At 38.7% G+C, this 72,089-nt stretch overlaps 2 protein-coding genes across 2 annotated transcripts; both read right to left on the reverse strand.

Moving 5' to 3' along the window:
* Positions 1–4,072: 4,072 nt before the first annotated feature.
* ASAH1 (N-acylsphingosine amidohydrolase 1) lies at positions 4,073–20,238 on the reverse strand. Its single transcript, XM_086888858.1, has 14 exons — positions 20,078–20,238; positions 14,823–14,869; positions 14,538–14,628; positions 13,231–13,317; positions 12,245–12,323; positions 11,271–11,345; positions 10,412–10,457; positions 8,989–9,133; positions 7,752–7,806; positions 7,469–7,550; positions 6,749–6,880; positions 6,389–6,512; positions 5,621–5,677; positions 4,073–4,921 (listed from the first exon to the last, which is right to left on the reverse strand). Exons 1-14 carry the CDS (start codon positions 20,195–20,197, stop codon positions 4,832–4,834), a joined length of 1,230 nt encoding a protein of 409 aa, XP_086744984.1. The 5' UTR covers positions 20,198–20,238; the 3' UTR covers positions 4,073–4,831.
* Positions 20,239–23,988: 3,750 nt separating this feature from the next.
* Positions 23,989–30,499, reverse strand: FRG1 (FSHD region gene 1). Its single transcript, XM_086888859.1, has 9 exons — positions 30,289–30,499; positions 29,901–29,968; positions 28,918–29,040; positions 27,902–27,959; positions 27,619–27,733; positions 27,141–27,245; positions 26,303–26,394; positions 25,161–25,271; positions 23,989–24,261 (listed from the first exon to the last, which is right to left on the reverse strand). The coding sequence occupies exons 1-9, from the start codon at positions 30,348–30,350 to the stop codon at positions 24,225–24,227; spliced, it is 771 nt and encodes a 256-aa protein (XP_086744985.1). The 5' UTR covers positions 30,351–30,499; the 3' UTR covers positions 23,989–24,224.
* Positions 30,500–72,089: the final 41,590 nt, after the last annotated feature.

Genomic DNA, 72,089 nt, shown 5'->3' on the forward strand with positions numbered 1-72,089 from the left:
GCAAATAGTATGTAACCACTCAAAGGTTTAAATACTGGTGCAATGCAGATGGTGGGTGTAGCCTGAGAAAAGACTGTGTCTAATCCAAACACCTCCAAGTACCTGAATTAAAGTTCCACTTTAAAAACAAGATGGCAATGCAGCACTTTGCTACAACTCAGTGCTTGTGATCTAACCTTTTTTACTGCAGACAAAAAAAAAATCTTACTGAGATGATCTGTTTTCACTGAAATATAAAAAGAACTATGGATGGAGTTTTTTTCTAAACTGTGTATCTGCCAAATAGAGAAAACTTAGCAAGTTTAAATGAAAGACAAGACTAATAATATGAAGCATTAAGCAAAGACTGGAGTTACCTTAAATGCAGAATCTCCAGCAGAGGCAGTCTCACTACTGGGATCCTTCTATTGCTCATGTGTAAGCCTTGAGCTAGGAGAACAAACTTTGCAAAACAAATTAGACTGAGATTGTCCCATATACAATTAATGTAATTCAGAGCTGATTCACTGTAGATCAGAAAATGTCCTGGGTATAGTGCTTTTTGGTATGTAAACAGGCTAGCTCCTTTTTAATTATTGTCCTTTCCTGTAACTGTGTGGGAGCAGACATAGCTACAAAGGACCATTAAAATCTTTGATTCTACCAAGTTACAATGGTCTGAAAAACTAGTAGGCAGAGCCTGAGGTAACAACCACACGGTCCGCTTGGTTCTAGATCACAGCCTTTGGCCAACTGGTATAGTCACTTTCCAGACTCTCTTAACTGTCAAAGGCAGCTTCTTACAAAATGCATAAATATCTGCAATTTTCTTCCCAAGGCAAACTGTGGCTTGTGCCACTTCTTTGATTGAGCATTACTCCTGGCTCATCTTGTTCTTCTGGTCCAAAGGATGAAAGGTTTTACTGCTCAGACAGCTTGGGTGTGCCCTTCTCACCAACAGTTCTGGTTCTCCAAAAGCAGAAGAGTTAATCTGATGATCCATGCCATAAGCAGGATCTTGCCATTAACTGCTGCTGCCAGTCACTGAGGTGAAATCCAAGCTTCTTCTTTGCACTTTTTTCTCCTTGCACCAGTAGCCTGAAGAGCTGGCTATGTGAAAGCAGGGCACATGTTTGTGCTGGGAGGAGGGAGTACTTTGTTGTTAGCTGTGGAGCACACAGGAAGCTCTCACCTGCTTCTTGTCCATCCACTCTCCATCATGCCTGCTCACTCCAGTGAAAATCTTTCATTTACTCTTGCTCCTTTCCTTGCAGGTATTTGCCAGGACATCTATGGGCCCTGTTCTGGAGTTTTGCTTCTAAGCAAAGCCTTGACTTGTAATTGACTAAAGCAAACTCACTTGCACACATGCCCCAGAACTACTGCTTGATTTTGAGATGATTCAAACTCCTGCCTTTTTCTGTCCTCATTAACAGACAATATTTTGCTTTTTAACATGGGAGATGACATTCTTTCTTCATCTGAAATGCTATGGGGCTTCACTGCACTGGTGTCTTGGCAAATTGACTTTTTTTTTTTAATTTTATTTTAATCCCAAACATTTTGGTCTCTTCTGTAACCCCCTTATTTAATCTAGTTTACAGTAAACTGGATTAACTCTTTGTATTTACATAAACAGTAAATCTGCTAGAAGCTAAGACTGAAGCCGGTTTTTCTAGAACTAGGCTATGCAGTAATAACCAAAAAGTAAGTATGTTTTTCCTGTTGCTCACATACTGATTTTTTTTTGCAACAATTTGATCGTTTTTCACAACAGAATTAGGAATGCTGCATAAATCTCTCATGTAGACTTGAAGAGAAAAATATATATGGCTGGTTACTTGACCTGGGGGGAAAAAAAAACCTAAGAAAAAGTAATCAGACCACCCCCTGGGTGTTTGTGAGGTATCCCAACTATGTGTGCAAATTAATACCACAAAACCCACCTGCTGTCATTGTGTCTTTCTATGTAAAATGAAAGGCAGCTAAATCCCAACATTGCAAGTAGCTGCAAACATTCCTTCAGTGAAATGGTGTTAGCTTCCATCACTGTGCCTGGAGCAGCAGCAGCAGCAGGGGCAAAGCAGTAAACTGACATTTAAAATAGATATGTTTATCTGTAACAAAAGCAAATTAAACTTTTTGTCTGGCTTGAGAAAACTTGGTTAAATCAATAAGCAATTATTCATGTTCATCCCTTTTTCTATATTAAGGCAGACACAGTAAGACAGTTTTTGGGGGTTTTGTTTTTAAATAGTTTTGTTCTAGTCAATAGCAGCATAGGCTCTGGACAGACATCCATGGAATTTAGCTGTCCTTTTGCAATTGTAGAGCAATTTCAAGTGTGGAAATGTGGATTGTCTTGCACAAGGGACATTACTTAATAACTGTAAATAGTCTACACTGCCTTGTTCTACATATGCTAAAGTGGGACAAGACTAATTAAGCAAGTAAACTGATTTTTAAATTACAAAGTAATTTGATTATGGCTGTTACACAACTTCATTCCACACAAATCCGAACAATCCCCTACCAGGCTGAGGTGTGCACTCAGAAATATGTTATGGACTCTTCACAGTACAGACTGCACTATCTGACTTGGTTTAATTGTCTTTTATGAATCAAATGGCCCAGGAGCTGCATTTCACACATGCATTTTTCACTAATTTAAATTGTGTTGTTATATTTGGTTTACATAGATTCAATATTATTAGTTGAGATTAAAAATGGACCCTGGTAGTACAATCATGCTAAGACATGCTTCAGTTAAAAAAGAAATTAAATGTACAACTAGACTGGCCCTTGTTTAATCAGTGGGAAGTTGATTTCTGTGTGCTCTCGATTTGTCAGTGTTACCTCCCCCTGAATTGCTTCTTGTGCTGCTACAGGCATTGTTCTAAGGCCTATAATATCAGTGCTTCGTTTTCTTCAACCAGAAGCTGTGTTTCTTTATCAGCTGCTAAAAATATTTAGTAAATAGTTTTTGCACAGGAGAAATGCAGTAATAGTTATTAGAGGCTCCTGTTGTCCCTGCCTCTTCCACTGCTGTTGGAAGGAGAGCCTATAATAAAAACTGAGTTTGCAGTAAAATGGTAACCTGGCTATTGAAAAAAGGGTATGATTAAAGGTTATCTTTCAACCATAAAACATGGAGCTTAAAATATCTTAAAAGGATCAGCTGGTCCAATCTTTTTGGCAAAAGCCTGATCTAGACAAGAAGGCCCAGCACACTGTTCAGCTGACTCTTAAGTGTCCAGTGTTAGGGAATCCACCACTTCTTCCCTGAAGAGATTACTTCCAGCAATCACTTGATTCCTCTTCTGTAGACTTCTTAGTGTTAAATTTCTAATTATGGGGAAAAAAAATTTAATACCCTTCAGTGTTTGGAACAGGAAGCTGTAGTATACTGTGTTCTCAACTTCTGCATTACATTAATACTCTTATGCATGTCCTGGCTATCAAGAGTCCCATTATGACTGGATGTCATGAACTTGCAGGTTTTAATTGGAATGCCTTATGCAATACTCTCTCTGTAGACACCAAAGAGAGAGGAAACACTTCCCTTACACTCCTGGCAACTCTGAATTCCTGGTGCAATGGGAATATGAATAGCACCTTGTTCCTAGGGGGTTAAGGAAAGATTACAAGGGAACCACTATACATTCCAGCCCCTAAGATAACTCTGCAGTGTCCTCTCTCCGTGTGTTAGAAAACACAAGAGTTGGAACTGTAAACTAGTCCCAGCAATGCAGCCAGTGACACAGAAAAAACTACTGCCTTCTACATTATCTGCTTCCTAGGATATTAGGGTGCTACTACTCTCTAAAAGACCTTTCTTTCTTTCTTAACTTGAATTCCAGACAATGGTGTACCTGATGGCTTCCTTTCCCCACTTTCAAAAAAAGCAACCGACCAAAATCTTCCTAAAACAACCCAATTATCTTACTATGATAATAGCTTTAACTACTGGTTTACAAAATCAGAAGAAATCAGTTTTTCAGACAGTCTATTTGAAAATGAAAGCAGTTTATGCTGTGTGGTATCTAACATGCACGATGTCTTAGACTGAAGTACAAAATCAGTACATGTGTTCTTTGGTCACAGAAAGTATCTTCTCTTTATTGTATTAGTACTCATTATTTTTTTGAGACAACAGAAAAACCTGTATTAAAAAAACCACATTTGTTAACAGGCCAAGAAAGAGCTTCAGCAAAAGAGTTATAAATCAGAAGCAAGATATTCTTGGCTCAGATCTAGCTTCAGATATTTCCCAAAGACCTTGTTTCTGTGACTGAATATGACACTTGGTAGGTTATTTTATAAAAGGGCATATCAGACATATCCTCATATTATACCAGAACAATAGCAATTAATTTTAAGTGCTTATGAAAGAATAACAGAACTGTACTGTCCCAGATGGTCTTCTTATACCCATTTTTTTTTGATGTTTGGTAGGTGCCATTATAACTTGTGTTCTTTAGAAGGATTTTAATCTAAATAAACCAAACAAAAAAACCCAAAAATTAACAAACCCCTAACCAACAACACACCAAGAATACTGCCAAGACTGAAGAGATCTAGGACTGACTGCTGAATTCATTTGTCAGAAATGGCTGAAATCACACCAGACACTCATGAGGATACATTTCTTGTCAGCAGAACTGCTGGTTACAAAGCAAGAAAGTCTGCTGTGAGATGGGGTCCTTCATTGTTAGAAGCGCTTTGCCATTTCTGTAGAGCCATTAGATTTCTGAAGAAAGGAGTTAGACTGAGTAATCTCTTTCCAGAAGTGTTTTCTTGTGGAGGACCGCCAGTTTGGACAAGCAGCTTCCAAGACAGGAGAGGTACAGGGCTACCAAGGACTACAGGGATCTGGGCATTCCCGCAGGTAAGTCTCTGTATGGCCATTATACACCTCCATCAGCGTTGTGCACACAGTCAGCTAATGGGCAGGGGGGAGGAAGAAGACAAAAGGAAATAAACCACATTACAGGAATTGGTGAAAAACTCTCTGATACAGCTGAACAGTTCTACTAAAATAAGCATTAACCTTCTTTAGTCAACAATGTGCAAGTATGAATTGTCTGTGTTCTCAGTTAAGAATGCTGCCTCCACTCAGCACAGGAATTAAACTTCATCATTCAAAAACTCTTAAAAACTATTTCCTTCAGGTTTTTTTCCCTAAACACCAAAATTTCAAGTTCAGACTAAAACCTCTTGTGTTGCAAGAATAATGTGCCTGTAGTATGCCTAAATCATGAGGTATATTAACTTGTTTTATGTGAATTATATGGACACAGATCATGCATTAATTCTGGATAGAAGAATAGACATCTGCAGATGTCTGCAGAGCAGCTGCTGCCTCAAACCAGGGCCAGCTAAGAGGAAAGGGCTCAGGCTACTGAGAATTTTAAAGCTGTAAGGCCTTTTGAAAATAGCTACTCCAATAATTAAATTAATTACATTAAAATTAATTACATTAAATTAAATACAAGGTAATGTGAAATTTGTTTTTACATTCCTGTTTTCACCTAAAAAAACCCTGAATGTACCACTGAAGCCTCCTCCTTAGATGTACAGTAGTTAGTGGTCTGCTGCCCACTCTAAACTTTCTGCAGAAATAGAAGCATTATTACATTACCTTATTGAGGACAGGCTTTGTGGAGAGAACATCATAAATTGCAGGTAGAGAGAGATTCTGAAAGAAAATAATACACTGTTATTAAGGGTATTAATCTGTTAATGTAACTGCTGAGAACTAACTTTTTTACACCTCACTTAAATAACAAGATACAGCTTTAAGAGTACAAGATACCCATAACACTTTGGTATCAGAAGAATGTGGGCTGTAAAAATTTGACCTGACCAGATCTTAGTAGGGCATGGCACACTTAAGTGTGTTAGCTGCCCAAGAGCACGTGTTTGAATTTCACTGGTAAAACTACTGAAGACACCACAAGTCTTTCTCAAAGTATCTCTGGGTATACCCTCCTGCATATGCAGCTGCTGAAAATACTTTCAGGAAACCCACCTAGATGAAAAGAAAATGCAAAACAAACAAACAAACAAACAAACAGAAACCCCCAAAAAACCAAACTAATTCAAAAATAATCCTGAAAACCTAATTGCCCCTAAAACCACTACCAAAACCCAAGCAAAAAAACCCAAAATACCCCAAAAAACCCCAAACAATTCAACTAATGAATAAACAAAAAACCTACAAACCTCTCCCACATAAAGAGCCAGCTTCTTATAACCCAGAAGCATAGATAAGTTATCAGAATATCATCAGCCACTTGTGTCATTATAGCTGTGTTTGAAAATAACCTGAACGCTCCTGGCTGTGTCAGGTCAGTACTGCAACTTGGGAGTTTCAGACCAGGATATGAGGTATTTGGAGCATGTTTACCTCTTGTGTTGTCTGGTTCAGGCATTTCATTGCAGGTCCTCTACGATTATCCAGCACCAGTGGAGGCTTCCAGCGATCGTAGTTGGTTTCTAACACATACCAAGTGCCCTTCTTGATATCAAGGCTGGAAAAGAGGTCTAAGTTTGTGTTTTGCTTCTCTAAGTACACAATAAGTACACATATACAGTATATACTATATACAGATGCATTATATTTTTAGGCTTGCTGTGGTACTTTTCAATGATGGTAAAGAAGCGAGTTCTTGTACAATAGAAGACACAAGAAACAGAGCAAACAATTATTGGTGGAACCTGTCCTCTTCTGGAAGACTGAGTCAGGTGTCAGGTCAAGCATACTCACTCCCAGATATCCAGAGCAGCTGTCCTGGACCGAGTTATCACACACCCTTCTCCAGAATTTTTTCCACCCAGAATAAAGTAAGCTGGAGCCAGCAGTCTTGTTTTTGCCAGTCTGTCTTTTGCATCCTGGTAACTGTGGGTAAGATAGTGTTGGACTATTAAATGCCATAAATGGTTCAAGTACTGAATAGCAAGTTTCACAGACACAGGAAGTTTTGGTAGTTAAGCTTTTCTTCCCCTTTCATGGACATGAGGAGACAGGGTCATGATAAAGAAGTACATTTAAGCAAAGCCTCTTGTCTGATTTTGAACTTGAAGTATGATTGTTTAGAGGTGCTCTTTGCACTTTTTCTACACTTATAACGTGAGTAAAACAATGACATACTGTCTCATATTCCACTGAATTTATTTACTGCCTAACAGCTTTGCTTCTGCTTACTTCCTACAATGTACCAGTACCTGTTGGATGTGCTTTGATGCAGAATGTTGTTATGCATTTAGATTACCAACGGGCTCATCAGGAAAAAAAAATCTTTGAAGAAATATTTGACGGATCATGTGTGATGCTTTGCCTCCTGCTCCAGAGTACTAGCAAATCCAGAACTATTTAAAGTTAAGGCCACTAGGAAGGTATCTATATCACTGGATATTAAGCATACATCTACAGTATTCATGCTAGTTGAATGTAAAGGAGCATAATATTTAGGGGGAGAGGGAATACCTTGTAGCATTCTCTAATACTGTTCTTGTAAGAAAGCCCATCCACATACCATCTCTTCTACCAAGAAACCATTCGAAGATTCCTGCAAAATAGGACAATAATTTGTTTTCACACGGCTCACTCATGCTATTCTAACTTTCACAGCTGGTTTTAAAATGAGCTGTGTTTTATCTCACTCATGTGCAATCTTCACCATTTGTATACCTGTTTATTAAAGTAACTGGTTTGCCCAAGGTCTGGAAAACTTGTGCAGAAATAATGAAAAGAAATGAGCATTACTCACCCACATAACCACCATCAAGACTGAAACGCTCATTCATTGTCAGAGTGAACAAGTTCTGAAAAGCATTAAACAAGCCAACCTTCAGCCATTGCCAGCCCACAAGTACCAGTAATAAAAAGAGGCAGCATTGCAACTTAGATGTCAACTGAGCTTCTTGTTTGTTACGCTCTTCCCCTTTCAGTAGCAGACTGCAAGCTCAAGGTCATGTAAAGAAGAACCTAATTCATCACGGTTTGAGTAAGTAGAAATGAGTTTTTTGACATGGCACATAATCAGCAAGGCATGCTTTTATGCTAAGCAACTCAAGCCTGTGGCCATTTTTCCCTCTTGGTCTGTGTTGTATTGCTGAATTAGCAGTTTTCCTTTCCCTGATGTATGTCACCTTCTTCTCAGACCTCTGAGTACTATTCTAGTTTGAAGGCAGATTTTTAAGACCCAGTGCTAAGCACACCCTGATATGTTACTGTTATTTGCATGGACATGGCAGCTGCACACACTGGAGTCCATGCTACTTGGAACACACAATTCAAACTCAAATCTCAGTCTTCTCCAAGTAATGTTTCAGACAAAAACTGAATTCAGCTACACTGAATCATTTTCAGAATAGAGTCTTCTCAATTTACTTGAGCAGAAGACAAAAATAAATGGATACAACGCAGGCATTTATCCCAGAAATGTTCTACAAGAAGAAAGACTACCTATAATAGAAGATAGAGCATGTAGAAAAGGAGAAACTGTGGTAAGTTGGACATCCTGATATAGTTCTGTTCTGCTGGTTTTTAAGATGTATATAAACCCCAGATTTCAAGTGCCTATTAAACAAAAACCCAACAAAAAAAAAATCTTAAAATGCAGGACTGCCTTTTCCAAGAAGGACTGGATAAAGAATTAAATATCACAAATGTGCTGTTTCACCTCTGGGATCACAGCATTAGCTATTAGCCATCAAGAAACTCTAACCACTTCAGTAGTTTGTATTCACTCCTGTTCATATTCGAAATTCAACGCTGTTTTTAAGAACTGTCCAAATGAAAACACGTAGTTTAGGAAATCTCCTTTCACAAGGAAGGGTGCAGCATTGTTTTCTTTTAACTGTCTTCGAGTAGCTGTGCTGCACACCAGAGATCATTTATTGGAAAACATCCCAAGGCAGAACACAAAACCGGAAAAATTTAAATATTAAAGGGAAGTCTGAAGCATTTGCAACCAATTGACAAGGCCCCATCCCCATACTTACTGGTTTGACTCCAGACACCATGCCTATGTATCCTGCAAAATTTGTGGACTTGAACACTGTTTTGTTGTTTCTCTGAAAGTCCAGGAGTACCACTAAAGGCTTCAGTTCCCGAGTTAACGTCCAGGAATTATTTTTAACATCCCACCTGCAGGAGACAGTACAGCATTTGAAACTTCCCTCTCTCGGTAGTTTTCAAGGCTTTCCTTCACAGCATGTAGACATCCTGTGTGTGATGCCTGTTCTCTGATCTTACTCATGTCAGCCAGCATCACTGCTCTGTAGTTATCTGAGCAGCACCAGCAAGGATCAACTAAGCAGTCTAAATGCACAGGCAGGCAGTAAAAAGAACTTATGTTTTACTTGAACCAAGAGCATATATATTGATCAGGATTAAATAGCACCACCATCACAGCTAGTTTGTTTTGAACACATAACTTTGTTCTCCACCTGCTGGCAAAGGCAGCCACAGGTACTGCCTGTGACACCAAACCTCGAATTCCTATTTTTCAAAGGCAGAGAAGAAACCATGCACTACTGGATTTGCTCTACACAAAGGGAAGTACCAATCCTAGTTTGTAAAATAAACCCAAGCAGTTTGTAGGCAAAAGGCTGATAAACTGCACTTAGCAGACTGTCAAATTCTCTGGAAATAACCCAGACTCTGGGAGCAGCTTTGAAAGTTTCCTTAATTTTCAGGAAGCACGTTCACAGTATTTCTAACAAGTGAGAAAAGTCCAACACAAGCCAAACCAAGGGATAGGTGGAGTCACAGTAGACAACATGTGAGTTTTTAATATGTAATGTATTAATATGTATGAATATTATAAGAATTTTAATAAATATGAGCATTTAAATTCCAACTGTGGAATTGTGAGCATCATCTGGAAGAGTGATGTTACAAAATACATTTTATTTGGGTTATAAAAGGAAATGCCATGGGGTATGAAAGGAGAACTAATGAGCGCTGGGCAACAAAGTTTGTATGGAAATGAGCAATGATAGGAAATGTCAGTGGAGCAGGGTACAATAACTGTGGGGGTGAGGGGGAGGAAATCATTAAAACGCCAAGCCTCAATCCAGTCCCCATTTCACTGCATATATTAAAATTGATGCTTCATCCCATCATGTAAAGAACAAGATACACTGTCCCTCAGAGATCAGGTTACATTTTTGAGACAGTTTGAACTGGACCTGAGAAAAAAAGTAAGTAGCAAAACACAGCTGCTCTTGTTGCACCTGGAGCAGTTTGACATAAGATCAGCAGAACATCCTGATCTTTTAATTTTAGCCTTTTTCACAACACACAATGGAGAATTACTTCTCACAGTCTTATGGACATCCAAAGAATGTGGGTAGCTGTTTCAAGTTCAGCTTTCTTTTTCTTTGGGTTTAAAAAATGAAAGTCCTAAGTTTAAGTACTTACCCTAGGAAGAGTCCAAAATCCAAGTTTCTGGCATGGTACAGTTTCCCTATGCAACAATAAATAATTAATACAATTTTCCAAAGAAATAGAAGAATTTTAGCTTAGAAACTCAAGAAATGAGTAAGCAGTAGAATACCTGGAAAGTGAGCAAGGAAAATAGCATTCATTCTCTACTTTCCCTTTTCATAACCACAATATAACGATGGGTATTTTATTCATCAGAGGTGTTTTGCCATAACTGAAATCAAGTAATTCTGCAAACTGCTGTCCATCTCAGCCTCTAATCTTTCCACATTATCTTACTGCAATGGCAACACCTTGAGCTTCCTCTAAAAGCGAGATGTTTGTAAGCCCTCTGAGAATCCTTTAGAAACTTCCTAAGTTGGAACAGGTGCAGACAAGGGCTGCAGAACTACGTAGGAGGATGAAAGAGTCTCTTTTCTTAGAAGAGACTGTTTCTCTACCAGCATACACATGCAATATCTAGAAACTAGATGCAAAATCCTGCATGGCACTGAGAAAAGTTTCAGGTGTGTAGATGGTGTTTCTTTCCCCTAGAAAAACAAATACCACCTATTAAAATACCCCAACCAATCACAAAAAACTCACCATCCAACAAAACCAAACCTAAATTATCTTTGAAAGTATTTTTGTCCTTTGTTTTAAACCTAAGACACTTAGGAACTCTTATTCCCTTTCCCAAGGAATACCTTTTATTATCAGTCCTTAGGCATTATTATCTTTTAGTCTCTTTAGTAGACCTTACTGCCTGCAGTTGGGGAGGACTGTATTTGCATAACTGAGGTGGACCCTCTTCTACATAAAAGAAAACTGTTAACATTCTTTTGGATTGCATTACCTGTTTTATCTTCTGCCACTATTGATGTACATACAGTAAAAATTTCATAAAAAATGTTAAAAATAACGATTTCTCCTAGAAGAAAAAAAAGAAATAAAGTTTAGTATTTTGAAACTTGCCATGAACAGAAAAAAAAATGGTTAGAAAAAAGCATAGTGCAAAACTCAGTATCCTGTAATGTTTCTGTTAAAAAATTCAATTTAAATCACTTTTGATCTTTAAAATGACTGGCTCAGCAAAATCAAGAGCTTCCAAAAAGGCAAATAGAGGGATCAGAATCAGAATTTTGTGCCTAACCATGCACAAAGCTGACAGTCATTGTTACTTCCCCCTCTGCAAACTTCAAAACGAGCTATAAAATTCACTTTAAAGAAAGCTGCTATATGTACCAACTGCCACATAAGAGCTGCTGCTCACAGCAGGTGGATTGGCCCTGTATGAGGGACGCAGTGCAAACAGGCAGTGGTCCTTCTCTGTCTCAGTTCTGGAAGAACTTGGTGCCTAGTCCTCACCTGGAAGGGCATTCTTTTGCAGGAGGTACAGAGGGAAGGCAGAAGGACATGGCAAGGACCACAAGGGAAAGAAAGCACAGCAGGAAACTGAGCCTTGACTTCTTTCTTTGTCAACAGCAGAAACATAGCAGAGTGCAAAACCAAGAAGAATAAATGATTCCCTCAAATTTTGGTGCACAAGATCTGAGACTTGCTCCACTTCCCAAAACCTTGGAGTGAGAACTCACAGCTCTAACAGACAAGTCCCAGCCTGATAAAAGGCTAATATGATTTATTCCATTCTCCTCTGAAACGCTGTTTTTGTTTAGTGTGAGATGTAATTTATTGCTTTGACTACTTAATTAATGATTTGTTAAAGTAACAGATTACTACAACTAACTGCATATTGATAAACACACTAATTTTAAATGAGTCTGCATTCCTAGCTTTCCAGGATATTAATAAAGTCTTGGAAACTGTTACCCAAAGGAATCCCAGATGAATTTGCAATCCCTTGGAGCTCTTCATTGAAAGGATAAGGAAGTGTGGCAGTCAGATGAGCCTGAAAGAATAAGTTTTGTATGACATATGTTTAAATTAACAGTATTTTGTTACTTATAACAAATGTCTCCTCAACAAGCACACTTTTCTCACAACTATTGAGTGTTTAATTTTTCTGCAGCCCGTAGAACTTGAAAATATTTGCAGAGTCCTTTGAAGCCAAGTACATATTTAAGGGAAGTAAAGCTCTTATCAAAACCCTGACGTAAGCAATGGACACGAGCACTGTCTGTCTTAGCACCAACAGGCAGAAAAGTGAAGTAGGACTTGTATATATTAAAAGCTCAACTGCAATGGAGCTCAATGTCAGTGTTTATGGGCACCTGTAATAGCTGCCTTTATGTCCATCCCACTCAGGCACACAGGGATATGCTGTAACTAAAGATGGGGTAGAGATCTGGCCTTTTGCTGTCTCTAATCCTAGACTGCTTTCCCCTGCTCCATGTCAAAGCTTACTTTACTCAGAATTAAATTAATTTTGAAGGTGGGGCTTGGTCAAAGTTGTCCCTGTAATCAGATTTTTATTACAATTTTCAAAACCTGATTTTATTGTACTGTTTAAAAGAAGTAGAACATAATAAAAAATTTCAGTCAAGTGTTTTCCTTCAGTAACTAAGTCTGTTACATATTTGTCTAGTGTTACTAATCCAAACTTGAAAAGATCTTAGGAAAAATTAGAGGAGAAAGAGATGCGCATTTTTTGCTTGACTGTTTCAGTCATTCAAAGTAGCCAACAAGGCAAAATTTTAGAGTGACTGTTTGAAATAGCATTTTTGTTCTGTTCTGAAAGTGGAATTAAGAACTTGTAAATTAGTAACTCTGAAAGTTCTTAATTGCCAGATTTAGAAGCATTCTAATTCTGTAGTCAGAGCATAAGGTAATAAAATAATTAAGCTGAGAATACTTACTATTTTGTTATCCACGATGTCAACAACTTTGCCACTGGGGAAGAAGGTATTTGCTATATCTTTAATATTCTGGACCACAGTCTTCAACTAAAAAGAGCAACGGCTTTTGTTGAATGGAAGATCTTAAACATAAAAACTGCTAAAATACTAACAGAACTCCTTGACAGACTTCCGAAAAAAACCACTTTGTTGAGAAAAATACGTATTTAAATAAAGTGCTAAATGTCACATTCTTGGTGAGACAAATACCCCCAGCTCCCCACTAGAACCACCCTTCAAGCCTCGTTCAAGTAACTTTCTTGACTAACTCCAATGTGTCCTTCTACCAGAAACAACAAATTACAGGAAAGCCATCCTTGTCTTCTGCTCCTTTGAACACATTTTAATACTCTGCACTTTCAGAATGTTAATTTCAAGCTCTTTGCTTAAGTGCTGATGTTAATGAAGACAAAAACACTCAATACATTTCTTACTAAATCACATGCTTTTGATTTGCAACATGTAAATGTCGCAATTAAGAGTTCCACTCCATGTGATCTAACTCCAAAGTACACAAGAGGCAAAACTCTTCACAATTTAAGGTGAAACCTGAAGCTTTCAACACCCACTGGTTTAAATGAGACTTTTAAAATAAATATTATCATGTAATTAGAATTTGTCTGCCTTTCCGAGTGGAAAGGGCAAAGTCAAGGGACATAGCAAAAAGCCCTGGCCTTGCTTGAGAAATTACAAATTACTGAACTGAATTTTCAGCCATCTTCGGAACAGCTGTTTTAATTAGTTTGAAATAGACTCAAATATTAAAAAAATTATTTGTGCTATGTAAACACCAGTGCTACAACCAGCATTCCTGAAAGGAGGAAGTTCTTAATTTCTCCCTTGCCATTTCATCACCTCATAGAGCATTTTGAGAGAAGCAGAGAAAAGTTGCTGCCTCAGTTTCACTTCAGTTTACCAAGGCTGTTCCTTTAGTGTATTGCTCCCTCTTCATTCTGCACAACTTCACAACTACAGAGCTTTGATAAATGGAATGGCACACGCTTGTTTATTGCACACTGGTTTTTACACCTCCACATCCCAAACACCAGTGTCTGTACTTGATGCTGCTAGCTTAAAGTATTAAACAGAAAATAAAATTTACCAAAGCAATTATTTTGGACTGGAATCATATTAGAAAAGTCAACTGGACATATTATCCCTTTCAGATACTTTTAGCACATGTATTCCTTTTCAAACTTTTCTCAAAATAAAAGGCTATGTGCTAATTTGTATCTGCTGAGCTTCAGAGCAAGCCCTGCATTTCTTACCTCTGTCTTTTTGTCGCGCATCAAGTCATCCCACCTTTTGCTGGGAGGTAAATCGAGATTTATGACATATGTGGGTATATTCCCTTTGAACCTGAGAGATAAACACCAGAGATCAAATTTAAAGAAGGCTCCAAAAAACATTTGACAAAATAGGTGCTTCCCACCTCTAACTAGCACTTTGTAGATCTGCAACAGGAACAAGTTTCAAGAAAAAAAAACCCTGTTCAGACTTGCAAATCACAACTTCTCTGTAATTTGCTAGACAAGTTGAATCAGATTACTTACGTTGGTCCTGAAGGAGGGTACATTTTACTCCTGCACTCTTCTCCATACTGCAAAGACAATGCAATATTACTACATATTAGCTTCTTTGTTAAAACATTATTCTAGTAGACTTACTTTTGAATTAAGCCTTTAGGACTAGTCAATTAATTCAAGGTCTTGGGTCTTTGGAAAGAGGAAAATAGAAGAGGAGGGACCAGCAGCAACTTCCCCATGCTGACATATCTTTACACAACTTGTCTAATGTAGTCCAGGGCAAGCAAAAGGGTATGATAAATATACAAACTGCATATATTTTTACTCTGTGTGATTTAACGAAGAATACTTCAAAAGCATATTCTTTATACAAGTTCAGGAACCTTAGATCTCAGTATGGACTAGTCTGTTCTGTTCATCCAATTCATAACCCCATTTTTTAGTGTCATTCCTAATTATGTTTTGTGTTAAGCTGCACTGTGCAGCTGGGGCAGGGAAAGCATAATGAACTTTGGGCAATCCCTCAGCTGGTGGAATGAGCTATATGGCATGATTTTGGATTCAGTGTGGAGAAATGCTGCTGCAGTGGTGCTAAACATTATGTGGGGTGCAATTCAGGAACGTAACTAAAAAATACACCTTCATTCCTGGGAGCATGGCTAGTTACAAATGAAAGTTTGAGAACTGTTTTAGGTGTACTCAAGGCGAGGTTGTTTTTCTATCAATTACATAAAGCATGCATATAAATATATAAACATATGCATATACATGCCACAATTTTAATTCTATGTTTTACCCAGTGACATACAAGGAAATGCCTACTGGCCACCCACATTTGTGCTTCAAGCCAGTTGAGAGAAGGCCAGATTTGGTCCCAAATCTATGTGAGAAGTTCAGTGAACTCCGAGTATATTATATCTCACTAAGAAAAAGGAAAGGTACATATGCTGTTCTGGGAGCCTGTAGAAAAGCTCCTGAAGCACAACTGTTTGGGAGACAGAACACAAACAAATTATGAAGTGATCCTTCCACCACTTCCCTTCCTCCCCACCCTTGATTTCCAATATTTATTAGGCTGTATTAATTAGATCACTAGAGTGTCCTTATAATACATTCTGGTTCCAGTGAAGATTGCGACAACATCTCCAGCACCTATGTAACTGGGACAAAGAAGTTAACTTATGTCAATGTTCTCTCTGGGCTAATCTCATTATCTGTTTTTAATGCATTAATATAGAAAGCACAATGTCTTACACAATGCCACAGACTTTAAACACTGGCCTAATGTGTTACAACTGGAAACAGCAATTCTAAATTGGGATTGATTTCTGCGTGCTGTAATGTTATTTCTTTCTAGTATTTCCAGTTGGTGAGAGAAAGCATGAGATGGATTTCGGTTTTCCAATACATGCGGTGAAGGTATAGGACCAGCAGCTTTTTGTTTCCTAGATCTCACTGCAGTGCAGTTATAGCCTTTGCACAGCTGGAACACACTGTCAAACACAAAAGGCCATTTAATTTCCTAAGTGAGAAAGTCAAAACAAGGAGGGTAGGAGAGATATCAGATGACTAATTAGGCAACAAAAGTCAGAGGTTTTGTGCAAAGCCAGACAAACGCTTAACAGTATTGATGCAACTGTCTTGTGCAATTTTCCATCCTGCAACACTAAAATCTATCACATTAAATATATATCCTACTGCAGTGGATGTACAGATTTGGACCTTCAGGAAATACCTTCATCAAAATATGTTTCCTGACAGATAAAGCTTCTAAGAAAGAAGTTATCCAAAGTGAATGAAAATTCCACTGCTCTACTGACAGTAGAGCCCATGCTCACAGAGGAAACAGCGGCACCTGTGCAAAACTGATTTCAGAGGATTTTAAGCTAAAGGTGCTAAACGTTATGTCACTCCTGGCACCTACCCCTGAGATTTTAATCCTGTATCTGTAGCTATTTTTATCTTCCCAGTGCTTTGCAGCCTAAGCCACAAAAAAGGTGAAGAAAGCAACAGTTAAAGGGAGAGAGAACAGAGAAAATGTTTCCTCCTTACATGTGGTATTTTTAGATTTCTAACCTAAGTATAAAGCAAGGTAAAGAAGCCAGTACATCTTTCAAAACTGAGGTATCTGAAGAAATTAAAGACTATTAACTATTTCTTTAGGTTAACTATTACATCAAACATTCACAGAATATCCTGAGTTAGAGAAGGTACAAAGATCATCAAGTCCAACTCCTGGCCCTGCACCAGACAAGTCCGAGACACACCTATGCCTGAGAACATGTCCAAATGCATCTTGATCTCTGACAGGCAGTGCCCCACCACCCTCGGTGAAAAACCTTTCCCTAATATCCAGTTTAAACCTCCCTTGACACAGCCTCAGGCCCTCCCCGCAGGTCCTATTATTCATCAGCAACAAGAAGAGATCAGTGCCTGCCTTGTGTTTCCCCTTGTGAGGAGCTGTAGACTGCAATGAGGTCTCCCTGCAGTCTCTTCTCCACTGAGAACAAAACAAGTGACTGCAACAGCTCCATGTACAGCTTCCCCTGGCACATAGGCAGCAACTTAAAAAGATGTAAAGACAATCATAAAACCAGAAGTCGGGTGTTTTGCTGTTTTGGTTTTTTTACACAAAGTTCTAACAAGGAACAAAAAAATTGTTATCTTTTGCAACCAGCTAAAGATTAACTGCAGAACATTATGAGAAGGTTAAAAAAAGACACCTAAAGAATTTTCTGGCAGCAGCAGAAAAACCATCAAGCACTTTTTATAAACAGAGTAAAATAAGCAGCTATGAAGTTACTCCTGTGGTCAGTGGAGTTCTCCTCTCTGCAGAGGCTTGACAGTGGAAGAAGAACAGTAAATGCTGTCTAAGAAAAGCAGGAATGTCCTTCCAGCATGGCAGAATCACCTGCAGTTTCTAATGTGACAAGCCAGAGGTCGTCCCCTAGAATAAGCTATTGGAAGCTGGACCCAAACAGCAGGTTACCACTATAAATGTGCTTTTCATACATTCATTAAACCCCCTAAGAGCAATACAGCTATTCTTGAATGGTGCTTTAATGCTCCCTTTGTTTTGCCTTTTAAAATCTACTGTTACCAGTAGGTTGTATATCTTAATTGTCTTATATACTGCCAACTTTCAAACTGAGATGTATGTCACGACACAAAAGCAGACTTGTGGCAGCACAGGATTGAAACACTAATAGGAAGATAACACTGTGGAGGACAAGTAGAACATGGTATGGGGAAAGATGGAAATAAAAAGTGGAAGTAGCACAGAATATTTATATTTTGACTGATTGTATATAAAAAAATAGTGGAACAGAAACCAAATAACTAGCAAGCTGTTGAGATGAATTGGGTGAACTGTAAAAAAAAAATAATCAAGTAGTAACAGTTATTATTAACTGCAGCACAGAATATTAATGTGTGGTTTAATGACTGCTGAGTAAATATTTTGAGATCTAGCCTGATTTCATTAATATGAAATAGACTGAATGTAGCTTGTCCAGTCTAAGGAATACCAGCACTTTCTTTATTTTTGAGGTAGACCATCTATAGTATCCCTCCTTAATATTTATGTATTTTATATTTTTCACCTCCCTATGTAAAAACAAATAGAAAATTACCTCTTTGAGCTATTAAATGTAATTCCATATTTTCAGTCAATCTGTTATATTCAACATCTTTTGGTCTATGAACTCTGTGATCTAACAAACACATTTTTCTCTCTGCTCCTCTTCCCTGATGGAATGATGCCAATGCAACACTAATGTGCTGCAGGAGTCCCAGTGCTGTTCACCTTTCTGGACACAAAGGTTAAGAGTACTCTGTTAAGAGTGTTTTTACAATACTGAAGAAACAGTGACAAGACAAATCGCAGTTTGGACAAAAAAGCATTATGGTTGAGGGGGCCTCAATGAAATCTAAAGGGACTGACAGTCTGCACCTCTAAGATTTAATTCAAGGTATTTATCTTCTGTAATCTTTCTTAATGAGATGAATCCAGTGGCACACAGGAAGAATTCTTCAGCAAATGATGCATCCCTGCATCTCAAACAAAAATAAAATATTCAAGCCTAATAGCTGGCTGCACAGTAGCACAACCTGCAACCTGGATATACAGAGGATATTGTGCAAGATGTACCAAGTGAAATCAAATGCAAATCAAGCTCTAATGCTACTACTTTGCTGACAGCTAGCACTTTCTCCTACTATTCCACACTTAGGACACTTTTGGCTAAAATTCTAAAGGAGTTTTAAGCTGGAGATAGCTTATATTGCTAGGAAGCTGCTCTTGGCCGGTAGGATAGGCCTGAGAGAAGAGAGGGGAGAAAGAAAAGCCCAGTTCTGTGTAGAAAAGACGCTAAGGGAACACTGGCTATCTGGATGTCCACAGTCATTTCCTGCATCTCTTCCCTTTCACAAAACCCATACTAATTTTCCCAAAATCAATGTAATTTGCCAAAAAAGAAAAAAAAAAAGGAAAAAAAGAAATAAAATACTTGGAGCAAACAAAAGAATAAAAAATAAAAGAGGTAGTATGTTCCTAAAATGTTTTAAAATAGAGTGCAAAAAAAATATTTTGAAGTCCAGAGATATTTAGAATCTGTCCTCTTGATAAAGGACGCATTAATTTAAGGAACTTCAAGACATGAAAGAATACTTCGGTGCTTCAGGATTACACCAGGAAGCAAAAGCACCTGTTTACATGCCCAGGAGATGGAAGCCAGCCTGCTCCCAACGACTTACCCGCGCCTTCCCTGCTTCCCAATTCCACCAAAAGTTAAATATTTCACTTATTCAGTTACAGAAAACCAAACGGCCGAAAGAGCTAGAAACGACCCACCAAGTCCACCTGCTCTACGCTCCTGCCCACAGGTGAGCTACAGCAAACACACTCAGCAGATTCAGAACCACGCGCTTCTTTAGCAAGCCCCTCTCAACTCTGCTTCTGGAAATCGCTGCTGCGGTGTGTCAGGGCAACACCGACATTGCAGAGGCGCACGAAACCGGGCGCAGCAGCGAGCAAGGACTTGTACAGCACCGCCGCGGCACAGCCCCTCCCGCCGCCGCGCCGCTCGCCACAGGAGCCCTGCCCGAGCTGGGGAGCCCGTGGGGGCAGCGAGGCGCGGCCGCGCATCCACACGCGTGGCTTCACAGCCTCGCCCGGCCTCCCGCCTCGGCAAGGGCGGCGGCGGCCGCATCCCCCCGCCAGCCCCAGGGCGATCCGCTCCCGCCGGCCCCGCTCGCCCCTGCCCGCTCCCCGCCAGGCTCACCGGGTCCGGCGCCCAGGCGGGCAGCGCCAGGACGAGCAGCGGCAGGACGAGCAGCGCCCGGCCCGCCATGGTCCTGGCCGGCTGCGCTCGGAGCGGCGCTTCCCGGAGCGGCGGCCACATGACAGCGCCCCGCCCGCCGGGGGCGGGAGCGCCGGCACGGCTCGGCGCGGCACCGCCCGTGCGGCCACGGAAAAGCCCAGCAGCTCTTTCTGTTCTACAAAACTTCGGCGGAATTTTGGCTTCCACAAAAGGCAACTTCCGCACAGGAAAGTCCGAAATAAAATCGCCTCTCTCTGGTAACCCTGAGAGAAAACCCGTGGCACCAGTTTTCACTTTGGCAGTACTGAGATTTTTAATTACTCTGTGTCCGACGGAGACTTCAGGCAGGCTGTGTGGTGATGCCAATGTAACTTAGGTCAAAGTTACAAGGTGTTTATATAGCTTGAAGTATATGATACCAATATACCCGGTATAGCTATATAACCTGATATAAATATAACCTGAATCATAGCTTTTTATACCTATGTAACCTGATATATTTTTCTATACAATATAATGGCAAGTATATGGTTAACTAGTTGCTTAATGCTGAATAGAAAAAAAAAAAAGAAAAAAACCACCAGGAGGATGGCTTTAGAGATAGAGAAGTATAGTCTAATGAGAAATTGGCAAATATAAAGCAAATTAACCACAAAATAAAGAATTTAGACTGCTTGGGACCAGACAGACCATAACTGCTCTGAAGACAAAGTAGAAAAGTTCAGATATGAAGAAGACCTTGGAAGCCTTCATCAAAAACCCCCGATGATCCTGAACTGGGGGGGCATAAGTGCAGTGCAAAAGAACTATCTAACAACCATGGGATCATACTATGTAAATTAATTATGATGATGTTGTAGTGACACAGTAAAACCAAGCAATACTTACTGTGTAAATATACCACAGCACCTGACAAAGGTGGGTGAGTCAGGTGGAGACATCCCCCTCACCACCAGTGCTGCAATGAACAAATACCTGCTCTATAGACATCAAGCTATGGGGATTTATTTCCAGCCTATCTTTTGAGCATCAGTGGTAAGGAAAGACGCCAGGCAGGCATGTTCTTGAGGAAAGATTTTTCTCCTTGTAGCTTAGGAGCGCAGGAAGCTGGTGACTGGGGAAACAGACTAATGAGAAATACACAGTATGAGATGCATCAGTGTATAAGCATCCTGCCTTCTAATTATTATTTAAATGGTATTCTATTTCATAGAATTGGAGAATGGTTTGAGTTCTAATGGTTTGAGTTGGAAGGGACCTTAAAGATCATCTAGTTCCAAGCCTCTGCTATGGCCACCTTCCACTAGACCAGGCTGTTGTAAGATCAAGTACAAACCAGCAGCCAAATTAGGCGCACACTGTCATTTTAGCATGAGCATTATCATTTTAGTGTGAGCAAATGAATGCTTGATGAGTGTGAACATCGGCAACAGTTGGTGAAAGAACCATGAGAAAAGTACTCAAAGTACTCAAAATCTCCCAGGATGCCTGTGTTTTTGTCTCATGTGCTCTGTGCAGTGCCTAAGACATGTCATGTGCTTTTAGGCACACAGGAAATAAGTGATGCAGCCTTTACATCATGACTTAATTGCCTGTGCAATTAACTGTCTTACAAAACCAAGCGGGGGTGGCAAGAAAAAGAAGGGAAGTCCTTGGCAGACAGTTGATTGGAAAGCTGCATGGAACTGCAAAAATTAAGAAACAGGAAAGGACAGAGAATGTATTGTAGTGTGGGAAAGCCTTGGGAGGACAGTATGCAACAGTGTAGGAAGGAGCCAGCTCACAACAGAGCTGGCAATTGCACAGAGCTTTAGAGAAAGGCAGAAAAATATTAAGCACTGCTGAAAGAAGATACAGAACCAATTTGTGGATTTAGAAACTTAGGAAAATTACAGTGTAACAGGATAAACCCTGAGACTTTTATGGGAGTGTTCTTTAAAAATAGGAGATCAGGCACTTTCCACAGGGTCTGGAAAATATTTTCAGTTGAAAACAAATACATGTAAAACAATAATCCTGTCTTTAGTTCCAGATATCTGAATATATGTATTATGGGTTACGGGAAAAAAGAGTCTAATTAAGCTGGTCCTGTTATTTTCTGAACATCTGCAACCCCTTTTGCTCATCTTTTATATCTGGGGCAGACAGCTGTTAGAGGCTATTATCTTTGTCTAGATGCTTTACCATCTTTAGTACATTTTTAACAGGAGAAAATAAACAATGACTTTGAAAAATTAAAAACTCTTTCCAAACGCTCTGAAGACAAAATGATGCCATTGTCACATTACACAGTGTACTTTTTTAAGGCCTATTTGTGATTCTGGTTTAGAATCACCAGCACCAGTCACCTTCTCTGACTATGGCTATTCTGCTGTGTTCCTATCACTATGCCTTGCCTTCAGGGTCCACACCAGCACCTTAGGCCCTCCATTTAGTCTAAGTTTCTTCTGTCAGTTTTCAAAAATCTAGGAAGAAAAATGCTTCTTAAGATGTACAGCTAGCAGCTGGTCTCACTGATATTTAGCACTTATGTCCATCCTTCTGCTCTCTCATACTCAACTATCCAGTACTGTATTACCACTCTCCAGATCTATTCCTTCTCCCCCAAGCAGAGGCTGCCCAAATTACTTCCCTGTTTTTTCTGTTTCAGTTCAGTTAAAGCCCCTTGCGCTAACACTACTGTCAGGATGTAGTGTCTTCAAGATGACTCCATGAATACCTCCATTGGGGAAACATCCAGAAAGACTACTCATAGAAACAGTTAAATACACACACTGATATTCACTGTTTTATTATACCTTTGGTTTAATTTTCTTGGGACTAGATTTCCTGCGAATTCCTCAGATCCCTGTTTCTGTGCTATCTCAGAATGCATTTTCTCAAGACTCTAGCGTATCATTAGTCCCAACATACAGGGAAACCTCATTGCTACTAAAATACCCTTATTCTCTGCAAGACTGCCAGTCCCTTGCCTGTTCTAGTACTTCCTCTCCTACTTGGGACAGTCTCATTTCATGTGCTCTACCATTACTTTTTACTCCATTAACTCACCCCTCTGTGACAAACACGCCTCTCAGCTCCACTTTTCCCTTACTGTTACCTATAGCTACTTGCACCACACTGTAATCTCCTATTTACACTAATATGAAATGGGCAATTCCCTTTCAGGGGTAATTCTCAGGCTCTTATTCTGCTGCTCAGCAGTCCTTTCAGCACCCTTCCCCACCAGAGCATATATTTCTGCTTCCAGGTGTATCTGTGTCTGAGTAATCATTTTTGTGGGTTCTACTAGGCAAGTTTTTATTCAAACAATATATTCCTAAAAGAAAAACAGATGCTGTAATATCAATCTACTTCCACCATTCACTTCAGATGTATTTAAGATTCACACTGACTGTGGATCAATGACACCTGCAGTGAACTTCCAATAAATAGTTACTCTGGCCTGCAGCCTGCTCCTTGCAGTGCTGTCTTTTTCTCTGTGTTTCTGAGGGTAGTTTTGGCAGCAAGCCACTTCCAGGACTGTGATATTCCAATGGTTTGTTGTACATCATTCACTTACATTTCTGGGGAGGGATATGGTACCTACAACTAGTTAATGAGCCCTAATCCCCAGTCCTAGACTGAACTAAGGACCTCTGCAGAAAAATTAATAACTTTTTTCCTCCTTCTCTTCCATAGCACAACTCAAAGCTATGCATTTTAATCCAAGAATTCCTCACTCTGGCCAGGAACATTTGCCAACAATCATCTATTTATCTCTAGATTTTGTCCTAAAGGCAGCTAAAAGCCAGGGAGCTTTCCCTCTGGACTAAATCAGTGTACAGTCTGTCTCCCAGGGCTTAAGTTACATGGCAAATAGCTTACCACTGTTAATTGATATACCTTTAATTTTTGTTGGAGTCATTCCCTTAATACAAGCCAAGTATTCACAAGTGATACAGTTAACAAGATTTTATAACTGGGTTATTAATATTTGAGAAAATTTTAATACAATTCTGAAGATACTTAAAAAATGCCTTAAATAAAAAACAATTATAAAATATTTTACTCTTTTTCAATTTGCTGCTGCCATCGAAGTTGCAGAAGAAAATGGACCAGCTGGGTGTCACTTGCAGTATCTATCTGCTTTCACTTTAGCTCTCCTGTATGGGAAGAGTGGATGAAATAAGATTTAAATTAAGACCAAATACAATTACACCTGGGTGTTTCATCTGCCTCAAAGTGTAAAGAATGCATTGAAAGCAATTTTTCATAAACTTTCGTTCAAAGTACATATAAAGGCCTAGCAACACTTTGGATTTGTTAATTAACTTTGTTTTCCTAAGGAGATAGAACTGCAGTGTCTAAAGTTAACCCTGACATTCCCTTCAAGTCATCATAATTGCATTTTGTCTCCTCTCAGGAATGGAATTCAGATTCAGTGTGATCTGAAGCTGACCACCTATGAGAGCCCAGGAGTGTTCTCACATCACTTGCAATTACCAGAATAGTTTTCTGAATCCACTCACGGAATTAATGAAAATATCTATACTATATACTGACATAAAAGGTTTTAAAAATTCAAGACAGTTTCCTTAGTCTCAGCTCAGGGAAAAAAAAATTCCCACTAAATAACATGAAGAAGGTCCTTAATAGACACTATTTCTCTTTAAAGGCAACTTTTGCCTTCCAAAATGTTTCAGTACCATAGGTATTGAAAAAATGTTAAAAATTAGCTGAGTTTTCATGATTAAAAAGATTAATCCCTCAACAACTCCATACTAAACAAATTGAACAACCTAGTTAAAGATTTCCAAAAGAACTAATTTACATGTAAATTCAAAATTATAAACTTCAGGTAAAGAAGGGAAAAATCTAGATAAAAAATAAATAAAAAATAAAAGGTGGCCCACCAGGAGTCAGGCGCAATACTCACCAGTGGAAAAATGCTCAGGAGCCTGTCTCCCTGAAATCTACCCCTCTTTTGTACCCCAGGTTTTACTGTAATTGCATCTCCCAGTAGTTTTTTAATCAATACATTATTTCCAGCACTTTGAAGTACCTGTCAAGTAGCATTTCATGAAAAGTGCCTTCTTTCCTGGCTTTTCTAAGGGCTTTTGTATCTTCTTTGCTTATTTTAAGCTTTTTGTCTTGAAAACTTTGGAATTTCTTCCTGTAAGGGGGAAAAAAATTAGCAAAATAGTGAAACTTCTTTAAAATTTTGTTTTCCAACACAACAGCTGTGGTAAGAATCTTAGCTGCTATTAAAGCAGCAGATAACTGACCTAATAAAATCCAGAAAGCCATCCCAGTACTAAAGTTGCACTAAGGATTCTGTAGGTGAAAACTATTCTGGGGTTTTTTTTTGGCAGTCTAAGTAGGAATGAGCCCCTATGTGACTAGCATGAAGTGGTTACAAATTCTAAAGAACCCCTTCTTCAACTACTAGCATAAGAAATCAGGGAGCAAAAATATACTGGAGGTAGCTGACTGTATACTGGCAAGGTGCTGACTGTAGGGAAGCTGCAGGGATTTTCTCTCTGCCCTGTGCTGGACAGAGCTGTCTCTGAAGACATCCACTACAGGACACAGCCAAATCTACCAGCAAAGCTGGTGTACCCCTAAGAAAACATATTTAGGATAAGGCAAAATGCCACACAGGCAGAGAAGGGGAAAAAAAAAACCAACCTTAAAAGTGCAAAATGGCAGTGTGAACATCAAGCACAGAGGAGAGGAAGGAGATGCTTTAGGCACTGTATCAAATATTACCTTCCAGCCCATGAGTAAGACCATACCAGAGCAGGGGAAACATGGGAGAGCAAGGGAATGGCTGAAAAAACCCACTGTGTATTGACCTATAGCTCATCTGACCTGAAGGAGGAGGTAGAAGAGTCAGGAGAGAAGCTGAGCTTGGGAGATGGGAGAAGGAAAGGTGGTGTTTTTAATTTTTGTCTCTCGGTATCTACACCCATTTAAAAGGAAACAAAAGTAACTAATTTTTCACAGTTATCCCAGGGACAGTATCTGGGACAGCATCTCTCCTTTATCTCAACCAAGGAGCCTTCTCATCCTCTTTTCTTCCCCTGACCTGCTAATGAGAAGTGAGTGAAAGGCTGCGTGGGGGTTGGGCCCTTCCACCAAAGACAGCCCCATTTAGAAACAAAAAATGGTACTTGAACCTGCTACCAGCTCTAAAGTACATACACATAATTGATTTCACACTGTTTAACGTTTCCTTTGTCTTCTTGTGGAACTTCATCTTTCTTCTTAGCTTCTCTTTCAGCACAACTACGAATCTAATAATTGAAAGAAAAAAGAAAAAACAACCAAAACACAATAGAAAACACTTGCATTTTAAAAACCGTAAGTTACAGGTTAAAGATGACTACATATCCTTCACAACAGAATGAGAGTCACGGTGACTTTTCAGGTTCACAGTTTTCAAACTGGTTAGCCGGAGACAACTGCAAAAGTAAGAGCTGCATGAAATATGGGAAATGTAAAGTGCAATCCTTGATACTACAGTAAGACATAACTGCCTTCATCTCAAAGGAGCACGACTACATTTCTTAATTTTGGCAGGGACAATTGAGAGATGGACTTGGAAATACTATTGTTCTAACTGGTTAAGACACCTGTCTCTACTTGGAGAGACACATGTATTTTCCATGTTCAGATAAAGTCAAGATAGTCTTATTAAATTCTCTTATAAGATCTCCCCTCCTGGATCATTCTGGTAAACCCTTTTCTGTCCCTGATTTGGCCAAAACTCCTCTCTTCTGTCCCAAGCTGTTCAGAACTACCTGGAAGATCACATAGACTTTTTTGTCCTCCTGAGTGGTAAAGTATCTTCTTATCTCTCTATAGGAAGTACTGAGAATTTATGCAGCCTTGGAACTCATTTACCTTTCTTGTGGCCAGGTCACTTGATAGCTTATAGGAAGCAATTATAACTGTATTAACAGAAAATCACAGTACACAGACACCTGTTTGTTTGAGTATTCCTGCCAATCCTGTATTAACTGTAGAAGTTATAGATTACCTTTATCATTTCTTCTTCCCCTGCAGTTTTGCTTTTGGCTTCTATGTCCCCCTCTTCATTACATCTAATAAAACGGCTGTTTGCTGCTAGTAATGCCATTTTCTTCTGTAGAAACAATATCACACATTGGAATTATAATGAGATTGTATATAATCCTTGATATATAACATTTATCTTCTACAATATACCAAAAGTCTCTGTAAATGGGTTTAATTCTTTTATGTATGGATACTTTAATAGCTATCCAGCAGACTTGCTGACTCCTTCATTTTTAAGATGTTTATAGCTGCCAACATGCAGCTACTGAAGCATTTAAAAAACTTTCAATTACAGTAAATGCATTGCAGTTGGAAAATCGTAAGTTACAATATGAGATTGCAAAAGCCTTTTATTTCATAGACAAAAACCATCCACATAGATTAATGCAAAATATAGTCAAACACTAGCAACATCAAATAAACTATCCCAAACAGCTTACATCTTGGAAAACAGGCTCCCACTGCTCTCGTGATCCTATTGCATCAGAACGTCCAACAACAAGTCCTTCTGAATTTATACCAAGATATTTGCCATAACCAGACTTGAGAGCAATCCTCAAAGAGAAAATGTGTGAAAATGAGTGCTTTTGATTCATGCAATTCACAATATCTAACACATCACAGACACTTTAAGTAGTAGACCGTGTATTTCAAAACAGTATTAAAATGCCCTCTCACGAAAATCCAAAGATAACAAGTATCAAAACTTGAAACGTTAATTACCTTGTATCAGACAATTTTACTGCTGTAAACTGCTCAGGAGGACTAGGGCCTTCATCACCTGAGGAATGGATTTTCCATTAGTTAAGTATGAAGTATAAGCACAAAATATATTAGCCTATTAATACTGCAGTATCAAAAAGAATTAAACATTGACCATTTCTAAATGCTATGAAAAGTGTTTATTTCATTAAAAATTCCTTTTTGAGCATTCACTTTTAAAAAAACAACGCAGGTGCTCGTTTATGTACATATATTCATATATTTACAGTGCTTAAAACAAGACACAAAATAAAGATGACCTTCATTTAAAAAAAATTATTATTGAGAATGTTTTTGTAATACTTTAGCTTTGAAAACCTTAATCTCCTTGTAATATTACTTCTTTCATAACAGAATGCATTATGGTTCAGCTATGGTAACTCAACTCAGTATCCTAAAAGATACTAGCTTCTCCATCCCTCAAAACCAAAGGAGAAGAATATGGCCATTGCTGCTCTGATCTCACTCTGGTGATGAAAAACACACAGTCTCAGGTTCTGGAACAGCCCATCTCAGAGTCATGGCTCTCAAATTAAATGAACAAGTTAATTCTCCCAGCACATTAGTAGTCCTCCTGTGCAGTGACTAAACAAGTATATTAAGACAAGGATGCAGCAAAAAACATTAAAATTCATCTACCTTGAATTTCACTCTTCAAGTGATGCCATAAACATTTTATAGGTTTTAATAAAAATTATACTGCTTTTTATCCAGCAAGTGGTATGGCCTTTAACAGGTAATCATCTCCAGTGCAGTCCAATTTATTGTACACATAAGCCAGCATGAAACTAGCTGAGTGAAACTGATTGGCATCAGTACTGCATGTGGTTTAAGTCATCTGCATGCTTCGGCTAGAATTATTGCATTTTTTGTAGTAAACTGGTTTTAGCACTGCTTGCCTTGAAGTGATGCTAGTTCTATGCTTTTAGGTACTTCATTATTACAACTCCATTATTTTCAAATTTCCTGGAACAAACCTTTATGTGGTGCTCCAAGTGTAAACAAGCCATTGTCGAGAGCATGGATGTAAGCTCCTTTATCCATTTCTATAGCTATAGTTCCTGTAATTTCACCAAAATTACTGACAGCCCACCAGTTTCCTGTAATACAAAACCATGATAATTTATTAATCACAATTTCTAATTATAGTAGCTGAAAAAATAATATTTGTGTATTCTCTGATATTTGAAATTCAAAAGATAAAATTGCTATAGCTATCTCACAATCTTTGTGCATTATTTATAGGTCAGAGCCAATCTAATGGTCTTGCTGCTGCTGCTTCAGGAACTCCTGCTCTTCTACCTCCTGTCATCCCTAGTTACAAGCTCCAGTGCTTTATCCTTTCTTTGTGTTAGTCTATAGACCAAGCTGATTCATTTGGCAGATGCAGCAAAGATACATATCACAAGAGAAATATTTTTTCCCTTTGGATCTGTCTCCTGAAGTTTTGGGGTCATACCCATTTATTAGATTCTCCAGCATAAAAGAAACAGAGATATTATTTCATCTTGCTGTTATATATGTGAGTTGTAATCCTTAGACCTCAGTTGTTCAAATCAACCTGGGTTTGAACAGTTGACTCCTACACAATTTTACCAGAGTCAAAGGTAGCCCTTCCCATGTGCACAACTTAGAATTGTGACTTTTACATTTTTTGAACAGTAAAATTTTCTCCTTGGGTACTGTCTTACAAATATTTCCTACCTCATTAAGACAGTAACACTTCCTTGTTTTTAATTACTTATAAAAATCTGAATCCATCCCATCGGTGTCACAAGTTCCGTTTGGAATCTAGGAAGATCCCAAGGTACAAATAATATGTTGTGAGAAATAGCTATATATCTCTGCAGGAGTTATATGCTTTACATTGCTTTACAATGTCCTGAAGCGACCTCTTTAGCTTCTGCCACGTCCCCTCCAGTTTCCACACTTGTCAGGTAAATCCTGGAAAGCAGCTCACCAACAATATCCAGCTGCTCTGCCGCATCCTCTTCCCTTTTCCTTTTCTTTTCCTTGTGCTTTTTCTTGCTGCAAGGGGAGATGCAGAGAGGTGAGGACGAGCCGCCGACCCAGCCCTTGTCCCGCACGGCCTCACGCCCGGGCCCTGCGGGAGCGGCTCCTTGACCCCGGCCGGGAGCCAGCGGCTGCCAGCCCTGCCCCTGCCCCTGCCCCGCCGGCGAGCCCGGGCTGTCCCCGGCCGGAGGGAAGGGAAGGGCCGGCCGGCCTCATCCCGGCCTCATCCCTGCCTCATCCCTGCCCAGCCTCCGGCCCCGGCCCCGCGCGGGTGCCGGCCGCTGCGGCTGCCGCAGCGCGGGGCAGGGACGGCGCGGTGGGCAGCCGCTCCTCACCTCTTCTCTTTGGACCCTTTGAGGACGAGCTTGGTGGATTTGACGCAGGAGTACTCCGCCATGTCGGGATCCGGGAAGGCGGGCGGACGCAGCTGGGCCCGCCCCGGCCGGGCGGAAGCCCTGAAGCCGCGGCCCTGCCTCCGCCCGGCTCTGGGCGGTGCCGGCCGCGCCGCGCTCCAGGCGTCGCACGGCCAGGGTGTGGGGCTCAGAATTTGAGCGGGAAAATAAAACAAGAGAGTTTTAAATTAGGTTTAATCAGCTCGTCCCTGGGAACCTTTCCGCGAAGTCTGGCTTGGCTCCACGGGTGCAGTGCCTGCGCTTTGCCGGACTGCAGGCAAAGAGCCCTAAGGAGTGAAGAACCCACAGCTTCTACAGCCTTGTGTCCGTGTTTATTGTAAAACGTGTCACGGATATCAGCAGAGCCCTCGGACGCGGGGGCAGCAGGCCTCGCCTCTGGCAGGGTTACGCGGAGTTGGACACCTGGATGAAGGAGTGACATCTTAGGGATGCCTAAGACCAGCTGGGGAAATGCAGCTCGCAAGTCAGCCAAGCGTACCATGCTAGGGGTGGAATGAAGTATGACAATTTTTTGCCCATCCTGCTAGCCACTTGGTATTCCACAGAATAAAATCTACCTCAGACTTCCTCCTTGGCATATAACAATCCTTTTCTCATGTTAACCTAGTGCCTTCAAGACAGGTACCAATACTCTAGGGAACAGCCTTATTAGCACATGTGTGATTAGAATCCCAGTTACAGTAGTAATTTGTGTTTAGTCTTCAAAAGTCTTGTTCCTCCTTCACACTCATGAGAAGGGAAGCTTTGTGCCCCCAAAGTTGCCTGTTGGTTATCTAGCCTGGTTAAATGAAAAATACTATCCCTTTCAAGGCTTATTGTACCTGTTTTATGTACAGGTACAGAGATGCTTACATTGGATTGCTTCTTTTTGGTTTCCAAGTTAATTTCCTATCTATGCTTGCAAGTTTTCAGCACCTCAGAGGTATCTTCTACAAGTAAGAAATGAAAGTCTCATACATGTTTATGTCAAGGCTTTTAAAGTCACTGAAAGCATGACCAGTTGATAAATCTTGGTGTGCACAATGAATGTTCCAGTGAATGACCCTGGAGTTGGTGGATGACTGCAGGTATCTTCCACAGATGCTTTGATTGGATCCAGAGCACTGCCTCTTCTCACGGAAGTACTTTGAATTTTTCTCTCTGTGCCTAAGATGACACTACCTCATATTGTTATTTGTGAAGCTAGAGAAGTTACACTTGCCATGTAAAATGAAAACAACAGTAATGAACTTCAAGGAGGTTTTGGCAAGCCCCCCATTTTGGACCTTTGGGGGCATTAAGTTTGTCAGCAAAAGCAACACCTCAATTGAGGTGCTGGTCTATGTAAATTCAGAATACTTTTTGTGTGTGGTTGTGTGTTGGATATGCTGCTTTCCTGCTAGTGTTGGGTATGCTGCTTCCTACCCTCTGCAGGGTTCTCTTTTATGTTTCACTTTGTCCAGGAGCTGCTTATCCAGGCATCCTGACATTTTTTCCCAGCTTCCTCTTTGTTGGGATGCATTGCTCCTAAGCTTAGAGGAGGTGATCCTTGGCTATTAACCATCTTTCTTGGGTGCCTCTTCCCTCTGGGACTGCATCCTGTGGTACTCTCCCAAGGAGATCCAAGAGAAGAGATGGAAATCCTCTTGTCTGAAGTCTGGGGAAGCCAGGTCACCCTCCTTAAGGATCTTGAACTCCACCATTTCACGGTCACTGCAGCCAAAGCTGCCCTTGTGCTTCACATTCCCCAGCAGCCCCTCCTTATCAGTGAGAACCAGATCCAGCATTGCACCTCTCCTTGTTGGCTCCTCTTTCACTTGGAGGAGGAAGCTGTCATTTTAGCCAATATATTCATATGTCTCCAGCCCTCCGGGATTCACTTCAAGCCAGCTTCAGCAGTGAGCAATTTTAGCAAATACAGTTATACCTGTATTTGACTCTTAACATCAAATATGTTTTTTGCTGGTTCTAAACAGATATAAGACAGATATTTTAGTAAAAGGAATATGAAAGAGGAGAGAGCAATTACATTAAAGTCAGAACAAAGCATAGAGATGAGTGAAGCAGGAAAGAATGTCTGTCAGCCCCCCTAGCATGCTGACTTGCCCTTCAGTAGTTATTTTGGGGATCTGAGTTCTTTTAAGGCCTTGATTCTGTCGAGAGAAAAACTACAGGAGTTGGTTTTGTTCTCTTAACTATAACTTTACAACTTTATTTATGATAGGTTCTAATTTTTTGACTGCTTAACTGTGCAACCTTAGTATTTCTGGGGTATTTGTACATTTTTATCAAAGTGGGCCTGTGTTCTCTGATAGACTATGACCAGCAATTCATAGTATGCAAGTACTTAGGTAAGAGGTCAAATGAGGGAGGAAAAGGTAAGAATAAAAAGCATTTATAAGAGATGTAATAACTTTAAAATTATTAAGAATTATCTAAGATGGATTATCTAAACCAGATTTTTGTTGTGATTTTTTTTTTCTTTTTAACTTTAAAAAAAGCAAGAGCAGTGAAGGCAATTTGTATTTTAAAATAGATGTATTTTTATCATATGCTAGATTTGCATTTTGCTATTTGTCCACCAGATGTTGCTGTAGCCACAAAAATAAATGCAGATTAAGAAGTTTTTTGGGGAAAAAAGGAGGTAGTTTTATTTTCCTTACAGATGACCCTTACATAATCATGATCCTGGAAAGAATTATGCCAGTTCTTACATTTTGTGTAGGGATAGTCTTGGTGAGTCCAATTAAGCAGCTCATTTAGTGTAAAGTTGATTGTGGTTGCAAGCTTTCTTAGGATGGTGCTATATCAATTATGTTTGCTATTTTCTTAATTTGCTGTTCTGTTTCCCTTCTTCTGTTTTATGAAGAGAAAATAGGAAAGACAAAATGACAGAGACAATAAATATCTTATTTTAATAGAAATGTAGATTTTTTTTCAGGCTCCCTTAATGCACGATACATTTTCTTGTTAATGAGTATAATTGTATTTAAAATTCACATATCCTAGGTTTCTTCTTAAATTTAGTGACACCAGCAACAAATAGGCACCATTACAGTTTATGCAGAATATGATAAAACCTTTTCCTGCAGGGCAAAGTGATGAGATCAATCCCCAAACTGTATCTAAAATGGTACCACTTTAGAAACGCTATTTAGATTCTAATTTGCCAGTTAGTATTTTTGAAATTAAAACATTTCCAATATGTCTGGGTTGTGGTTGTTTAAAAAAAATATAACAGTACATTTTGTTTATGGCATTGGGAATAAATGGAGGTTTTGTGTTTGCAATTCTAGAAAACAAATCGCTTTTTTAATGGCTGGGTTTTCCTGCCAGCTTAGAATTTGCCGCATGTGCATTTTATTTTGAATGCCTAAAGAGTGAAATCATTTGCCGTCTTTCATGCAGATGGGGCAGATTGGCTGAGGTGTCATTTGCAAAATGTGCACTTTCATCATTCAAGTTTGAAGAGAGTCATTACAAAAATGTAATAGAAACTCAGGACTGATGGAAGTGAAGGGCTGAGATTGAGCATCTATGGACGTAGTCTAGTGTCATAAGAGCCTGGACCCAAACTTGGGTGCTTTGGAGTTTTGTTCCACCATGTTTAGTTATGCTAGGAAATATTAAAATACCTCCCCAAACCAGAGAAATTTGAAGTAGCTCTCTTGGTAGCCAAGTTCACAGATGATATGTTTTTTTTTTCCTCTTTTGTTTAGAAGTGTGGGCACCTTGTGAAATAGCAAAGCTCTTGGCTGATGTAACAGCCAAGATCGATATAATTTTGTTTACTCATTTACAGAAGGAGTGAAATCTGATATGAGTTAGAACCAGAGCAACTGTATTTTAATTTTTCCCCAGTGGACGAAGTACATACTCTGGAATGTTGTGGTGATTTGTCATAATGTTCAGCAGCAGTTGTGCCAGTGTTGAAGCATCCCCAGGACATGATGGTACATACCACAGTGGCATGACAAATGTAAACAAAAAGCTAATTTGATTCTTAGCATTTTTAATACTGTATGCTGAAAAATGGTTTAATTATAACTTCCAAATCTTAAATGTGACCAGAAATGATCTTTTTTATTTTTTTAAACTGAAAAATGTTTGTGTTAGATTTTTAGCTCTTAGAACAGGTAAATAGATATTCTCAAAATTACTTAGGTTATGGTTCAGTACTTGGAGTATTTGGGAAATAGGAAGGGTTTGTCAGCCTGTCAGGGCAGGATGGAGCCCCAGCTCAGATCCCCCAGTCCTCAGCATCCCTGGTATAGAAAGTGTGTCTTGGTTCTGGCTTATCAGCTGCTTCTGCTTTGCCTGATGACTTCCTCACTTTCTTCTGCTGTCACTCTGTAAGTTTTGTAGTGAAGTTTTTCTAGCTGGCCAGACCCTCAATATCTGCTTCTTCAGACATTGAGATCCTGCTCTAGAGTTTGTCAGTGAGCACTCACCAAAATCCCTTTCTGCTGGATGCTGAGGGAATGCAAAAGAGAAATGAAAAAGTAACTGCAAATGTACAGTGGTTTCATGCAGATGCCAACTCTTTATGGTATTTACTTGAACCCAGACCTTCTGGTTTCTGCTTGTCATCCAAAATGATGCATGTGGGATGTTATGTTATGATGTTATGTATGTATGTATGTATGATGTTATGTATGATGCATGTTATTCTTTTCCACTAAGTGCTCTGCATTTTATCCTGATGTACTAAAGAAAATTTTTATATGCATATAAACACTTCTGTTTCTCTGTCTGTTAGTCTGTTTCTTTATTGGTATTTTTTTTAAACTGGCCATATTTGTACCTTTTTAACAGGCACGATCACAACAATGATTGAAATCTGAAGAGTTCTCAATCTGTTGTTAGATAAGTAGGAAAAAGACCTGTAACTTCCCTGATGAGGGGAAGGGTTGCAGTATAAATTCCCATCTTACTAGAGATTGGAGAGAACACTCATGCAGAAATGAGTCCAGGAGAAAAAACTCCTAGTAAATCGAGGGCACTAATGAGTGAAAAATCAAACTGCGTTGCTTCCAGTGCTTAAAAAAGCAGCCTATTTCTATGTACTGTAATTTCATTTTTTATGGGATGGAAATCCGATTCTGTAAGTTGAGCATATGATTTTTGACATTTCCTGACAAATAGCTGGCTTGTTTGATGCAAATGTAGTTGAAAATGCCTTTTCTTATTCACTAATACTGTATGGAAAATCCAGACTAAAATGCAGAGTATAAATTAAACACAACATAATTTTTGTGGCAAGTTACCTGCTTTGTGCTATGTGTTCATATGCAGACTTTCCTCTCTCTGGGACACACTTTTTTTTGCCACCAGTGAACCTTATTTCCCTTGTTATATATGGCTGAGTTTGTATCTCATTAGGAAAGCCATAGGATCCATGGGGAAAGATTTTCTATTACATGTATATGTAGCACTATTGTGGTTGTTCTTTGTTAGCCTATAATCAAGTTTATTTTAAATACAGTTTCTAACTAGTGCCTTTTAAAAATTTATTTAATTCAGTGTTTTAAAAATGTTTTCTTCCTCTTTGTTACTTTGTGATTTGGTAGGGAATAAACAGGTAGTTGTGACTAGTTGGGCAGGTTTTACTCGCCTTCACAGCATTTCTTTTGAGAAGGGACATACCAAGGATAAACCTCCCAAACCCACAATAATATATGACTTCCTATATTTTTTCTTACTATATATTTTTTCTTACTCTGTTTCCTCTGAGACTGCATGAGTGTCCTTTAAATTTTTCATGGAGATATGGATTGGCAGGACTTAAAAGAAGAATGAACCTGTGGCAGGGTGTTCATTTTCAGTGCTGCTGTCCTCGTTGCCATAAAACTGTACCCTTTCTCTTTGTAAATTATGTTTCCTCTCCCCTAGGATTGCCATATTGTTTCTTTCAGCATTTTCTTTCTCCTAACAGAACTGGAGCATATACCTGCTATGATTGTTTGCATTACCCATTTGAATTTGAAGAGCTATTAGAAGTGATTTTCTTCTTTTATCCTTCATAGCTTCCAATTCTGTGTAATTTGTCCTGAATACAGATGCTCTTCCAGAAAAATGAAATTTTTACTAATGCAGTGGCAGTGAATATCTTGTTAAAAAAGCTTTCGTGTGGACTTAGGAATTTTGGAGGTGAAAGTGAGGCCTGTAGACCATTGCATAAAGAATAGGTATAGTCTAGGTAAACACAGAAAAACTTTTTGCTCTGGAGGGAATTCTGAACTATTCATTATTCTTGTCTGCTCACTTCTTTGTAAATGTGTAAAATCTAAGTTACAATGGATCCACTTTTGGGTTTTTCCCCCCTCTTGGGCCAAATATTTTTATATTTGTAAATATATAAATAAATACACTTAACTCTTGTTCATTTTTGGTGGTCTGACTCAGACTGTTTTACTTGTTTATTCATCCAGAGAGCCTCCAAATGTTGACAATATTTATTAGATGATGAGGCAGTTTGAGATGAAAGGAAAATGTAGAACATCCTAGTCATTGCCCTCATCAGGACTATCTTGCAATTTATTTATTTTTTAAATATTGCCTGTCACTTATCTAGTAAGGCTGGTTTGCCCAGCTTCTTATCTTATATTTTCTAAAAGCAGCACAAACAGGACAAAACAGGTTTACAATCATCACCTCCTTTTTGACATAAGGTAAATAAGCTTTCTAACCCATAACACAGTATAGAAAGTGTTTTGAAAAACAGCAGCCAGAGATGGCAGCATTCACCATCCTAATGCTGCTTGACTTTTTTTTTTAAAGCTTAAGTAACTTGAAGGAATGAATGATGTGAAATTTTTAGCTTCCACTGAAAAAATACAATGCAAACTAGAATGCCTGTCCCCCATGGATATGAGCAGACATAAAACCTGATTGTAAAGGTTTAAAACTTTGAAAGGCAGAACAAAAGAAGAGCACACCTATATTTCTTTTAAATTCTGCATCTAAAGCCATTGTTGTGAGTTTTGGAGCCTGACTAATGATTTTTGAGTGCTTTGCGCTGGCAACATCTGTTGGCTTTTGTCCTGTCACAGTAAGTAAGTGAGTAGGAGTTGAAAGTGCTGATCTCTCCGTGTTCTGATCCTGAGAGAAAAGGAAAGGGAACATTTCAGTATGCATCACCTGTTTTCAGGCTGTTTTTCCCCAGCATACTGTTGGTGTACATCAGTGCTTTTCTTATAGTCTAGGTGCAGCACAAGATATTTTTTCCCAATTAAGCTTTATTTTGCTGAAGCGATGGCTACTGCTTCTGGAAATCCCAACTCTAATTTGGCAAAGATAAAAATAGTGTTTTTGCTGTCACAGCTTCATGAAACTATGTTGTGACACGGCATGATCTTGTTTAGATCTTAAAAGGTGAAATCTGTGAGACTAGCTAAGGTGTTTCAGTGCATCCCAGAGTACTAGGGAATAATCCAGGAAGGATTTCTGACATGTGCAGTAGATGGGGTGTAATTTATACAATTAACTTCTCAACAGAGTATTGAGCTGTATCCTTACTTTTCTTTGGCATGTTTGGAGAATGGAATCCCTGGGAGTTGGTTTGTGTGTGTGTGTGTGTGTGTGTGTGTGTGTGAGGATTTGCTGTAACTGGACCAGAGCACAAGATGTGAAATTTTCCCTGTCCTGTTCAGGTGTTTACTCCTGTGATAGATCGAAACTGGTCTCAGTTTTAGTTTCATTGAGGTCTGGGGAAAAAATTCAACATTAGTACTATCCATTGATGCTGTTGCCTTTGTTGCAGATGGCCAAGATCTAGATCAGGTTTCATCACTTCCTGAGGTGCCTAAAACTGCCTTTTCTAGGAGGTACAAAATGTCTAGCTCTGCCAGACCCATGAATGGGACATGCATTTTTTCCTAATATCTAGTGGAAAGCTACAAGTAGTGTAGTTAAAAAAAAAAAAAAAATACCATACTGCCCTGTGATAGCAACAGTCAATCAGTCTGTTTACCTATGGTCAGAGATGTAGGTTATGCACAACATAGCATTGTACCTCATTTCCCCTGGAGACAGGAAGAAAGAGTCCCTCTGTCCGGAGCAAGGCAAACAGTCCTCCCCAGAGAGCGCAGATGCCCCCTCACCTGGGGACAGAATGCAAGAGGACAACAATTACAATTACATCTGGTTGAAGTTAGAGTGAGAAAAGAGTCATGTAGACCAGTTCACCCTCCCCACTCCTCACATTGTAATGGAATTTAGGGAACATGGTCATGTTGTTAAAGTAGAGCAAGCTTGTAGCGTAAAAATAACATTGGTAGTCCTGTGGTATAAGACAAGGAGCGAGTCCTGCAAGCCAGGCCACTTATAACTCTTCAATGCTTTTCTGCTGTGCTGGGGCATTAAAAAGAAGATAGGATGTTTATGTATAGGTCAGTCTTCTTCTCGGGGACTGGCAGAGTGTGTAAAGGACTGTCCTTCTTGGTAGGAGTATGTAACAGTCAAGATTCACAACCACATAATATTTTCAAATATTGTTTGAAACACTGTTCATGCAGTTTACTGCAACAATCTGGAAAGCTTCACCACCAGTTCAGACTTGCTGTACTCCTATGTCGTACTTGGGTTATGGCCTGAGATAGATTACACACAGGGAGACAACAAACATAAACACTGATCACATTCTGACCTGAAATGGTAAAGGCAATGAGAAACAAAAGCACCCTTTGGAATCAAAATGAGTCCAAGGCAAGACATCTATTAAAAATCAAGGGTTTCTAGCAGTGTAAGACCCAGCTTATCCCTACCCACTCCTGCAAGCAGAGCCTTTGTCCACCAAATGACTGTGACAACTCTAAAAACATAAAAATGATAAGAGTCTTCTGCTGTATGAAACCCCCTTCCTTGCTTTGCCTAGCAACTATCCCACCTTTCTCACCTGAAGGTGCTAGGTCTTTTTCTCTCTCTGCTTCTCAGGGTGTGGGTGCTGATAAGAGATGCTAAGAATATGTGCAGGTGACGCCTCTTGTTTCCTCTCCCAGAACTCCCCCAGCTTGTTGCCAGTGATGTGTATTTTTAAAAGAGCATCTAAAAAGCAGTTAGGCTTCAAATGTGATGCTGGATTGAGCAGCAGTCAACCATTTTATTAGTTCTGCTCTCCCCAGCAGGTAGACATATAATAAGACTGGCTATTGAATTTACACTGTCTGTGTTAATTCTGAATTTGTCTGTATCAGACTTACTACTGTGACTATAACTTCTAACAGGTTGACACCTGCTTTTGTACCTTAGTCTGCTCTTCTCTGGAGTCGATGAACTTGAGAGTAAATTATGTTTAAGCCTTGGTAGCAGTAATATGTTCATGGAAGGGCATGTCAGTGTGGGACTACAATTCAGGTGAAAGTAACCCGGGGGTGCTGGGGTTTCTTAGAGTGAGTCCCTTGCTAATGGAAGAAGGAGGTGCAGCTGGAGAAGGCTGTTTTTTCAAATGCCTCTTTTGATACTGGTTACAGAGCACTCATTTTATCTGGATGCGTAGTGCTGTCCTATGACTCCACAAAGCATCTCTCTACAGAAAGGCTGGGGAAGAAAACTGGTTGGATTGATGATGTGGTTTTGGCTGTTGCTGGGATTGTGGTCTGTTCTTGACATGAGAAAGGCAAAGTAGTCATCCTCTACGCTGACATCTGCGGGGCAAATCCTTGGTGTTTCCATTCTATTCCTCTTCCTGAAGTGCAGTAAGATTCTCTACACAGGCTGCATGCTCTATGGTGCCTTCATTCATCCCTAAATCTCACATATATTTTGCCTTCTATGTCTTCTCATCTCCCATAAAGCTATGAAAATATGTCTTTTTGTCTTTTTTTTTTTTTTTTAAATTCATTTTAACATTAATTTGGCACAGATTTTAAATCTTTTACAAACCTGAGAATGGAATCAGGCATTTCCTCAACTGTGTGCCAGTTTCTGGACTATGATGTGTGCATCTGACTCCGATCCCTAGTGCTGGGACCATACAATACATCAGGCTATTATCTCAAAATGGTTAAATGGTATAGTAAGCTTTTGAGTTTTTGAGAGGTTGTCTACATAAGCACATAGGGTGTGATGAACAAGTGGGGATGGAATTACTGTCAATCAGCAGCCTGCTCTATCTTGAGGGGAAGATACTGGCAGACTTTAAATGCTGAAGGCAGTAAGCAGGTGGAGAAGAGTCATGAGAATACTAATGAAGGGATGTTTACAGGGCTGCTTAGGTTCTAGTGAAATACCAGTAATTTACCTAGAACAATACATGGATTGGATTCAGCCCTTTAATCATACCAATAAAAATGACATGGATTTTTAGGCAAGAGCTTTCAACCTAAAATAGAAACAAGCAAAAGGACAGTATGTGATTGGGTTAGTATTGCTCATATTTATGAGTTTCAGTTAGCAGCATCCTGTAGATGTATTTTCTCTTAAAGAGAAGTTGTAAAGGCAAAGAACTATTTTTTGAAATGTTTCATTCAGAAGACTCATTTGCCTATTGGTAGGGTAAATTCGTAGCTTCTAATCCTATGTATCACATCATGACTAAACAGGATAATGCAGACCTGTGGATCAGCCCTATTTGTCTTTTCCTGTATTTCATTGACTGCACAGAAGGGGTATGTATGCTGGGAAGTTCAGATCGAAAACCTATTCTGTAGCCTGGTTGGAGCACAGCACTCTAGTAAGCACTCAGCATTTTGCCACAGGTGGTGCATGCAGCTGATAGTTGGCTGCTTGGTTTGTAGTTCTATCATCTTCCATTACCTCCCTTAGAAGACCAATAAGGGTATTCTGTTTTTCCAGTGTTGTGCAAAGCAAAGCAATGAATGCTGAATCAATAAAGTAATCCACAGTTTTACTGCTCTAAGGCAAAGAAAAAAGCATTTTAAACCTATAAATTATTTATTTTTATTACAACATTTTAGTGGCACCATTTTTTTGTGTTTTACTTGAAATATCATGTGGATCGCTGTTGCGTTCTGCTGCAACAGCAGGCTCTTGTCCAGGGAGGTTACAGCTAGCAGTGACCAACGTGGGAAATCAACGAGATAATTCTCTGCTTGGTTAAGCTCAGGAATCCATTTATTAGGGTGTCACTAACACAGGAACCAACTCAGCTTAATCCAGAGATAGAGGACCAAGGCAGGGTGATGGGTTTTGGTCACAGCAAGGAAGAAGCCCCAGGGGCACAAACCAGTAGGAGGGGTTAATGCAGAATACAACAAATTGCAACACAAGAAAGGCAGAAGACCTCGGGCTGACACCCCACAAGGGATTTTGGGAGTGGAGCAACTTTTCCGGGGTTTATAGGGCACATCCCCCAAGGCAGAGGGGTGGAATCCACTCTTCCTGGGAGTTAAAGCCAGACCTATCATTTTAGCACTGCTTATCTAAAATTAAATCCTCATGTCTTTGGGCAGGGGGCACTCCACAGATCACATTTATGTGAAAGGCTTTATTTGAAACTTTTTTCAGACTTAATCTATTAGTTTTAGTAGAGAGCCAGTTGGAGTTAATCAATGGAGAACAACTGTACAGAGGTTCTCTAAACTAGGCTGGATTTGAAGGGTTTAATTTTAATCATAGTCTGAGAGCTACAGCTGCTTCATGTTTGTTTAGTAATAGAGTTGATGAGCAGCTAATTTGAAAGGAAAGCTCAAGCACAGGTGTGAAATTCCTCATGGGTGTAAGAGAACTGGCCTTGAATGTAAGAAGATGGTGCTGAACATATTGCTCTACAGGAAGGCAAAGAGATTCTTGTTTAAATATTTCTAAATTAGCACATGACTCAAATCCTTTGTCTGAAACATCCTTCACTGTTTTATCATACCATTTAAGTGATCATTCAGTATGTCAGAGACCAGGATTTAATACCCTACTCTGTCTGGTTTTGGGTACGTATCTTTAGGTTCCAGGATTTGAGTCCTAGTGAGAACAGTGCTCTGAGCAGGTCTTTAATTTTTTCCATATGATGCTATTCAGATTGTCTGTAAAAACTAATAGCAATTTGATTTGAGGAACACCAGTTACTACTGTATACATATAGAGGATACAGAGACATGAATCCTTATCTGGTCTAGTTGTCTTCATGCACCTTGTGGGAAGGGAGGATGTAACTTCTGACAAAAGGCAGAATTGAAAACACCTTCTCTAGCATTCCCTACTCTCCAGGTTACAAGCTCTGTGGGCTGTGTGTTTAGTCCTAGCAAACTCTACTCTTTGTAAAGGTTCTGATCTGTGATCCATGTCATACTTGCTGTGATCACTGTGGTGCTGCGAGTGATGGCTCAAAGATGAGAATATTGACTTTGACAGCTGTCTCCTTAACGTCATGTGAGTGTACAGGCTACTGAGTTAGGAGAGCTGATAACATGATTTGCACCATTCCCTAAGCCACAAAATTGGTAAGCCATGTAGCAGAGGAAGAGGCTGCCACTCACAGGTGCTGCTGTCAGATTTGAACACTTTTACAGTTAGTGTGTGGGTGATTTCTATAGAGCAGGATTCCCTAGGAAGGCAGGATGTGTGAGACAGGGGTTGTAACACAATTGCTATTGCAATGTTGGAGTTCCTATTTGCAGCCAGTCCCAAAGCTCCATTTTACATCAGGCTAACATGGAGGAAAGAGCTGGATGAGATTCAAGAAAATGTCAGGAGAAGTTTGAAATCATCCTAGAAGATTTTGACCAGGGTATAAAAACCAGAGCTGGTTCTCTAGTTCTGCAGTGTAGGGACAAACACATGTTGGTAAAAGTATTCTCCAAATTTATGTGAAAAGCAGGAAAATACTTAACACATTAGTTATTTTAATGGCCTCTGCATTTTCTTGGTAAGATCATAAGCAAAAATACTAGCCATTGCTATTGTAGTAAAAATTTTCCATATGCTCCAAAATGATGGGCTCAGTCTTGGAGGTTCAACAGAATCACCAGACTGGGGGGATAAAAAAAGTGGTTCTTTGGCTTCTTTCAATTAATTGAAAAATTAAATTCTTAAAATACTTTATTATTAGTGAGGAACGCTAGCGGAATTTCTGTTAGGTAATTAGATGAGAGTGTACATCTTATTGCAGACAGTACATGAAATAAAGGCATAAAGAGATGTACAGATATTTTGAGACTATGCAAGTCAGTGATGAGGTGAGGCAGTGATGCAAAACTTCTTGAATTTAGTCTGTAGTGAAGTAATCAGATTCACTTTATTTCCCAGTGCTAAGTAATGCAAATCCTTTTGGGGTTCATTGGACATTATTATTAACTGTATTTGAGATGAAGATCAATGAGGAGAGAGACATACTTTTTCAATTACAGGAACCTGAGTTGCTGCTGCTGCTGCTAATTGACTCAGTTAAAAATACTTTCCTGTTCTGCAAGAGGAGCTCTATGATTTGAAACATGTTTAGATATTTTTATAGCTGTGGATTACTAAGGTGAATCATGGATTCCACACAGCTTTAATACCGTCCAATTCTGATGGAAGAGGGAAATTTTTCTTTTCCAGCTCTTGATATTTCTGGTTGTCATGGTTATTGTACTGTGACAAAATTGATTTAATTTCACAGAATTTTCTTCATTTTACAGAAATGGAGAAACTGATTTTGCTGATATTTTCGTTTTGTAATGCCTGTCTTTCTTAGAGAAAACCATGGTATGAAAGGCTTTGGATGCAGTAGTATGAATAACATCCTGTGCCTGGAAGGCATTGTGAGCCACCGGAATCAATCCAAGAGCCTTATCAAATACAAGTAAACAATAAAATGAAAGCCATTTATCTGAACCGGCAGTACAAATGGACACTCAATTTAACCCTGTCAGTGCCAGCACAGCAGCGGGAAAAAGTTTTAGGCTTCTTCCCATATAGCTGCTCTTGTATCCTGTGTGATGCTAGGTTTCATGGAGAGAAGGTGTGTGCATCTCTGTGCACAGACATGCATGCAGATGAACTCTACAAACCATCTTCTGTTTCTAACAGAAAAATCAAAACTTTGTTTTTAACTAAGATTCAGAGAACTAATACACCAACATGAAAAGAAGGTTGTTTTTCATGAGATTTCTGACTCCTAATATAAAATCAACCCAGTCTCTGACACAGTTTTAAATAACCCTGCCTGTACAGCTTGCTTTGCAATAGGAAAAACTAGATGGAGTTTGTGTGTCTTGAAGGAATATCTGAAAAGCAGTTTAGTCTTCAAATGTTGTGGAGGCCAGTGGGCTGATTAACAAAGAATATAGAACTCTCCCTTGGAGAGAAAGCTCCTAGTCAAGTTCCTTTTGTTGGGGCAACAAAAGGAGTCACCTCCAGCATGGCTTGCAGCTCATGCAAATTTTATGTACCCCATGCAAATTCTATATACTCCATTGGTCCCTCCCATTTACTTTGCCTCTGAACCCTCAGTGGACAGATGCTCCTGTATAAACCCCTGTTTCACTCTGACTACCTGGTGTCTTTTGTCCCTGACCCCTTCATGGTAGCTGGAGTTCTTCTTGTCCCTGGACTGAGAATAAAGGCTCCTTGCAGAACATGACATGAGGTTCTTGTCCCTCCTTCTGTGTTGCTCAGACATCTCCTGAAGATCTGCAATCACTCACCAGCCCTTTTCAGGGCTCAGAGCTGAGACCGCTCTCGGCAGGGCAGGGAGCCCCTGTGTGCCCAAGACTGTCCTTCTAAGGATGCTTCTCTGGGCTGGTTGTGGCACCCAGACTACCACTCAGGTTGCAACAAAATGTGATGTTAGATTGAGCAGCAGTCATCTGTTTGATCAGTTCTGTTCTGTCCAGCAAGTGGATACATACTAAGACAATATTGAATTTACACTATCTGTTTTTGTGCTGCATTTGTCTGTAGCAGGCTTAGTGCCATGACTGCAACTTCTAACAGGTTGACTGTCTTGAGTATTTGTCTACTTTTTTGTCTTACTCTCCTCAATTCTGCAGTTGATAAAATTGAGAGTAAGTTAAGTTAATTTGACTATGACTTGCAGTAACTGTGCTTTCATAAAGCCCCAAACATACAGATAGGTTTTTAGACACAGCACAGATGCTTTTCACTGTGTTCTTGGTAGAGTAGTTGTTTGGCTATAGGCTTCAGAATCTGGGAATTTTTTTTAGCTGTGTTTAATACAAAAATTATTTAAAGTGAATTTTATATTAGCTTTTATTAGTGCTTGCATTCTTGGATCATTTTGCTGCCTGATAGCACTGTTAACTTGTTTTCATTGAGTAAGAGTCCACTGTGGTCCTGGCAACCTGCTCTAGCTCACTCTTCTTGAGCATACAGGTTGGACTTGAGAGACTGGATCTCAGGAGATCCCCTCAAAACTTAATGATTCTTGGACTGTAAAACAGGAGGCCAGAGAAAGTAACTAATGGATTATGTTATCATGAGTAAATTTAGTTTAAATACAAACATATAATAAGAGTGATTTTATCAATTTTATCAATTACAGGAGAGAATACCTAGTACATTCAGCTGTAGTACCACAGACTCATTGGTTGGAAAAGGCCCTTAAGCTCATCAAGAGAAACCATAAGCCTAGTTTTGTCAAGATCTCTACAAAATCCCAAGTGCTGCATCTACACCTGTTTTAAATACCTCTGGGCATCATGACACAGCCACTTCCTTGGGCAGCCCGTTTCAATTCTCAGTAATACTTTCAGTGAAATTTTTCCTAATGTTCAATATCAACCTCCTGGCACAACTTTCTATTGTCCTCTCACCTGACACTTGGGAAAAGAGGCTGTTGCCCACCTTGTTAGAACCTCCTTTCAAGTAGTTGTGGAGAAAAATATGGTTCTGCTGAGCCTCTTTTTCTTTAGGCTAAACAACTCCAGAGCTCAGGAACTTGAATGAGAACTTAGAGTGTATAAGTATTTAGCTGGCTGAAGCACCTTGGAGAGAATGTAGAAGTTAAATAGCAGTGCCTGTAAATGTACATGAAATGTAATTAATGGAAGTGGAAATCAGAAGAAAAATTAACATATTTTAGGACGGTGTTTGACAAGTTTGTAGAAGGCATTCCTGGGTGGGATACCCATGGTTTCAAGGGAATGAACTTAATTACCCTGGGTAAATCTTTACCCCTTTGTGTTCACATATATGATTTTGATGAGAATATTGGGAGAGAATGATCTCATTTTGTTTTCCAAATCAGTACCAGTAGAGAAGTAGGCTGTTGGGCATTACAGGTTTGTTCTATCATTTTCATAATTTAATCAACAATATAATTTTGATCTGGTAACATCTACATGTATGATTTTAACTATGTTGTAACATGTGACCTCTTCAGAAAGCAAGATAGCTATAGCAAGAATTTAGTTGTCCCAGCTCTAGTAATTAGTATTTAGTGACTTATCTACTATGTAAAAAAAATAAATAAATTAATAAACAATGGGAAGATGAGGTTTTCTGATTTTGTTTCTTGGTTATAATCAAGTCATAAACACTTGGAATGGGGATTTGGTACAAATAAAACACCTAAAAATTTTGATGCACATGAGAAAAATGCTATGTATCTGTAGATTGCCTGTATCCAATTACAAATATTGATGAAAGATCTGCATGCAATTTCAGATGTTCATTATTTTATCTCCTCAAAGGAAGCAGTAAATGTCACAAACACATTTGATGATGCAGCCCTATGTAGCATGTATATAATTATAGGTAAAGCTACATGGGAAAAGAAAGTTTTTAAAATTATGTAAATCAAGGTAAATGCTGAACATGTTCCAAATGAAAGTATTTAGTGAAGGAAATATCATGGTGTGTCTAAGGAATCTGTAGTAAATGCCATTTTTGGGATTGTTCTCTGTTGCTAATATGAAAAGAGGGATCCATGATGGTGAGGTGTGCAAAGAAATCTAGCATGTCAAAGTACTTAAAGACCTGTGACAGTGACCTTGGGAGATTTCCAGATGCCCTCCCAGTTGCTCTTTAAGTCCATCTTCTCAACAGCACAGAGAAATTAAAAAAGATGGAAAAACTTGTGGCTGAGATAAAGGTGGGGGACCACTTACTCATTACCATCATGGACAAAACAGACTTAGCTTGAAAAAAAGACAAATATAACACCACCTTCCCCTGTTCCCTCTGTTGTCAGGCTCAACTTCCATTCTTCTACCCCCTCCCAACCCCCACAGATGCAGGAGGATTGAGAATTGCATTACAATCAATTCAACACAGTTTGTCTCTGCTGTTCCTTCCTCCTCACATTTTTCTTGATATAGGCTAAAGTTCTTCAATAAGAGATTGCTCCAACCTGGGACCTTCATGGGTGTCAGTTCCTGCCAGTAGCTTGCTCCAGCAGGGGTTCTCCATGGACTGCAATTTTGTTCAGGGCACGTCCAGTCACTGCAGTGTTGCCCTGCATGTGCTGCTGGGGACTACCTGCTTCACTCTGGTGCTTTTCATGGTTTGCAGGGAATTTCTACTTTAATATGGTCCTCTGGGCAGGCTGCTGGATGATCTCAGTTCCAGTCCTGGAGCACCTTTCCTTCCTTCTCCACTGTCCTTGTTTGTGGGATTTTTTTCCTCACTTTTTCTCCTAACTACTGTTATGAGTTTTTTTTTATCCTTTCTTAAATAAGTTATCATAGAGATGCCCATAACTTGCCTGATATCCTCAGCTGTGTCCTGCAGTGGGTTATGAGCTGGCACTAGTTTCTCCTCACACCCTTTGCCATGTGAAACCAACACAGTTGGTTTCTCAAATCTCTGACATCTGCAATAAAACCAAAGCAACTTGGAATAATAGCCTGAAAAAACTGTTGAAAGGGCAATACACTGAACTACTGAACTCTATTAGAAAAATAAGGAAATTAAATGCTTTCTCTGGTCCTTATTACAGGTTTTGGCATTAATCAGTTTCAGTTCGTTTCTTGACTGGCAAAAGTAATAGGATATTTTTTTTTTTTCATACGCAAGAGTAGTTTTGATGACCTATTTTATGTAACACTCTCAGAAATTCCTTCCCAATTTGTAGTCTCTTCAGGTCTGGGATATTCTCTCTCTTTCTCTAGTGCTATTAGAGTTTATGGCACTTGAACATATAGCAGTAGTAATAAGATGAAGGACTTGAGTTCTCTTAATTTGAAAGCTATTACTTTGCAAATGAAGTTCCATTCCCATCCTGGTAACTTGTTTTGTAGATGGGAAACAGCTGAGACCACTACAAGTATGGCCACAAACACAATATGGAGTATGTATTTTCCCAAACATACTTCATATTAAAAAAAAAAATAAAAATTCATTCTTTTGGTAATATGTGTTTTGATGACAGTTGGTTTTAGAAGGCACTTAAAACTAATACAGGCAAACAGTGAGGATTTCACACTGTCATTTGGATAAGCTCTGTTTGGCAAGGCAGTTATCATACTTATGTGTCCTAACACTTTAAAACATGGCTTTGGTCTCTTATCTACTTAAAGTAAACTCTAGTTTAAAAATTGCTTTTCATGCAGTAGTACTGAGTATACAAATTCTCAGCTAAAGGGAATACTTGCTATTCTCAGAGGGATTACCCCCAAAAGTTCTTCAAGCTCTCTCCTATGTTATGACACATCTGCTTTTTCAGTCGTGGGAATACACTGAAATGTTTGGGCAGCAGTTTATTTTTCAGAATGATTTGTGAACCTGAACTATTAAAAAAAAACCCTAAAAATCACTGGTTACTTTTCTTTCTGACCTTCAGGTAAAAACGCTGAAGACATACATAGGTATATTAACAGGCTTTTAACTGATACTTTAAAGCATTATTTTGCAGGTTTTCTCTTACCAACAAGTCAGTTTCTCCAAACTGAATGATTGAGACAGAGGTATTTCCTTTTATCAAGGTAGGTGGAAGTGATTAGAGCAAATTCTGTCATCAATCCCTGGTATTGTACTTTTATCTTGAGTCTTTAATAGGTTGGTTGTGTCAGCACACACTCTAGGTCAGCCCTTGATCTCTTCAGGCAGCTGTAGGCCACCCATGTGCTCAGAGAGATGAAGTGAGGTAGAAGGGTTTTTTGAGACTGACACAGCACTCCTAGCTGTTACCATGCCTGGTATTTCTCCTAAATTTCCATCTTTAGGAGTAATTGCAATCAGAGCTTTAATTTTTAATGAAACTTAAAGACTTCTAGTCCCTGGTTCCAAGTTAATTCTATGCACTGATATTGCTGCTGACCATATCAGAGGACCATAATCCTCCTTTGAGTGCTGAGTCACACCTTTTCAAAGGCAGAGAATTTTCCATGTCTTACAGTGTAAAACTGTAGATCTCTAGAGAACAAAGGGTTTCTGTAGCACTGCAGAGGATCCCTGAAAAGGGAAAAGGTGCTTTGGTTCCAAGTAAGACGCGTATGTGCTTTATGTACATACAGCAGTATGTACTGCCACATGATGATTCCTGAACTGAAGTCCAGGACTGGAGAAGGTGCATTATCTGCCTTTCTTGTGAATTTTTTTTTTTCAGTGAGTATTAAATCTTGAATATGAGTTGAGAAAAACTCATTATGTTGGAATATTGCTGAAAGCAATTCAAGACAAGAAAAGTAAATGTTAGAAAAGAATGGAAAGGGAGCTTGTGCAAGACTTGTCTTTGAAATTGCATTTACAGTAAAATTCCTGCAGCTCAGTATTCTGCATCTGACTACTCCATCTTTACCTTTCTATTAACCTACAGGTAACTTCTGTCAGAAAATCAAATGGGGAAGAATGAGTGTTTAGAAATAAATCAATTTTAAAGATTGAATGTTTGTACTCATCACAAGTTAAGTAAATAGACCATCCATTTCCAAGTCAGTCTTTTGGGTACTTGTATTTAGGTAAACATTAGTTATGGATTATTGATATTAGTAGTTGAAGTCCAACACTGTATGAAGTGCTTTGGCAACAAGGACAAAAAAGTTTCTTTAAATGTTTACTGTGTGGTTGGAAAGTTTAGATGAGAGGATAAATGAGTTATATTGAGAAGCACTGTAAATGAGATTGAATGGATACTGCTTTAGAATTTTATCATTTATTTTAGGTGTTTATATATATTTTTTTAGTTTTGATGGTTGGTTCAGTCATAACTTTTTTTCTGTTCTAGAGCGTTGTAAGGTACAGAAAGAAGGGCAGGTATTTATGTGAGCTTGTGAAAGATAAATGATAAATATAATTTTGCTCATAACTTTCATCTAGTTGCAGCCCACTTTGTCAAATATTCATATATTTGCTAGGATTCAGCATTCCTGGACCAATGTCAGCCAATCTGTGATAGGAGGCAATTTAAACGAATGGAGACAAGTAAGCCATGGTAAACATGGTACAGATGCAGCTTCTCTTCCAAGTTTGTGAAGTACCAGCCAGTACCAGAAGATACCTAAGGTGATAAAGTGATCCAGTACTCTAGATGGAAGGCAATTTCCTTTAAAGACTAAAAAAATTCAGTTCAGAGTTAATTCTTGCAAGGAATGTGAGAAATTCTCTTGTTGCTTTTTATTTCATGAGGCTTTTTCTTTTGGAAATGGATTATCCTCAGAACAGTCTTCTTCTAGTGCGGTAGCTAACCTTGGGAGTACTCTAAGAGCTTCTAAAATAAACAAATGTGGTTTTTTAAAAGATTTGGTTACTTAAACACTGGCACTTTATTTTCTGCCAGGGATTTGGACAGTCCCATAGCATATGTAACAGAGCATTCCTGTCAAACACTGCCAACATTTGCTTGCGCTGGCAATCCCAGCTGTGTGCTTTCAAAATGGAGCACACGGTGGGCCAAATCCTGCTTGCTTTGTTAATCAGCTCTGGGCCAACAGATAGGAATTGATAAAAGGGTTTGCAGGGTTGAGTGCATGAACTGCTGCAACTTGATCACCAAGTCACAATTCTCCTGCTGGGGCCTGTGTCCATTTGTCTTTGGATGTGATCGATGTGAGTCAGGCATAAAAGAGCCTGGAAAATGCACCCTCACCATTTATTCAGTAACAATTATTCCAAGCTGTTTTAGTAATACAAGCAGGATTTTGTAAACAATTAACAATTTGAGTTAATAGATGTTAAAATCTCCCAAGGGCAGATAATTAAGCCTCAAGGAAACTGCATAGACGATGCAATAGGCCATAGGGGGGCTCTGGACTCTGTGCTTCCTCAGCTGACTGTCTCTGAAAACAAACAAGAAAAGGGGTAACATTTTGTAAGCGCAGGCACATAGACAAGTTGTTAATATTGTACCCTGAATCTTTATTTTGTCACTAGGTGATCATCTATGTAGCATAGATCTTGGGTTACAACTGTGTTAGTGAACAGTTACTGCATAGCTGCTGTTGCCCACTCTGCACACTAATTTATCCCGTGGTAATTAGACAATGAACAGTACATATATGAAGGATAATGGTATGGATCGCAGTCTGTTAACAACTAGCTCTGTGAAGACCTTCTCTTTATCCCAAGTCCTCCACACTTTCTTTTGCTTCATTGAAGGTGTTCTGCTACTTAAACTTTGTCCAAAGTGGATTGAGCTTCATCCTCTGCATTCAAAGAAAGTCTATTCAGCCTATTGAAGTCCTTCGAAGGTCACTTAAAAAGCAGTACTTGACAAACTGAACTAAAGCTGTGTTTGTTCTGATTTGTTAGTTTTCACATCAGTCTGCTGCTACACACTTTTAGTTTTCTCTTTGGCATAATTTGTTGTTTGACTCTGGGGCATGAATGGATCATGAACAGCCCTGCTGAGAGGGATTTGAGGGTGGATGAGAGGCTGGACATGACCCAGCCATATGTACTTGAAGCCCAGGAAGCCAAACATGTTCCGGGCTGCATCCAAAGCAGTGTGGACAGCAGTGCAAGGGAGGGGATTCTGCCCCTCTGCTTTACTTGTGTGAGATGCCACCAGCATTACTAAGTCCAGCTGTGAAATCCTCAGTAAGGGGAGGGTGTGGACCTGTTGGACTGGGTTAAGAGGAAGGCCATGAAGATGATCAGAGTGATGGAGCACCCCTCCAATAAAGATAGTCTGAAAGAGCTGGGCTTGTTCAGCCTGCAGAAGAGAAGGCTTTGGAGGGATCTTATTGCAGCCTCTCAGTGTTTTGCAGGGGCCTTAAAAAAAAAAAGGTAGGACAAACGTTTTAGCAGGGCTTTTTGCAATAGGAAAAAGGTTATAGTTTTAAACAGAAGAAGGGTTGATTTGAGTTCGATCTAAGAAGGCTTTTGCAATGAGGGGAGTAAGAGTGGAACAGGTTGCCCAAAGAGTGATGGATGCCCCATCCTCGAAGACATTCAAGGTCAGATTGGGTGTGGCTCTGAGCAGTCTGGTCTACTGGAAGATATCCCTACTCAGTGCAGGAGGGTTGGAGTATTTGATTTTTAAAAGTGCTTTCCAACCCAAACCCACTGTATAATTCTATGTCTCAGAAAGCAAAAGATAAATTCTCTAATTTAGCTTGAGGCACTGCTTTTAGAGTATAGTACAGCAATGTGCCTGTGCCTGTAAGTGCATACATACATCCATATCCTGTAAATACGTGCAGGACACAACTTGATGCAAACTCTTTCCCAATTTGAGATTACACATGAGAAACATGGAGAGTTTTCTGTATTTATTTATTTATTTAACTGGAGCAAAAGGGTTATTTTCTTTACCTAGAGTAACTGTACTTGACTTACAAAAGAAAAAGTTGCAGAGGGGGAAGCTAGAAAAGGCAAAAAGTATGATGTGGTCTGCTCCATGAAATATGACTGGAGTAGAATGGAATAGTTCAGTTGGAAGGGACAACTGTCATTAGGCCTGACTGCTTATCCACCTCAGGGATGAACAGAAGTTTAAGCATATCATTAAGTGCATTTTCCAAATGCATCTTAAATACTGACAGGTTTGGGGCATCAACCACCTCTGTAGGAAGCATGTTCCAGTATTTGATTATCCTTGGGAAAGAAATGTTTCCCAGCATATGAAGATTTTCCTTCCTAACATATGAAGATAAAAGGAAATAATGACTGGATACCCAGTGGTTTCAGCAGGTGTTTTTACACAACTGAGAAATCTGATGGTAAAAGTAGTAGATAAAAATATAACACTGGATCTACTTTCAGTTAAAGGGTAATGGGATGTTGCAGAAGAAGAAATCCAAGAAGAACTTCTATTTCCCTATGGTATTCCTAGTTTTCAAAGCAATTTTTACCACTGGTTTCTTAGCTTTTCCCTGACTTGCATTCTGTCCCATCTTTGTTACTCTTCTCATCTGTTTCTCAATTCTTTATGAGTGCATAAGGATTGGCAACATATGAGAAGGTGGAAAACAGTGGACCGGCAGGATGTAGGGGGGAAAAAAATCAGGTATGAATTATGAGAAATCACAGCTTTTTATTGTTCACTTCCCCATTCTCAGTCTTCAGTCCAGTATTCCTGTAACACTCAACAAATCAGTGTTCATCTTTATTTTTGGTTAATAGTCAGTTGTCATACGTGGTGAATATGCCAACAACCACACAGCTTCACAAGTTCCTCTGATCTTTAAAAGTGACAGGGTGATGCCATGAGGAATCAAAGCAATCTGTCTTTAAACTGCAGAGTTTAGTTTTATATGTCAGGGATGCTTAAACAGTTCTCTTTACTGCTTTTTCTTCCTCAGAGCAATGCAAACATCCAGATTTCTCATCTCTGGTACTTTAAACAAGTCCAAAGCTGTTATCTGAGAATGCTTGTTGACAAGACCAATTATTCCCACAGTTATAATCTCTCCTTTTTTTTCCTTTGGTAAAAGATGATTTTGGAGGGCAAAGGCTTTTATTTACTCTCCTCTCTCCCCTCTCTGGCAAATGCCAGAACAGATCCTAAGACTGAAATAGAGATAGCAAAGAAAGTTTCAGATTTAGGTTTATATTCCATTCTGTGTATTCATGTGCAGGCTTATATGTACAAGATTCTTGTCATTGTACTGTAGGATAGTTGTGGTTAATCCTATTTCCCTAGCAATTTAAGACAGTTACCTGCAGCTTTAATATCTGCTTGCTCTCTTCCCTGACAACTATCAGAGAAATATAAACCAGAAAGCAGTAGCTACTTTTGGCATTAGATCTGTACTGTAGGCAGCTCATGCAGTAGTGCCAGGAAATGATTTAAGAAGGATGTCCAGGAAGTCAGTATTGAATTTCAATCTGAGCGCTCCCATATCAACACTATACCAGTGTAGATCATAAGCAGAGGCAGAGATGACAAACAGATGTTTGGTGAAGAAAATAACAGTTCAGGCAGATGAAATAAAACCACAGGACCATAGTTAGCATAGTGTTACTGTGAAGCTTCTGTACCATCTTTTCACCTTTGCACTTGATCAGTTCAAGCTTTGTTTGACATACCCTGTTGCTCAGCATGGTTGGGTGTTTTGTCTCAGTGCTCCATGGCAAGGCTATCAAAACTCTGGCTGTCTTCACCTGCTGCATCAGCAGCATTCTTTCCTAGTTAGCCCAGCGTCTGTTGTCTGCACTATGTTCAATTGCAGGTGCTCCTGCTTCTTCTTCTCATAAATAAATATTGATGTCTGGTTTTGTAATGTGCTCAGAGACAGAAAAAAGCCTTTCTCAAAAAGATGTAAGTTGGCTCCACAAGAATTTCTTTGCTGTCTTACAGTCTAATTGCAGTTACAGCAGGAAATTATGTGTTATCTTGGAGCTTAGAATCTCTGAACTCCTGGCAATCTGTGCAATCTTCAAGACACAGGAATCTGAAATGGAGAATACGTCTTCTTTTTCACTTAAGATGTAAATAACATTACAATATTAATTGAATCAGCAAATATTTACAGGATGCAGAAAATAGTGATAAAATATACACAGAAAGTTGCAGGTTTAATTCTTCTAAGTTATCTGTTATGATGTCTGCACTCTAAACTGATCTCTGGGATGGGTTTTGAAATCCTTTGGTTTTTCTCTATGGCAGATGACAATGTTCTGTGACAATGTACTTTCCCCTGGGAGAAGTCACTTCATTGTGCTTCTTTTTTCTTCTGTGGTGATGGGCACACACAAATCTGTGCTTTTGGCCTTTCAGCTTCTGCATAATGATAGATTCTGTATATATAGAACATAATATAACAAATTAAGGATTTATTAGATAACTTTCTAAAGCAATGTCTTTTAAATTTCCTAACAAAGGAAATGGTAGAATGACAGACACGCTCAACTCCCTTTACCTACAAGGAGCTTTTTCCTCTTCAGGATGCTAAGAGGAGCTTTGAAATTCTGGCAAAGATTATCCTGCCTACAGCAGAAGGAGAATTGCATTAATCTCCTGCAGAGATGTAATTCTTTAGGTACTAATGAACTGCTTTTGTATTATAATGCAAGTAACGTGAAGATGGTCTTTACTTTTGTAAGAGCTATTTTAAGATTTTCAACCAGTGCAGTCAAACCTATTAGATGAAAAAATAAGCCTCTCTCTACAGAAACTGTTACTAAATGCATGCTGTGTAGTATTTTTTTTTTCCTTTTTTTTGTGAAATTTTGAAGCACTAGAGGCTGATGGAGTAGAGCAGAGGATATGGTGCCATAAGTTATTTCTTATGGAATAAGAAACGGAAGAACTTGTGTTTTGAGCAAGAGGCAAATGAAGATCTGTGTACATTCATTTTTGACTTGACCTGAGAAGCCATACTGTAGCTGCAGAGTGATGTCTCAGTGAAAGACTACTTGTTAATTCAGTGACCCATATCCTGTTCATCAGACATCATGCTTAAATGATTGTCTAGATGAAGATTGTTAATGAGCTCCTGATCATGAAAAGCTTAGCATTTTAACAAAAGAAGAGCAAGTACTGCTGGTTGTTCACAGAGCAGTTGTAATAGTTGTAATATCCAATTAATATTTAGAAAATACTTTGATCTTGGATATTTGCCTCATGCTAAAAAATAGTTAGCCAGGGAAGGTATTGTCTGGAATTGAGCACAAAAAAGCATAAAGGCCAGATTGATTGTGTCTGAATTTTTCAGTAGTTTAACATGCAATTTAATATTTGCTAGGTAAAATACAGTAACTTTAAATACAACAAGATCTAAAAATATTGTAAAAATATTGTGCCATTGTATATCAAAAGGCCGTTAATATACATTATTCTTTCCAGGCAAATATGCATGTAGAGTTACTAATACAAGTACAGGAACGTAATTCAAGGGCCTTAGTACAGGCTTAGGTGAAAGGATATTCTGAGAATCAATGTGTATTCTGAAACTGAGCCCTTTTGAGCCCTGGGGCAGAAGTAATGGGTTTTCTATCCCAAAACTCTCCAGAATAAAGACCTTATTGAACAGATGAATGAAAGCAGATTCAGCACTTTACACATCTTGAACGGGATTTTTCAAATGGGAATCATAAGAACCGATACTTGATGCTTTTTTGCCCTTTCCACTTTATCTTTTCTGCTTCCCCCTCTACGGGTATCCCACATACATTTTTTTCTTCATTCCTTCTTTGCAATTTCATGGTTTTTTTTGGTTATGATTTTTAAGGGGAGGATCTGCTTCCATCATTTCCTCTGCCTTTTACTATTCTTAATAACAATATTAATGCAGAGGGTTTTGGCAGGTATAAATTGGAAACAGCATTGTACAAGGTACTAAACTCACACCTTGCTCTCTTTACTCCCTTAGGTAAGTAATATGTCTAGAGAGAATACAATGGCAGATAACTGGGAGCTATTCTTAACTCACTCTTTTTCTATGTATGTCTGTACAAATATAGTACAGACTATTGGGTAGTAGAAACTGCAAGAGAAATTTTTGTTCTCCTCTATATTGAGAGACAACAACTAAGAGAGAATTAATTAAACCTGGCAAAGGCTACATTAATTACCCATGATTTTTCCAAAAAGAATAGCTAGAATCTTTGTGCTTACATTGCTAGGAATTGGACTCAATGTTCCATTCTTATCAATACTGATTGTTATTATGACCTGTTGTGTTGCTGTGAGTGCTGTCTCAAACACCCCCAAGATGTGGTAAATAAAGAAATAAACTAATTCAGGAACTGTGAATTTGGATGCATCAGGAGCTTTTCTCATGCTCCATAAAGCTTAGACAGTATTTTTGTAATTCTGTATATTTATACACAATTTTGGGGTGAATAGGATCTGCTTTTGAGGTACATATTCAGATACCAGGTGTTGATGTACATTAATATATAGAGAAAAATCTCTGAATTTTAGTTAAATTTAAAAAGATGTACTTTGAAAGACAACAAGGATCTGTTGCATTCATCCATTAGAAATATATGGTCTTCATCACTGATACCGAAAGAATGAAATGTTTGTGGTTACTGTTTCGTTTTCTCCTGTGGTAGTTTGCAGTGGGTCTGTTAAAGTGCTTCCCTCTCCAAAAAGAGTGATTAAAGTTGTAAACCAACCTGTGAGGGAAACTAAAATCCATACTTTTTCCGTGTTTTCCATGTTGTGAATGTTTCTAGCCTCAACTTTCATGGACACATCTCATTTTACATTTGGACCTGCACAGCTGTATAAATTAGTCTAACTTGATTTAATTGAGGTATGTATGCTAACAGGGCTTTCCACCAGCATTATATGTACTTCTGTACAGTGTGTTATTGTCACAGGTGTGCTAAAAATGACAGGAACCTGATGCAGTCACATCAATCACATCTGACATTAGTGTGCTCTATTTTTAGAAGTACATAAGCATGTGATCTTGCCAGCTAGCATGTTCATTCCTGTTAACTCAACCAGTACTGCAGCAGGAATATTTATCATGATTTAATGCCAGTATATGTGACCCTGTGCTAAGCCAGAGGGACATACAACGCCCACTGGTGGTTGCTGTGCTCTGTAATTTAATTCTGTAATTCAGTAACGTTTAAAAAACAACTAAATAGTTACCACATGGTGGAAAATTAGCAATAGGGGACTCAAATTTTCTTGTGGTATTAAATCTGCACATGGAAAAAGTTAAATATCATCCTCAATGCTATCCATGTGTTTAGTCACATTGAATGAAATGCTTATAAAGCATGACATTATTTAATTTTTATAAGGTTTCCCACAACCAGTAAAATTTATTGCAGTTGCTTTGAAAAGCTTTGTGCAGGTGCCTCTTGGGCTGAGCTCACTCAAGTCAGAATATCACACACACTATATGCACTTAGTCACTGGATACATAGTATGGTATTTAAGTAATCCCATAGTAAATTGATTTTTAGTAATCCAATATTTTGGTGGGATCGTGTCTATATAGCTCACATGAAGAAATACTGAAATATGATCTTCAAAAAAGTGTGACATGAGAATTTGCTATGATGAAGAGTCTTTTGACATTGTAAAAGGGGGTCTGTGGTTCTCTGTAAGAGTGCTCCCATTTCCTTATTTCTTTTCTCATCTCATAGTCCAGGGAAATAACTTCACAAATACCAACATCTGCACAGGAAAGGTACTAGACATTTGCTGACCTGGGTTCAGCCCTACACTGATAAGTGCTGGTACTGATACCTCAGGGATATTAATTTCAAGAGTCAAATGGGAATCACTTTTTTCTCTGTTGGTTTTGAATATGTAGTCAAACTTTCCTTTTCTCTCAGTGAAAACTATTTTAAATTGAGGTAATGTAGTGATTTGCTGAGTATCCAAGACTGGGATGGCATATTAATTGAATCTTCAAATCTGTTTATCATTCCTTTTGTGATGTGCATGATTTCCTTGAATTTGAATAGCAAGATTCCAGATTTTTTCCGACACTGCTGTGATTCAATGTCATAAAATACATCTATCTCTCATGTCGGTATTTTTGGTACATAGGTGATATTTGGCAACTTCTTGATTTTTAGGAATTTAGAGTGGGACAGTATGCCTATATATATAGAGTGTAGTTATTTTGTTCACAAGTAAGTTGGGATTTGTTCCCAAACATTAAGAGAGAGGTGCCTCTGGAGCCTCAGTTCCACTGTGATTCATATCTCTGCTTCCCTCTGAACAAAATTGATGGTACCTGTTAAGGGAAATACTGAGGCCATTTTTACCTTTCTGAATCTGTGGCAGAACAATATAGAAAACTGTCTTATCAGGAAAAGAGTGAGGTTCTTCTCTAGCCCTTGGTTGATCAAACTTCCCTGCCTGCTGACTAGTGCATACTCAATATTCCAGCTAGGCTTTCCTAGGAAGAGAAATGCACTTTCAGATATCAGTACAAAGGCAAGTGAGAATCAGAACTGACTGTTTATCAAACACATGCGCAAATGTGTCCCTTCTGTGGGTTAGAGGTGGCCCATCCACCCATCTTAGATGGTATTGACATGAATGAGTTCCCATGAATGGGACTCCTGCCCATATTAAAATCATGTCTGGTAATTGTCAATTCAGTTAAAGGATTTAGAGTCAAATTGGGCAAGGAAGAGACTGTGGCTGGTCACTGCCCACATCAGGGTCTGCTATTTGCATATGGCTCTACCTGCTTGATTCCTTCTGGTTTGCAACCAGTGTGGAGCCTTATGGCAGCAGAACACAGCAGCCACCCAGGCTGGCCCCTGACTGGTGAGGAGGTATAAACCCAGCCCTTGGGGGTCCCATGGGTAGTGACAGCACTACCCCACATGCTGCTGCCAGACTTTTTCCAGCCTAACCACCTTGAGGGTCAAGCCTTATGCTACTCTCTGTTAATAGTACTCTAATGATGGTTACCTGGCTAACCTGGTTACCTCCTAAGTCCCAGGGCAGCTATTGACCTTTTGTTAGAATTCTCACCTTTGCTTGTGATAGTGAGGACAAACAATATGTTGGCAAGAAAGGGTGTGGCTATTTAAATAGGAGAATGTATGGTAGACTAGGTGTCAATTTGCAGCGTATCCTTTGTATCTGGCAAGTATTTGTATGCCTTTGTTAGACACCTAGGGCTAATGTATGTAAATTGCTTGTTGGAGCAAGCACAGGCAATTTATTTGACATTTTTTTATAGGGAGCAAATACTTTCCACTGGGGTGATTACCACAGAATAAAAACTGATTAGTTTCCAATCTGTGATTTAGCTGACATTTCACTAATTTTTTCTCCATCCATTCTCTGAAGGCTGACCTGTCTCCAGTCTCATCTTTGTCCATGGAAATTAGATCTTGATTAGATCAGTCTTTCCATTGATATTAGGGTGCTTTGGATCAAGATTTTACCCTTTTATCTGTGTTAATGTGAGCCCTTCTCCTCTGAAAATGATGTGCAGTGATCACTTTCTATCAAGTTTTAATAGCTCTATAAGTTTGTTGATATTCATCTGCTTGTGGTAATCACTAATATTTACTCGTAATAATAATAATAATAATAATTTTACTTGTAAAAATAATTTTCTTACTGCACACCAGAAGCTTGGCCAAAGGAAGGCATTTAAAAGGAAATCTTAGTTGGCTAAGAATCATTAAAAATACAACCAGGACAGATTCATACAGTTGTCTGTGTATTGAGGAAGAAAATCTGAAGTCTCAGAGGTACAGTTCAATGTACTGCAGTATGATCAATACCCCTTGCTACTCTTCCAGTGATAATATCTTCTTCCCAGAAACTGCTTTTGGCTGAGAGTGTTTAACCATATATCACCTTCAGACAAGTGGCAGGTTATCAAAGCCTTGAAAAGCTGCTAAATGTAACTACCTAAGTGTCAGTGGTTGGGATATATTTTTTTCCCCAACCACAGCATTTTTTTTTTTATTCTGAGTTTCTTTAATGTAAAAATAGAGCCAGAGCAGAAATTGTCAGAAGGCTGCACAGTGCAGCCACTGCATTTTTGAAGCTGGTTCTAAGATTTTTGTAAGACTTTTTGAAAGTCAAACAACCAGAGATATCTTCACAAGCTAGACTAGAAGTTGTTCTTCACAAATAGTGATTCTGTAGTGTACTGCCCTTTTCTCTCATGTAGGCACACACCAAATGAGGAGGTTATTTCCAGGGGAGTCTGAAAATATAAGTGGAGGTTTAGTAACAATATTTTTTAGACATTAGAGCACTCTTTCAGTGCTTCTGCCTGTTGAGAAAAGCTTCCCAGCTTAGAATTTCCTATCTGAAAAAATATGCAGGTGAGACATAAAAACTGTATAAGAAACAACACAGTAGGATATGCAAACTATCCAGCTCACCCTTTACTGAAAATGGCAGAAATCACAGATTAGCTTCTTTCTTTCTTTTTTAAAATTAAGAGATCCTTTTTGTTTTGGCAGGACAGGAAATAGTGATCTTAGGAAATAGAGGTACATAATGCAGGTAGAGAAAGATAACATTTGTTATTATGTCATATATATATGTAGCTAGTATTGTTGTTAATAAGCTTACTTGTGCTGTGTATCCTCATTGTGAAAGTAATTAAATTCAAATAACTTTTCAAGTCCATTTTGAGGGCCAAAGCACTAAAGAAAATGAAAACTTACAAAGTACACAGTCGTTGTTTTACAATTACAAGACAAACTATTTTTAAGGAATAAAGAATTGCAAAAATTGAAGCATTTAAATTCCCCTAAAAATCCTGTCAAGAAAACAGAAGCAGAGATAATTTTGTTTCGGGGTGAGCATTCTGTTGGACTGGTTACCGCCAAACTCACATTATCATTGTTACTGCTAAAGTTTATATTTGCATCCTGAAACATGAGTTCTTTTAAAGAGACAGCCTTGTCATGCTGTATTTTTTGACTGGGAAAAACCCTTTGATTTAAACAAGTGAAAATTAAAACAATTATATGATAGACTGAAGTGATTTGCTTATCCAGGATATTGTGCTGAGAGGTTTCCTATGAGAGCCCCAGGACCAGCATTGTTTTGACCAGCTCACACTGGAGTACTGGCTCAGAATAATTCTTCCATTTGAAGCAGAAGGTAGAAGAGGAAAGCCTGTGGTCTGCACAGAGAGCATTGAGTGCTAGGGAGGTGGGAGAGCAAGTCTGCTGATCTTTTCCACACGGCTGTGCTTATTAACATCTCTGAATTGCATACTTGGTGGAGGTTCACTGAATATCTATTTCCTTTCTTCCTCTGCTCTCACACCCCCTTGGGTACTTGACTGAGTGCTGATTATGGTATTAATGCATGAATTTGTCTGCAAATCTCTATGGCGGGCGTTATGAACAACAGTGGGTCAGGCTGGATCTAAATAAATGCCATATGAAACCTTTTACTGAAATCAGTGGTTAAAATGATCACTTAGTGGGACTGGAATTTTAACTCGTTATTTGGGCTCTTTGGATTTATGTTTTTGTGGAAAAAAATTGTTCTGTGAAGCAGCAGACAGATCTTCCTTTGTGATTGAGCGCATAAGTAAAACATTACACTCACACTCTTCACAACTGGTTTCACCTGAGGGGGGGAAAAAACCTGTGATTATTTCAAGTGTTTTGCCATTATAATATCCTATTTCTTTAAGCCATGTCTGCTGGAGGGTTACATTTTGTAAGTGTGGCTCTCCACTGACCTAAAACGTATGCAGATAAAGACACAAGGAAATATATATATATATATATATATATACTATACTGCCTAATTCAATTGTTTTAAAGTGAAGTTGTCTTGTTTCAATGTTTCGTCTTCTCTCAGAACCTGAGTAGGAATATTTTATAGTGATACACCTATACAGTGCAAAAGAAATGCAAAACTGATATTTCCTTGTGTTTGTGCCTACTGAAATATCCATGGAGTTCCAGAGGGATTCTGCTGTTTTAAATGGCTGCTAGGAGCAATAAAGCCACATGCCTTTAGTATTGCATGACTGGCTTCTTTGAAGGGAATCTAGTTCTATAAAAAATTTAAGTGATCATTTAGACAAGACATAATTAAGTGAACAGAACTAATGAAACGCTGGAGGAGTATCATCAAATATGAAGTTCCAAATGCCCCCCAACGGGCACTTGCTTGATGAATGGCCCCATCTTTTGAGAACATGTATTAATTTATTTTATTCCTCTTTAAATAACGGGGCATCCATGATACCTTTACATATTTCATTAGCCGACATTTGAAGCTCAGAGTTGCTCACTGAAGAATCCAAACTGGAGTCAATTTAGTAGAGACATGATTTGTTCAGTAACTGAAAATCTGCCGTACTACTACAGGCTTTTGTAAAAGCCTTATTTCTGAGTTTTGTAGGCAAGCTCCTTTTGTTCATGTTTTTCTACAGGACAAAACTTGTCACGCATTGTTAGTAGCTGACTAAGCCTCATCTTCTGGAAAAGGACCACTTGAAAGTACTCAACCTCACCCATACTTCTTGTGGAAATTAATGCTTTTTGGTGGATTGTGGCTCTGAATCTGAGGAAACCTGGGAACAAGTTTATGTAAGTGACCTTTTCTCCACTTATATAAACCATACCATGCCACAGTCAAGGTCTGTTAAATTACAGTGGAATAACTATGGCTAGCATTAGAGTGAAGCTTGGGAATAATTTTTTCAGTATTATTGTGATGGCTGAATTTTCTATGGGAATTGCTTAGAGTTTTTATTCCAATTTGTGCACAAGACTATAAAATACCAACTCTCAGAAAGAGAACAAAGGCAAACCTTAAGCAAGTTTCCACTCAGATGAGATCCTTCATAGCAGTGGAGTTTTTTTGCCCTCATCTATTCATCTTTGGAAAAGCTGCTGCCATTCTTATACTTGTTTCATTCTACCAGTATCATTTCTAACTTGTTTCAGAAAAAAAACCAAATAAACCTCAAGAAAGTTTTGGGAGCCATTTTTATTTTATGTTCTACCTGTCAATAGAAATATACAAAAGCATGACAAGGAGTGGGACAAGCTGCATTCGTGAACTGGCACTTGGCATTTTTACTCATGAGGGCAAATGCAAGGGATAAAAATATGAAGATGGCCCAATTCATGTCACTCACCCATATCTATGAATACAACTGTTCCAAGAGAGGGCAATAGAGTACCTAATGGCTGAGATGTCCTCAGACCTTTTGTTTCTGAGTGATAGATCACAAGAGAAGGTAAGGGTCATAAGAGAAGTCAGTTGTCAAGTGTTCCCTTTATAAGCCTGCAGTACATTTAAAAATATTCATCTTTAGGGGTATATGGGGAAATAATGTTGAACAGGACAACAGGAGTTGCATGAATTTTCCAGCATAGAAAGAACCCACCCTCAGTGTTTTGTAGAATACAAAAGTGGCATCAAAAGTGGGGAAGTAAAGAGTGTTTTAGTAGATGAAGAGCATTCTGTGGAGATGACCATACATTCAAGATACATCTCTTGAGTGCTGATTAGTGGTTCTTCTCATACTTATGGTGCAGTTGGAACTACTCTGTCTTCCTTATTCAAGCAGAACTGATGTTACTCTGATGTAGAATTCTACTAACCAAAGGACACAGAATTCAGAAACAGGTGTTTTAAAATCTGATCAGTCACATTTAGCTGAGGAATATCAAAATAGTGAGTATTTGTATTTAAAACTTGCTTTTTAGATAAGATCTCAGAGCAACATGTTTAGGAAGATTAGTGATGAATTTGTGTCGTTAGTTTTGTGTCAGTCGCAAAACTACAGCTATCAACTAAGAATGTGACATCTTTTGCATATATGCAAACACACATACACATGAAGTCTATATATAAATATAAAGCTATTAGAAGTAGCTACTCATAGAGGTGTGCCAATGTCTCTGCATTTTTTTCTTTTTCAGAGTCTTGATTTTAAGGAGTTCTTAGGCAGTCTGTTTTCTCTAGGAGATTTCAGGTTCATTTTGGAAGCCCAGCAGTTTATGGATGATACTTAGTACCAATTAAGTACCAATTAAGAACATAATACAGGAACCTCTCGTTTTAAGTCCTTTTGGAGCATCAGGGTTTACAAATCCTTCTAGATAGCAGGACTTTTTCTCCTAAATATTAAGGGATGCTTGAGTTTTAATTGTTTGTTCGCCAGCCTATGTTTGCTGTTGAAACCGGAGGGATTAAGTGCAACCAGCAGTATTTTAGTCTTCTGAAAGACAAGTTCTTTTCAACACCACTTTGGTGTGAGTGAGTTGTTAGTAACACAGTTGACTCAAGGTTCTTATGTACTAGGGCTTCAGTTTCAGTGTTCAATCTGCATGTCTGGACTCACCTCAAATGTCTCTTGTTAAATTCTCCCTCATATGCTCATATAAACATCATTGTATATGTCACTGAGGTCCACAAAATATTTCTTAGAGTACAGATATATACAAAACTGTGACGAGGTGGTGAGTATTCCTAATGGCAACCTAGGAATCTTTAGAAAATTGTTGAATTTGATTCAAGCAGAGAGTCTTGTTTTTCTTTTGCTGAGCTTAACCTTTCTGTTCATATAGCATCCTAAGTACACCTAAATTTGAGCAAGCTGTGAAAATTTTCTTTATTAATGCTTTTAATTTTTTCAAGGAACAAAGAGCACAGATCTGCCAAGGACTGTTAGATTTTTTTTCCTTCTTTCCTGCTGCTGTTTTAGGAGTCATATCCATAGCTGAAAATGATGTATGAAATCAGTTTTGCTGGTACCAATGGGATTTTGCATGTAATAAATTTAAAAAAAAATACATATAAACAAAGTATTGCTAATTTTTAAGGATGCTTTATATTTTTCCCTGCCTGTGTTTACATTGGAGTTCTACGCACACACATTGGATTGTCCTTTTACTGGGTTTCTAGGTATAAAATGAGAATAGCTCTGTCCCCTGCAAAGCAGGAAGCCAGTGTGCGCTGCAGCAAACTCTATTAAGTGCATTTTCAGGCTAGTCAGGTTTCAAGAAATAGATAGTTTTATTCTGAATGAAAGGTAATGGAAGAGCTAGATGGTGGCATTGTATATGAAGACTGATATGATGTCTCTAAAAGTCAGTTAGAGTTTCAAATGCTGGTTTCTGCTTGTGCTAAAGGAAAGTATTACCTGCTTAACACAAATCTTCTGGTCCCTTCATAGAAATAAAAGTAATGTAGTGACATAGTTAATTGATTGCTCATTTTCTAGTTCATTATTACTGACATCACTTGGCATTGAGAAATCCTTTAGGAAATTTGGAGACAGATCTCTTACTTCCAAAGAACCTTCGAAACAAAATTAGATAGATGTGAAGTTGGCTTAGGTAACAGTGATGGTTTTCCTTCTGTTTAAGTCTTGCGATGCCTGAATACATAAATCTAATGTAGATGATAAGACAAAGATGAACCTCAGGATATGAATGATTTGGGAGTATTGTGTATCTTAACATCTATCCAGACATGATGGAAACTGAGGGTGTGTAAGAGTAAAAACAGAGCCTCAATCATTTTAGCACTCATTTAGCTGAGGAGGAAAGACATTTTTCTTACCATGTTTTCCCCTGAGTGGCAGCAGGAAGCACTTGCTGTTCTTTTGGGAAAAGGCAGATGGGTTTTGCAAGACATTAATCTAGAACAGTGCTTGCCAGAAACGTCACTTAAAGCAGCAGATGGGATCAGCAACAGGGAATTTGACACCAGCAAGAGAGCAGACATTTCTGTCTTAGGATGCTGGGTGTTGCAGAATGTCCTGTGTGGTATCAAACTGGCAGACTGAATAATTGGAATAGCCAGCTCAATTAAAATGTGAATAAGTTAGATTGTATTCTTCCCAATGTTTGCTGTTGGGTCTGAATATTTTCCTAGATTACATGTGCTGCGTCCGCCGCTTTAGAATATATGCTAGCATTTCCAGGAGACTCAAAGTATCTACGTAAGAGGTAGCAAGAGTAGTGAGCTTTATTCTGTTTTCTGTCCTTTGGAATCTCATGTGTGTAAAGCTGTAACAGTTGACTGTCTCCCAGTATGGTGAGTTGAGAAATTTCTCTGCTGAAAACAGTCATTGACAACAAAAAGATTAGCTCTTCTATTCCAGAAATGTAAAATATACTGTCAAAAATATGTGTCTGTCAGAGTTTGTCTGTATCAGACTCATTTGTCAGCCGGGAGCTATCTGGACTTAGAGATTTCTGCAAGTAAAACCAGGAAACTAGAATGTGGACAGTGTGAGATGCCAGAGAAAGCTCTGGGAATTATTGTGTATGAACAGAATAGTTGGTCTTGCTAGTGGAGCCATAAAGAAAGTTTGCAGAAAGAATCCGATGATTAGAGGGACCATTTGATTAAAGAAATACAGTATTCCTGATAAGACAGTTCTTGGAAGGAATAATTATTTCAAAGCAGTGTGAAATCAGTAACATTTGAGCCAAGGACAATTCTTTAGGTCATCAGAAAAGAGTGCAGTAAGGCATAGCTGGTAAGCAGAGAAAGAAGTCCCCACTGACATTTAGCTTAGTTGGAAAAAGCAGCAGTGGAAAGTGAAGAGGTGTGAGGTGTTAAGAGAGACTTGTTAATGTCAAAGTATGGAAAAATTTCTTTTTTGTTCTCTCTAAAAGCTGCATTGGAGAAAGAGGAGTGTGTAAAGAAAGGCAGTACAGGAGAGGGGCCTAGGAATGTCAGCAGATTAGAGGAGGCGGTAATGTCTTCAGTGTGTTTTCCCGTCTTAAGAATGAGGTGTCTACAAGTGTCAAGTTTAACCTTTTGTACAAAACAACTGTTACTTATAAAAATGGTAAAGAATGTGGGCTACAATAATAATTCTACAATGGTTTGTGATATTAACAAAGAGTGCTTTTGAAATTAAAAAGAATAGATATTAGCTGTTTGTGTGCTATACCCAGCTTTACTGACTTCAAATGTTCTGCATAAGGCAAAGGCAAACACTCATCTCTTCTTCTTTCCAGGAGGTATGGCCAACAGTGCAATGATTGCAAGTGAAAAGTTCATCAACAATGTCATTGATACCCTACAAAACGAGAGAAAATTCTTTCTTTGTCACATTTAGGATGTTGAACTTTTTATTTTGGACTGCACAGGAGGTCTCAAAAGAATAAATTACATGGCTTATAGTTGAATAATTGGAAGGTTTTGACACCAAAGGGTACTTTAAACTTGAAAAAGATCTGTACATAGATTTGCTTCTGTTGCATTTGTGATTTCAGTTGTAAATATTGCCATTAGAGTAGTGCTAAGTTACCAGAAATGATAGAGCAGAAAAGGTGAGCAAACAAAGCAACTATTTATCCTCAAGATTTAGGATCAACTAAAAAATTTAGGCTTTGAACGCTGTCTTGTCAAGTCTGCTAATAAATGCATTTGAAGCTAGATCCGGTATCTCTACATATCACTTGTGTAGACTTGGCTCTAGAAGCACAGAAGTCTTAAAATTTAAAGCTTCGAGCTTTTGACATGTTTATGTCTGTGTCAACAAGGAGTTATGAGCTATTGTCATAGTATGTCTGTCTGCTTCTGAAAGCAATTCTTCTTCATTAAATGTTCTAGAATCAGTCATTTAGTGAACCACTAATGTCAATAACCTCTATAGACTAATGGCTTTGAATTCTGCATCAAACAGTTACAGCAAAGCCACCAATGTCACTGTTATTGCAATGTTGAGAACAAGACAGTCTGTCATGATTTTTTTATATGATGCTCCTCAAAGTATTAACAATTTTTCAGGCAGCTTTGAGCTGGTACATAACATCTTTAAAATTCTCTCTTCCTGTGTTGCTTGCTTAAAAAGTCCCCTAAACTTTTCTTTGCATGTCAGAGATTTTCCTGCTTGGGAAGTTTTCCTTCGTGTTCCCTTAGTTTCATGAAGTGGGATTCCCTCTACTCCTCCCTCAGTGCCAAATTTCCTGATTAGCATAGCTCCAAATGCCACAAAGAAAATCTTTCTGGGCCTCCTTTGCTTGGACAGGATCTCAGTGGCTGAGTATTGATGTGGCTGTGTAGTGGCCCTTTGGATTCAGGAGAGATGAGGATGTTACAGCAAGGTGCTGCCTGAGCATGTTGGCCAATACAGACCCCCCCCATTCTGGCAGTTGTCCTGCACCCCCATGAAATGCAATTACAGTTTGGAGGTCCATCACAATGGAAATTCTGTTCTCAGGAAACATTTGCCTTACTATCCATATGCCAAGCCTGATGTTTGATGAGAAGAAAAGGATTTTCCTGTCAGTGTCCTACTTAGGCTTGGAAGTAAACAAAATGCTGTCTCAGAAGGTTCAGCAAAGCTTGAATTTTGATACTAAAGAAATACTTCATGGCCACTGTACCATTTTTTTTGTCTATTCCCCCTGACCATTTCTCTTCATTATGGGAAAAAACTTAAGAAAAACACAAAGCTATGAAAACATATTTTGCAATATTTATATGAATGTCATAACCTTGAGGAAAAGCTATTGACTGTACAAACGTGGTGACAGGGGTTATAAGTAAATGACATTTGGTTTCATATTTAGTATGAAATTCGCTTTGTTTCTTCTTAAAACAAGACTGATTGTGTGAAACAATATCAGTGATAAATTGCACAGCATTTGTTAGAAAGGAAGTGTTCAGGATCTCAGAATCTTGATTATAAAGTTTTTCAGCACATGAAGTCTAGCACTACTCTACAAGCAAAGTATCTTAAAGTCTTCATAATTTTCTGTGTACATGTTCACATTCCAATTTAATAACATTGCAGAAACATCAAGTAATATGGTGATTATGATATGGTGTTGCAGTACACAGTGCCAGAGATGTTAACATCCTGATTTCTGCGTGCTTTGATTGTAGAATATAGTGTTTCTGCCTCAGCATGTAGATTCTCAACTAGAATAAATTACAGACAAACCTGAAATCACTCTCAGTCTGAGTGTCTGCTATACCAATCACTAGAAAGAAAATAACCATGAACAACAAATGAACTTCAAAGACATGGCAACTGTGGGATCTGGTGAAATTAGGAAATTGGGACAACTTGATAGAAACAAAAGAGATGGAAGTTGCTTTGATACATTTCAGGTCAACTGTTGTAAAACTTTGGAAAGAAATCAAACTCTCTATTCTAGCCTAATCAAATCAAACAAGGTCCTGTTTGTATCTGCTTGTCTGGCATGTTTTAAAAACGGAATTAAAACAGCAAAAGAGAAATGCAGGAACTATAAGATATGTATAAATACATGCACATGTGGTAATATCTGTGATGGGTGATAAGTCTTTTTCCATAAGTAGCCACATGCTTGCTAGCAAACATAAGAAGGCACTATTATTTTTTCATTTTAACTAATTCTGCCTTATCTGCTAATTTTCCTCCTCAGTCCCCCTTATTTGATGTACCAAAGCGATGAACATGCTTCAGGAATAAATAAATAATAAAAAGGATCTGTTTTGAGGAGCCTGATTGCCTGGCATTATTTGCACAAGCTGTATTTGATGGAAATGAAATTGTATTTTAATCCATTCAAGTCCGTCCAAGGACCATAGGGCTTTGTTCAATATGAAACCAAAGCATGTATTTAGTTGTAAGCATGTGATTAAACCTGGTTATATGCTTAAAATTAAGTGCTTTGCAGGTTAGTGCCTAAAGTAACCAAGTTGAATAGATAGAAATACTGGAAAAAAAAAGAAATTAAGGTATTTGTTTGGTTTTATCCAAATACCTTTGTTTTCTCTAAATCCCTACTTTTCTCCTCTAAACTGTGTCAGAAGAAAATCCAGCTTCCATAAGAATGTGCCATAATCAAGAAGCCAAAGTCACATGTAGTGCAGGTCAAATCCTTGTTTCACTTGTGGCCTTACTACTTATGAGCAAACACAACTATTCAGAGTTTATGCCAAGAGTGCAGTTATATTTATGATTATTAGAAGAGCATCTGTTCTTTTGCTGTTTCCATATTATGTACATATTAGAAAACAAAATGATAATATATGATATCTTGCATGGGTATGTCATACCTCATACAAAATTCAGTGCAGCAAGGCCATTTTACACTGGGGGCCAAATCCTCCCCTTAGATTACTGACTTCTGAAGCAGTGGACTCAGACTCTACATGTTGAGATTAATCAAGGTAACAAGGACAATTTTTTTTTAAAACACAGAGAAGAGCAGTCAAAAGGATAACAACAGAAGGGCAACAAAGAACAAGGAAAGGGAAAATGTTGGACGACAGGATTAGACAAAGTAAGGTGGAATAAAAGTAAATCTTGGTAAAGCTGTGAGCCCAAAATACTGGCAAAAAGTCAGAATAAATGTGGGATGAATTAAGGAAAGATAAACAGAAAAGATGGAACACGTTGTTGCTTGAAGTATGGAACTTGGTGCCAGAACACTGCGATAATGTAAATTGGAGTGTTAGATCTCAGCTGGTGTGGCTGGATTTAATCATGGTCATCTGGAACTTAATTAAAATTTAATTAATTAATTTTAATTAAATTAAAAGTAAGTCTCACATAATTTTAAACTGGGCCTTATATACAAAATAGTGACAAACTATGCACAAGATTTAGTTTGCTGTAATGTTTTTATATGGCTGATGTTGGGATTCTAAGACCAAATTCTGAAATGCTACAGAGAAGTAGAAGTTTTTAAGGATCTCAAGGAAATTAATAAGACCAATCCTGGCACTAAAAATATTGTAAATATTAAAATACCTTTTTTTTTTTAAATGAAATTGGGCAACTTAATTGTCCAGGAATAAGTTCAAATTCAAGAGTAGTTTTCTTTCTCCATCAACATACTGGATGAGAGAATAAAAAATAAGAAATATGAGATAAGCCAATTTTTGGGATAAGTTAAAAGTATTAGATCTTAAAGATACAGAGGAACTTAGGCAGTGGAAAGAATAGTATATGGGAGTTTTTGTTTGTAAAAGGAAATTATACAACATGGTTAAAATTAATATGGAATTTTAACTTTATCAAGGGTGAAAAATCATACATTTAATAAATGCTTGATTCCAGATTTCTGTCCTTTACAAACACTTCTAAATTATGGAACAGCTGTTTGATATGAATGCTACCATG

The sequence above is a fragment of the Cyanistes caeruleus genome, chromosome 5 (genome assembly GCF_971803275.1).
Source record: "Cyanistes caeruleus chromosome 5, bCyaCae1.hap1.1, whole genome shotgun sequence".
Classification (NCBI taxonomy): domain Eukaryota; kingdom Metazoa; phylum Chordata; class Aves; order Passeriformes; family Paridae; genus Cyanistes; species Cyanistes caeruleus.

Excerpts from the sequence above, each read along its gene's own strand:
- ASAH1 (XM_086888858.1), bottom strand. The coding sequence starts at position 20,197 with ATGTGGCCGCCGCTCCGGGAAGCGCCGCTCCGAGCGCAGCCGGCCAGG. Across the intron at positions 12,324-13,230 it reads ACATCGTGGATAACAAAATA|GCTCATCTGACTGCCACACT; the intron begins GTAAGTATTCTC and ends TTATTCTTTCAG. Across the intron at positions 11,346-12,244 it reads TTCATCTGGGATTCCTTTGG|GAGAAATCGTTATTTTTAAC; the intron begins GTAACAGTTTCC and ends TTTTTCTTCTAG.
- FRG1 (XM_086888859.1), bottom strand. The coding sequence starts at position 30,350 with ATGGCGGAGTACTCCTGCGTCAAATCCACCAAGCTCGTCCTCAAAGGG. Across the intron at positions 29,041-29,900 it reads AGAGCAGCTGGATATTGTTG|GAAACTGGTGGGCTGTCAGT; the intron begins GTGAGCTGCTTT and ends TTTGTATTACAG. Across the intron at positions 27,734-27,901 it reads GTAAAATTGTCTGATACAAG|GATTGCTCTCAAGTCTGGTT; the intron begins GTAATTAACGTT and ends TTTCTCTTTGAG.